The 72089-nt window shown below is 37.7% G+C and overlaps 1 protein-coding gene across 1 annotated transcript; it reads left to right on the forward strand.

Moving 5' to 3' along the window:
- The first annotated feature begins 529 nt into the window (after positions 1–529).
- On the forward strand, positions 530–54903 carry LOC124170858 (cyclin-D-binding Myb-like transcription factor 1). Its single transcript, XM_046549867.1, has 13 exons — positions 530–620; positions 808–937; positions 5873–5965; positions 7776–7924; positions 13717–13890; positions 15187–15314; positions 15395–15567; positions 21262–21490; positions 21666–21817; positions 30625–30809; positions 39584–39704; positions 44257–44330; positions 54167–54903. Exons 2-12 carry the CDS (start codon positions 817–819, stop codon positions 44319–44321), a joined length of 1590 nt encoding a protein of 529 aa, XP_046405823.1. The 5' UTR covers positions 530–620; positions 808–816; the 3' UTR covers positions 44322–44330; positions 54167–54903.
- The last annotated feature ends 17186 nt before the right edge of the window (positions 54904–72089 follow it).

The raw sequence follows: 72089 nt of genomic DNA on the forward strand, positions 1-72089 counted from the left end.
TTTACTTCTAGGGGGGAGGGCAGCTGCCCCTCTGGGTATGCCCATGACCTCATTACACTTTCCATCCTGCGCTACACCAGCTCAGGGGCGGTGGTCTAGGGTGATTGAGGGCCCTCGGCTGGGGCGGCTCATGATGGGGCCCCTCATTCGAGAGTCCTCCCCCGGAAAAGTTTAGCATGCCCTCAAGTGGTTTTTGGCACTGTTCTGGCCCTTAAAAACCAGGTAAAGTTAAAAAGTTGTCCCATCCTGAGTTGACCCTGAAAGCGCAGAACTGAATCACGTACGGAGTGCAGCAGAACTGGAAAGCCTTCGGTCACTTAAAAAACTTACGATTTACAGTTTCTGTGCTGACTGTAGATCTTTGAAGCCATGGAAATCTGCCGCCATTCAAATTTGGCGCCAGTGGAACTATTTGCGCTCTACTACGACTAATGCCATCTGTTGACAGAAAAGTCGATGAAATGTAACATCAAGGCTTTTAGCGTGCGCTTCACGGAATCTGAGCGCGACTTTCGTGACTTGTAGACTACTTCTTTCGACTTTCCCTGGTACATCCTGGTGACTGAACATCCTGGTATTTTGCTTCCCGGAATAAAATACAAATCGAAGTTTAGGAAACGGTAAGGAAAATCCGTAATGGTAACCTTTGTAGTGATAACAGAGTTGTGTCAACTAAAAAATTTAATGTTATGTAGAGAGTTGCGAATTTTTATTGCATTCGCCATGATGTTTCTAAGGTAATGGCGAAGTCATTACGCGAAAACAGCAAAAAATGATTGATTAACGAAGCAGTTATTATTCCCATAGCTGCCACTTATGGATCAGAAACGGAACGTCCTGCTGCATGATTCGCATGTATCTACAACGTCTGACGGATGCTCGCGAACTGTCATCATTCCTGAAGATTACTCCTCCCAGGTTATAGTGGATACTGCGGGTAGCTACCTTTTCTAATTTAATCGAAGTAACCTTTATCGTGAGACAGGGATGAGACGTCATAAATGTCTATCTTGTCTAATTTTGTTGAGTTTTTTAAGTTTAAGTCATACGTTTGTTTGGATGAACCCACACTGTTCAGTCGATTTTGCTGGTCTGAATGTGTCACGTAAACGATGATTGAAAATATAGTGTTCTTTCCTTACGTTGTGTTCACGGCTCATCCGAACTCGGTTACTCTTGAAGACATGCGGTGATTATTGTTAGAACCGGCAGTCAAGAAATTATGTCTTGGTAGGCAATGCTTTCTGCAACTCACAAATGTACTCTTCAGGTTGTGGGATCCTGGCGGTTTTGATTTTCACCAAATGATTCTCAACGGCCAATCCCAGTGCACTGATGCTCCTAGTAATTGCACCTTCTAGTCATCTTCCCTATAGTATAATAAGTCTTCTCTTTACTATTGCCAAATATTTATCAGCTTTATACCATACTCAGCCTGTGTATTTTGAGTATAAAATGCGTTTCATCTGTAGGATGCTGCATTAAGCAACCCCTGAGTATGATTTACTCTTCCATTTACTTAGGTACAACTTTGGGTGGCATAAAATGAGAGTACGTACTTGGCAGAAAGGTGGTTAGTACAACAGCCTGGGTGATGGGAGGGTTCTCTCTTGCTAACCCTTTCCCAGTAAGGTTAATCTCCTCCTCTGAATTGTATGGATCTCTGTATCCCAAATGAAGAGTTTATTTTCTGACTAGTGCTTGATGAAACGCAATCCAAATGAATTAATATAGAAGGTCCTGTTAACAATTGATTCATGGATGTGAGAAGCTTCATTATAGCATGAAAGGGGGAACACTTTTTGAAATTAGGTTGGATCAGTTGTATCACGTATTCAGCACCAGTAATTAAAAGGTTTGTATCATAAGCGTTGAAATCAAATCCAGGAATAATGTGGGAAAAGGTACTACAAATAATTCTATTTGGTTCACTTTATCTTTTGGAGCTGACTGGATGTGGCTAAAGCAATTAAGGGAAGGTGCCTTTTGCGAGAGCATAGATGCTGTAGGTGGGCTTTGCTGATGGGGATGGGGAGTACTGAGAAAGAGAGCCTGCTTAAAGTTGCCAAATGTACTCTGTAGCCCTTGTTTGTCAGATAAAACACAAGTCATTGGTGACCAAAGGTAATTTTTGCCAGGGGCCATAACAATAGAGCTAGTCATTTGGAGGGTATCGAGGACAGATGCCCAGGAAATGGTTACCTACCAGGTTTGGCATCACTGCGAGCAGATTCACTATGGTAACTTTTCGGTGATCTTAGAGTGACTTAGTTTTGAAGCACTAAGCGGTGCCTGCTCTTTTTTATTTATTTATTGAATCCTTCAAAAACAGCCAAAACGGCCTTTACTTTGAATAAACAACTGAAAATCTGCAGCTTTAACAAATATAAACTGTAAAAGGGATATATATAAAAAAAATTCAGAACGCCAGAATGGCTCTTCGAAGCTGCTTCTTGAATGATCTAATGGGCATTGAAAGATCCAGGGTAGGGTGAGTAGTCAAAATGGTATTGAAAAAGGTAGGGAGTTTGTAAAAAAGTGATCTCTGGGAGAGAGAAAGATGGAATTTAGGTTGTTGTAGGAGATTATTACGAAAGGAGCGGGTGGGAATGTGGAGTGAAAAGAAAGGGAGTATTTCTGAGGATCGGTATTAGCCATTTAAGGCATTATGAATGAATTAAAGATAATGAAAATTCCTACCAGAGGATAGTGGGATCAATGATAGGACAGACATTACTTTAGAGGGAGAAGAATTCCGAAGGTGAGGAACACTGTATCGGACTACTGAAATAAAATAACAGGGCGTTCAATAATTTTAAGGTTGGAGGGACAGGCAGTGGAGTACATTATGGAGCAGTACTCTTCTGATTGGCCAAGGTAAAGTCAGGTGCTGAGAAACTTCCCCTCAGCTCAACTCCACTTGCTCAGTGAAGTGTGACTCGCCTTTGTGTGACTGCTATACTGAGCCCCGAGAGATTCTTCTGTCCCCTCTGTACAGAGCATTTTTGCAGGTCATTCGTGAAGAAGGGTCTCACTGATAATCACACACTCTCAGCACCAACCTTTTTGACCCTCCCTAGCGGGGACTCCGCATTATCTCGGACTCCGAGGGTAGTTGGGCTCCCTCCTTTTAGGTTTTATAACCCTACCAGCGGCATTGGTTTGCGGTCAATCATGCTTTGTTTATATGAATTAACTCTATGGATAATTGTTGCTTGATTGTAAATTGCAGACTTTGAGTTGAATTCCTCGTTTTCCCACAATTTCCATGTTGATGTTTATACTGAAATCGAGATATAAGTTAGTATTTATTGTAGAATTTTGTTTAAAAATTGTAAACGCTTCTCAAAAGACAAATAATTCAATTCTTAGTTTATATTTTTTGAGAAAGGAACAAATATTTATTTCGCAAAATGACTGGATAAACAATTGTATGACCGCTGTCACTTACCCCTAAGAGGGTTAATATAAGACGAGGGGTCCGGGTACCTGCTGCCGGATTTCGAGGGTATGGCCTAAGCCTGCAATGTCGGGTCCCGAAACTAAGACATCGCACACCTGCTCTGCCCTGACATTGTCATAAAAGGGGAGAGCTAGGAAACGTATATATTCCGCATTCATTCACCTGCGTAGGAAAATCTCCGATGAAGATGTACAGCTTTCGTTTCCCGGGTCAAGAAACGTCCAGATGCATATTTACGTCTTTAGTAGGGAAAAGGGTAAGCTACCCCTGTTCAGCAGCAAAGATGAATTGAACGGGGTATGAAAATCTTCTAATGTCAACGGGTGGTGGCACACTTTTGCCTACAAAGGTTTCTCACTTGTTAGTGCCCTGGAATTTCCTCCAAGCAGCTCATCAAAGATGCTAAGACCCTATCATGTCCTATGGTGGTATTTTAGATGCCTGTCTTTATTAAATAGAACAAGAAGCCTACTGTGAAAAAGTCTGGAATAATAAGGGATTAGAAGCATTACAAAGCTGCAGAGTTGGTTTGGGTGCACTCTTAAAGACTTATACAGGGTGCAAAAGTGGATGTTATTAAGTTGAAGTACTAATCAGTGAATACTTTTTAAAATTCAAGGAAAATTTTTGTAATTGTATTGCCAAGAAATGAGGTTAATTCATGACCTTTTCTCACATTGTTTCTACATTTGGTGCAATCTCTTATTGTAAACTCAATTTTAAAATTTTCACGAGAAGTTGTCTAGCTATTTTGTTTCCTTGAAGAAACATCTGCTTCCTAGGGCCTTTTAAATTAAAAATTTGCATTAAATATTCTAGTTGAATGTAATTTTCTTCAATGTAAAAAATATAATATGTACATTTGAAATATGAAGGGGGTTGCTAATTCCATGTTCATCGTTTCCTTTCTTGAAGGCATGGAAAATTTCACTAACTTATCATTTATAATCTTATTTTATAGCAGTTTGGTTGAACAAAGTTATTTCTCTTTTCTTGCACATCTTGTTGATTAGGTTACACTAACTCTTAAGGCTATACAGTCCCTCTTCTTGAAGTAGAAATTTCCTCTTCAATTCCACGTAAGGCCTATTCCCTATGATTTTATCGATAAACCCTATTCTTTTCCTAGCCCACTTAGCCATTCCTTTCCTTCCACTTCATCTTCTCCATTCTCCTCCTTACCCACATCTTGAATGCCTAAGTCTCTTGTCATTCTATCTCAGCATCCAGAATTCTGCATTGTAAAGCCCTTCACATCAGACTCTTCAGTAGTCTTTTCTTAAAACTCTTGCTAAATGGCAGGGAAGATTTCTCAGGTCTTACACTGGGTAAGGATATCTCCTGACGTTTCAATGTGCAACTCGCCCACCAAAACTTCAGAAGGAGTAATGGAGGACCCTACCCGCTGAGAGATCCGAGAAATTTTCACTGCCATTGTTCGCCGGGAAAAACCATACACTACATATTGCAAAATGATCCTCTCATTAGCTCTTTCCTGTTCATAAACACCTCCATAGCTGACACAATTCTTTTCCTAGTATGCTTGATGCTGTGTCTGTAAGCCTCTTTAAGTGTGGGCCAAGCAGTTGGACATCTCAACATGCTCTAGATTATACCCATTAGCTTTTATTCTAGGCCTCTTATCCCTTTCCTGTGGTGCTTTTCAAAGCTGTATTACTCAGGCCTCCGTGTTTAATTTTCACACCACATTCCATATAAGGTTTATCTAATTGATCCGCCAGTGCCTGCAACCCAAGTTATCCCACTGTGATTACATTTGAGGTTTGTTTGGACCATAGTAAGTATTAAACTTACAAATAACATTTGATATGGTTCATACATTAATTAATATTATTTTCTGAATTAGTTTTGGAAGTATTGTTTAGATATACCTGGGTTAAAATGGGAATCACATTCTTGCATTTTGAAGCAAGGCAAGGCTTCACGAAAGTCGTCACTTTCAAAGTGATGTTTTTTTACTTGAGATAAGTTAGTTGCAATATTTATTACTTTCACCAAATCTAAAAATCAACAAAATTTATGGCAAGAATAAATCATCATAGCCCTTGAACATGGAGCTGAAGCCCTTCCCAGGTTCAGACTGTTGTGGGTCATGGGTTTACTTCATGCTGTTTGGTGTGACCCGGTGGTGGGTCCAGTCTAGGTTTCTTTTTGTAGCCTGTGACTTGAGGTTGTGCCACACTCGGAGGACTTCTTGCCGATGGGAGGAAGTGGAGGGTTAGTAAGGGAACATGTAGTAGACGGTGGATAGTCAGATCTATTCTCAGAGGCTTTTCATCTGTAAAGTAAATGCTTTATGTGTAAAATAGTTTTGATATTATTAAAAAAAATGAGTATTTTCTAAATTTTGATGTAATGTTATATCTTCATGTTAATGTCATCTTACAGAAGGAGTTGTTGCAAACAGTGATGAAGACTCCCTTGATATCATGAATAGTGATGGTAGAACATTTGTGGTGTTCGACGATGATGGGAATGCAGGTAAGCTGATTTATGGAGTTATTTTTCTACTAATATGGTTCAACACTATTAAAATGCACTAACACACACACCAAATGGCAGTTAGCCTTGGGCACTTCATTGATGTGTCTGGTGGTTTGGGAGACAGAGGAATTGAGAAAACTGAGAGAAATTATGCAAAGTGAACAAAACTTTTATACTTATGGAATTAAGTCAGGAAAGTTCTTGGTTAGAAATAATTTTAAATGCATATTGTGGGGTTGAAAAAATGTGCCTTTGATCGGCATTGGTCTCCATTCACTACTCTTTGCCTATAGTAGGTACTGTGTAACTGCTCGGTCATGCAGACATTCACAGTGAGATATTTTTTCATGCAATTGTTTTTAAAAAACATTTTGCTGTAGATCTCTATTCCAAAATGAATTATTTTTGATTGAAAGGCAATTGATTTTGCATTAGCTAATATTAGCATGCATAGCGTGCTTTTTTTGTGAATGTTAGCCCACCCACTCGAAAGGTGGGAATTTCAAAAGCATGTACAAATTTATTTCATTCAGGAAAAATGTCTTTTAATGCTTTCCTACTATCTTCCTACAATATTTTCAACTATAAATGAATTTTATAAATTTGAATTTTATAAGTTAGGTCTTCTAAGGCCATTAATAGGAAATAGGAAATTCGTTACCCAACACTTATGGTAGCTTTTGAAGGGAATTCTATGATTAATTAAATTTGTCCTGCAGAAAATTTTGCATGAATGATTAAGTTACGAACTGTCAACATTAACGGTCAAGCTAGGTTTAAAATTTGTGGTAGAGCTGAACATATGAAACTAACTTATAGCCTCATTTGTAAATAACACAAAAAGCTATGTATTTACTATTCCAATGAATCACAAAGCTACTTACCATGGACACAAGCTGTTGATTGAGGTCCGCACTGCCACAAAAGTTCAAAAATATCTTGTACTACAGACTCAAGCAGGGCATCACATCCCAAGAATGAGCTTTTAATGACACTAAGAAACTTTTAGGCCTGTTTAGGTTTTAATTAGCAGCGGTGAGATCTACACAGGATTCGTTTGATTGCATAAAAAAAGTTTATGCTACATTTCATTCATTTGCTTGTATAGAAAAATTAGGCTGTTTTAAAATGTTGTTCGTAGCAAAATAGTTAATAATTTAAAAAAACATTCAGCCCAGTGTACATGAATGTGAGTTTGGGCTGCATTGCCAAGATGCTGAGGGATGAACATTCCCATCACCGAATGACCGGATTTTGTATGGCAGACAAAACCCATCCACTCTTCAGGATTGTGCATTAAAATTCTCCACGTTGAATAAGTTAACGGAGAATTTGTTTTTGAGACTGGTATTTTGTTACATGAGATGTCTTTCCAAGGAAATGGTAATTAATACTTAAAATTTTCATTTTACCAATTTTTAAAAATATTCCCCTAACACTAAAATTACAATTTTTTTCCTCTGAGATCATGCTTCCGTTGCGATCAGGTAATATCATTGTTATTGAGTCAATGTGTTTTGAGTGAGGAATAGAACTCAATATTTCTCACAATACACATTTTAAAGTATTTAATTGGCCCAATGGCTACGCTTATTTCATCTGAAGTCATTATTTCAAGGAGCGTCACTTTTTTCTGTTTATGTATTTAATTGTATTTTATACTTATTTACTCATTTTATAAGACATGATATGTGAGTTTAGATAGTTAATTCATTATACAGTCGTTTGAGTAAGTGGATGTTGTGCAATAGTGTATGTACTAAAGTTGTGTTTATTATGTCTATGTTCTAATGCATTTGTTTTGCAGCTGCGGTGCAAATTGATGGACTTCTGCTTGAAAATGGAAGCACGTCAGTGAAGAAACTTCTCAGTGGAGAAACGGGTCATACTTTAGTTGTGAAAGTGAACAAAGATGGTGAATTTGAATTGGACCCGTTGATTCAGGCAATAAAAGCGGTAAGATCCTTAATTTTTTTCGCAGTTTAGCCAAGAAAAAATGCCCTGAATCATATAATTCCTTCTATTTCATCACCAAATTTCACCACTGAGTGTGAATAATGGCTTATTTTTAAGCCAAGTCTTTGTATAAAACATTGAATCTATGAAAAATTCATTTATGCTCTTTCGTACTTTTGTTACGTATAAATATTTTTAAAAATTGTGTTTTTACTTTTTTAAATAGTCCATCACAATCTGGCCAAACTTTTTTTATCGTACAGACTAATTTTCCTTATTATTCCAAAGATTAAATTTAGTGGCAACTCATAAATTTTTAGTTAGTATTTAAACATTAAAGTTTTTCTCCTGCTCGGTGTTCCTTCTCCTTTATTGGAAAAACATTCTTTTGGCTAATAATACTAATCTGTGGATGTGATAACTGCTTCAGACAATAATACTATGACCTACAGCTTCAATTTCAAACTATTTATGCTACCAATATTTGTTATCTATATGTATATAGAGGTTGTCTATTCCTCTGTCCACTATGCATTTCCATACGGCTGCACCGATTTGAACCAAAGATAGTAAGCAGGTGCATCTCATGCTCCAAAAGCCCATATTGTTACTTCTGGTTGTGTCTCACGAATCCTTTGCTTCGTTTTCTCATTACTGTTTGTTACACCACGTCATACAACGTCCCTGTGACGTCACGTCGAGTGGCATCGCATGGGTGCCAATCTGGCCTTTTTCAAATGAGGATAAAATTGACCATTGCCATTTCATCTAAACCGGCATTTCTAAAACCAAATAATTTGTATATTATGAATACACTAATGGTGGGTAACGAATTGTAATCAATACCTTTCGTTTTCTTTGATGAAGGAAACTACCCTATTCTAAGTTCCAAGTTTCCTACTTCTTTGGGTACTATCCTTCCCGGGGAACGCCAGTTGGCCTGCCAGTTAACAACAATTTTTTTGATAAATCTTAGTTAAGATATTATTTACTAGCTGTGCCAACCTGCCTGTTCCACAGACAGGTTGACTCTGTGGTGCTACCAGTCGTTGCCTTGTCACCTATTGTTGTGGCTCTTTTGCTTGTAATAGTATTCAAACGGGAAAACACAAATAGAAGTAAACTTTTATGAATAAAATCTCCTATTAAGGCTGAACTACAGATTTATTCTCTTTTAGATAAAGGAGCTTGTAGCAGGTAGTGTCTCTCTTAAAAAAATTACCTTGATTGAAGTCAACTCTGCACTCAATCGTATACGTTTGTATTGTCCGCATATGCTTCATATCAAAAATATCATATTTTATGGTCATTCCCTATAGATTTTGCTGAGTCACTGGTATTTTAGGGAAAAAGTTTTGTGCATTTTGACGTATCTGCCTCCGTTTAGCCACAAAATGCCTAATTTAAGTTCGCGACCGCAAAGAAAATATTCCAAAGCCTTGGATTGATAAGTCCTCTTGCCTTTTTTCATCAGACAAGAGCCTTTGATGACACCCTTTGAAACCTCTCATTTTGTATTCACAGTAATTAGCATTTTTTCTGTCTACGTAAGTAATTCTGGTACACTACCTTGGATGTATCTAACAAAGTTATAACTTAAGCGTCAGCTAAAATTGCGGGTACGATCATTGCTGTTGCTTGGTTCTTGCATATACATACCTCTATCACAGTTGGCAGACACGTTTTCCCCGAAGGAGTTCCAATTTGAGTTTATAGTCCTTAATGTTTATTTCATGAGGAAAGTAGGGATACAAATCGGCTAATTTCTTGCCAGTTTAATTTTCTTCGGATGAATTGATGAAGAAAATTTTTGATACTATTTTCCCATACCGGAATCGACAATGTTGACTCAATGCTCTCCGACGATTCCCTTTTTTTTCTCAGTTGTCGAGTTTCTTTAGGATTCAATCCAACAGCCATCATCTTTCGTTTCGTCAGCTTGTCTCTCAAAATACTTCTTCATTAGGGGGAACCTTATGCACCTTCTTGCACTTACACGCCAATATATCGCATAATTTCAAATGTTCCTTGAAAAGTGAATGAGTTTTACACTTCAATAAAACCCTACTTTTGGCCTGTTCTCATTTTCCGTAAGTTTGAGTGCTTCCTGTGGTACCGCTAAATCCATTTAGTCACAGTCATAATGGAAGGGAAGCGCGTCACCATAGTTCGCACACCTTTATAGCCACTTGAGAGGTCTCTTTATAGACCATAGGCTCCTTTCCTGCGTTCTTGGATCTAAAAATATTTCATCACTTCTCTAGAAGTTGGTAACATTGATTTGTTTAACGCCGACGAGGTGCCAAATAAGGGACAAGTCATCTCACTACGCATACTTTTCTACCTTCTACCATCTTCCGATTGATATTATTAAAGATGAATGCCCTCCTAGCAGCACACGCGGGATGAAAATTTGCTGCAATCGAGGCATGGGAGGGGGAGAAGCGAGCGGGGAGGGGATGGGATCGTCACGGATACAAGAGCCTGCTGCTCTTGTATCCGTGACGCTGCGTGGGCGTTGGAATATTTTCTTTGCGGTCGGAAACTCAAATTAGGCATTTTGTGGCTAAACGGTGGCAGATATGTCAAAATGCACGAAATTTTTGGCCTTACAAGGCCAGTAACAGCAAAATCAATAGGGAATGACCGTAAAATATGATATTTTTCGAATTTTGACCCTCCCCCCTTAACCCCTTCACTGACGGATATTTCTCAACAAATATCACAAAAAATGTCATATTATTTTATTACGTTTTTTAATTATTTACAGGTAGATATTAAATAAAAAACATTCATTTAAGTGTTTTACGAAGTCATTTATTTTAAAATTTACTCTTATTATATCACTTTTTAAAAAATTTAATGTATTCTTGCATAAAAATCAAGTAAAATATTTCACAATAAATATAGTCACAAAAATTACTCACTATAAAAGCAGACGATGGAGTTAGAAAAATATTAATATAAACTCCAAATTTGAAACGGTAAAATATTGTATAAACTAAAAGTCTATTTTTGTGTGGTATACTTTGAAACACCCACATTAGTCAGGGCAAAAATTGCGACTCTCCCTCCTCACCATTTTTCCACGCGCATCTCGCTTTCGGGAGCACACGGCACACTTCCGAGTTGGGTTTGACTTATTTTCCGTGGGTGGGATTATGTCTGGGAAATGCCTCTCGGTAATTCGGAGGGGATGGGCTTTTGCAGGTGGCCTACCTGCCTTAGGGGAGGGAACACTTGGGAAGTACAGTTCAATCATTTTATCTATTAGGTCCAGCCTGTATTGCAAATGTGTTTTATCACCACCTGTTTTTCGACATAAAACATATAAATTCCATAAGCAAATTTCCATCAAATGAAAAAATAATTTTTTACAATATTTTTTCCCTCTTTTTCTTGGGATTGGATAGTCAGCCAAATGCTGATCTACCCTGTCAACACCCCACATTGCCTCATTGTAATTGATGACTACCTTTGGTTTCATAACCACTGCCCCCCTTTTCTGCACCTCTCTCATTTCCTATTGTGAACTGTAGAGAGTAACGTTACTTCCTTTTTGTCCTTCCAGGGAAGAACCAAAATTTTTCCTTTACGGAAAGCTGCCACATCTCCTTTCTTCATTTTTTTCTTCTTCAGCCCCTCTGGCATCCCCTTTCCTGTTCTGCACACAGTTCCATAAGTATCACAAGAATGAGAAACTAGTTCCTCGGCTAGTTGTGGAGAGGTATAAAAATTGTCTGTCGTGACGCAATACCCTTTTTCAAATAGTGGTTTCATCAGTGACAATACCACTTGGGAGAACATTGGCTTACTTTCAAAGTCTTTGTCAAGAGTAGTGCCTTTCCCGGTATAAATGATTGTTGACCAGACGTATCCAGTGCTGGACTCGCAGAGAACAAAAGTTTTTATGCCGAATCTAGCTCTTTGTACAGTAATTCGCAGAGGAAATAAATGTTAGGTGTGAACACTCCACAAGACTCCGTAGAACTGACACTAGAATTTTATGGAATGGGAGTGTAAGTAACCCAAAACAGATAGTCGTAAAAGGACAGAGGCAAAGAAACCAAAACATGAGGGTCAGAGGCATTGTGAAGGGAAAAATGGTGAGAAAGAGTGTTTTTTGTCATGTGCGGCTGTAAAAAGGGATAGTGGAGGGCAGTAGGGAAAAACCGATGAGGGTGCAGTGTTTGCATGAAAGGGAGATCGAAGGGGAGGAGGATGAAAAGGATGAAAGGGCGGCCGCGACAGTGCGTAGACAGTGCGTAAAAGGAAAGGCGGAGGGGAGAGAACAATGGATGAAGAGAAGGGATGGATAAACAAGGGGGTTGGGAGATAGAAAATATGTCTTCCCTGGAAGAGAGAAATAGCTGAATAGCCGAAGGTTCTATGTCAAATCTATGCACGGTCACAAATATTGACGAACTTACAGTATTGAAATAATAATCAGTTGTATTTGTAGCTAAATAACAAACGGAAAACTAAAAAACAAAGATATAGTTTGTCATTATAAAGAAAAAAGACAATAAAACATCACTGAGCAAGTTGATTTTCGGTGCGAAGATTTTGACACCATATTGCTGAAAAAGAACATTATCAGAAAGTTCCCGACTACTGTTACGTAGTTGACAGAAATGGCTTTCGAACACGCGACCTTTGGAATAGCAGCTTGGACGTAATTTATTTACGAGGTCCCGTCGACTACACTGAAGAGTAAGTAATGATAGTTTTGCTTAGTAGTGTTTATAAAATGTTTCAAATTAATTTATTCACGGAATAAAGATAATACAACATCCTTTCCGATAGCAAGATTCGAACGTGCGACCTTCAGAATAGCAAGACGGCACTTGTCTGCCGACTCACTTCGGCTGTTCCAACGATTGATAAAAACTCTGCGAAAAGTCATCGCAGTTATTTATAAAACGCATTGTTTCTTTGTTCATTTATCACATCTCGATACACAATAGGTTTAGTAACATAAACATTACGAGAAATAATAGATTTTTCCCCCCTTTTGGACCTCGAAAAAACGTAGAAGTTTGCCGGATATCATGCATTGTGAAGACACATATGCACTCTCACGGCAAAACTACGTACTTCTAATAAGGGGACGAGATATCTCGTCCAGATCACGAAAGAAGAAGCCAACTTGACATAGGACGAGTTAACTCGGCCGCGTCAGTTTTTGCGCGTCTTCTTAGGACGAGATATCTCGTCCGAATCAGGGAAGGGGTTAATTGCATTTGAGCAAGGGTCAGGGTTTCACGTAGAGTCTCAAATTTTTCAGGCCTTATTTTTGATCGGTCCCACAACTTTTTTTCATTGGGCCAGATAGATTTGAAAAAAGTCAATTTTTCTGATCCGCCCTAGTGTACAGTCATCGCCATTTGGCTGAAGCTGTGTTCCATGCTTTTTACTATGTCTCCATTTGACCGGTAGCTTCTCAATTTCAATGTGTTTGAAGCATCATGTCAAGGTGATTTCAATGGAATTGTTTTTTGTGATTCCACTTACCCGAGATGCACTTGCCCGGGAATCAATTCTGTTTCCACGTTAAACAGCTTCTGTTTAACTAAGGGCACCAATGCACATAAAACCCTATTGAAACTGCCAGGACCAACAATATTTTCCTGATAAGAGAGGTATCTGCTTAACACAGACTCTACTTAAGGCAGGTTTCACTGTGCGTATATATGTATATATAAGTATGGTAATGGAAATTAAAATTATGTGGTCTCTGTGTGAGTGAACCTTGTGATAAATTTTTCTTTCTTGATCCAATTTGAATTTAGGAAGTGAAAGCTGATGACTCTACAGAAGAGGTCCCTGGAACAGTAAATCAGAATTGGTTCACTCGGCGTGAAGATAAATCTAGCTTCCAAAACATGGGGCACTCTTGGAAGCAGGGAATGTGGAGCACAGATGAAATTGAGATGCTTCAAAACAACATAGCAACATACTGTGAGGTATGTCTATTAATTCACTTGTGACTAGAGATAGGTCGGTTCCAGTGCCTGGTTCTCGGTACTGCCGGTTCTTGGCCTGTGGAACCGGTATGGAGAACTGATCGCAAGAAGTCAGTACTTTGGAACTGGCTCGGAACCGTGAACAGGATTTGAATGGTCTGCAGCATATTCAAGGGCAAAAAGTGAAAAAAAGAATGAAAAACGCATATATTACTTTCCAATTGGATGGCGCCCACATTCTTTTCTATTGAGAGTTGCTCGCTAATACGCGCATTTAAGGATTCGTCAGTGCGTCGCTCTCGCCAACATCGTAACATTTCTGTAGCCTCGGCCGCTTTCAAACGAGCTGACTTTTCACCTGCCACCGTCCACAGCATGGTACCATTCTTCCAACTTACCATAGGTCTCTATTAAGGATGAGTCGGTCTACATTTTTTCGGTTCTCTGTTCTCAGTTCTCGGTTCCAAGGATGAACTCTTGTTATCTGAATTAATGGCAAATTTCAATGAACAACCACGAGAAGTGAATCAAAAGAATTTCACTGTAGAAGTAAATTAGCTGGAAATCTCTGTAAAAAACTTAAGTTCATCTCCATAATTTTATTTGCCATATAAAAAAGTTAAAATTACACATTGTTAAAGAATGCATGATTGATCAACATGTAACATTACATCAGGCAGCCACTGGTTCTTTCTTCAGGTTTTGGTTTCAAAAATTCAACATTTTTACCCGATCTATTCTTTTTTGGTAGAAATATTGCCACAAAGCACTCAACCAGGGATCTGACAACCTTAGGCAAATCTCTCTACCACTGGGATTTGAACCCTGACTCACAGGGTGGGAAGCCAACACTCGAGCTACCGTACCAAACCAATCCCCGAGACCCATTTTTCCTTAATCCTTTAGCAGATAAAGTTATGATGTCACACCCCTCTGGCTAGTGTGCCACTGCTTTGCATATACTTCTGTCCTCCTTGCATGGGCATAGTGAAGTCCTTTTCTGTTTTCACTGCTATGATTATTTCCTTCCCTCTAGAGAAGTCCTTCCCTGAATGAATTTATAAAGCAGAACTCTGATGACGTCACCAACTCATGAAGAGTGGGTGTCAACTTGGGCATTTTTAATTTTAAAATTATGATAAAAGGGCTGGATGAGGAAGATATTTTGTCCTTGTAACTTCGCTCTCCCTCCCAACTTCCTAGCTTTAAATAAATTAAAACTTAGGGTCTGAGTGAAAAACCCTATTGAAATTTTAAGTTAGTAAAACAATCAATGTCAAATATTTTGAATTTCAGGAGCATGGCTTCATGGACCCAAATGAAATCATATTCGACATGAGTAAAGACCAAAGGAAAGACTTCTATAGAGTTGTGGCAAATGGAATAAATAGACCTCTCTTCTCTGTATATCGTAGGGTTATCAGGTAAGAAAATGTCAATGTCTGAAGATTGTTTTTAAAAATTCCTGTTTAAATTTCTGATTGTGTTTTCCATTTTAAAACAGAATGTATGACAATAAAAATCATGTTGGGAAATACAATTCAGCTGAACTGCAGAGGCTGCGAGAACTGAGGCAAAAGCATGGAAATGATTGGCAGAAAATCGGAACAGCATTAGGAAGGTCTGCATCCTCCATTAGGGATAGATGCCGATTAATGAAGGATAATTGTAATACAGGTGTGTAGAATTAAATTTTGAGTCACAAATTTAAATTTGACAAGTTTTTTATGTATGCCATTGATGAAAGTGTGAAATTTGGAAATAATGTATCTTTACCAGATAGAAATTTTGGAAACTGAGAGAATGATTGGGGAATATGGAAGTGTAGAGGGTAAAGGGCTTAGCCACTGATGGAAGGGTCCTTGTGGGTTGAACTCTACCCTTACGTATCCAAACTAACCTTCTGGCTGAAATACTAAGCGTCATAATAGATACATAGTTACATAATTGACTTAAAACTACTTAAAATAAGGTTATTTATCCTGCCTGCCATTTAAAAATTGATTTTGTCAATCTCTACTAAAACCAAGTTTCTGCATAATCAATTACAGTTAACTGTCGATTATCCATGCTGAAGGATATAAAGCCTAGTTTACAATTGGCGTCAACTCGAACTTCAAACTTTAGCACATGGGCTCATATGGATAGGTTCGCAATTGCATGAAACTGCTACTCACCAACTTCGCACTAGTACATGTGCAGTACACAATGCGGATATTAGGTTATATTTATTGCCCCTTGGGTTGGCAAATTAAGTACAATATTGTCATATATAGATAGCTTCATAACTGGAAAATATCTTTGTGGGAAGTAAGCCCTTATTTTATTTCTGCAAAGAAATCATGAGTTTGCCTTGAGAGTGCCTATTTCACTAGATTTGCCAATCTGAAAACCTTTTTTCCGACTTGGCACAGTGAAAATTATCTGCAGCTAGGCTTATTGCAGCTTTTAAAACTGTGTTTTAACCCTGATCCATATTTGATTCTCCTTTGGTGATCAGCAATCAAAAGACTTCCTGCAAAATTGCCTCTCTTCTTTAAGTTTTTGTTGTCTATTGATGTCTTTTCATGTTATTATTTTTTAAAATTTGCCTGTACATTAACTTAAGTGCCTATTTCTTCTTGTTGATAGTTAATGTCTCTTTGATTTGTTTTACACATTTCATTTATAATTTTTTTTGTGTATGACAATTTGGGATGTTTATTTCATTTGAGTTTGAAAAATTAAGTTCATCACTCATAGGAAGCACTAAGGAAGGTCATCCTAGGTGCTTCTCATTGAATAATTTTCCTGTGTGATGCAATAGAGATATACCTAAATGCTATGCATGATTTTGAACAAATAGTGATCCAGCCCACTTTCAATAAACATTTTATAGTGAGGGACAATTAGGAACTGTTATTGCTAATATTAGGTCGAGAAAAACACCCATGCCTCGCTTAGTGCAAGGGATGCATTCCTTGGGATCTTTGCGCTATATGAATTTGCGTTATGTGAGAGCGTTTTAACATTGGGAAGATAGGAATGCATTCCCGGTAGCATAAGTGTTGCGTAGCAAATTTCTTATAAACCATATATATTCCTATTAATAGCCTTAGAGGACCTAATTTATACAAACATTTATAGTTCAAAATATCTTTAAATATTGTAGGCACGCATTTAAAGATGTTTTTTCTCATTAAAATAAATTTGTGCTTGCTTTTGAAATTCTCAAATTTCCAGCGGGTGGCCTAAAATCCAGGAAAAAATGCCTTTTTTCCCAGGGGTTCGTAATTCATTGCCGGCAATTGAGGAATTTTTAAAACCTGTCTAAAAAAATTCTTGTCACCCAGGCCCTTTTTTTGCTCATCCAAATAGCAGACAAATGCTACTTTGAATACCATGTCATATCTTGAGGAGTTTATGAATGATAAATTATAACTGGCTTTAATTTGAAGTCCCCCAAGGCAATAGCTTCAAGCTCCAGCTCGAAGTTTAAAATTCTGGAACCGATCGGAGCTTCACTAAATGTCTTGGAGTAATCACCACCCTCATCTTCTTTTATAGATTCAAATAAAGCCTCAGCTTCTAAAAAAATAACTGCCTGTGATAGAGGAACATAGGTAATTCGCTGGTGCAGTGATTGGATGTGAGATGGATCACAAAGGCCAAAAATAATCTATTATTTGAAATGTTCCGGTCTAATAAATATATTTTTGATATAATTTAGGCTATGGGTAAAGCATGAATGATGTTGCGTTAATCGTCAGCGGCACGCCCAACTGATCCTCGGCTTCATCCCGCTTCTCAAGTAACTCGCTCTACCCCTATCGTCATGTGCTAGTGGACAACCCAAGGCATTCTGCAATATTCATGCACTTCTAGCCAGGTTTCTTATCTTCATTTACAATTATTTTGAGTCTGTCTTTTAAAGTTCTCACTTTTTTCTCCGGAAGGGCTATGGTCTGAAGGCGGATAAAAATAAAACTAATAAAATGAAATCTGACTTTATTAAACCCACACGGAAAACAATCGCTAGTTTGAAGTCAACCCACCCTGGAAAGTACGGAACCACTCATACGAGGTGGAGTTAGGAACTGATGCTATTGCATATGGCATATGCAGAGCATACTGCAGAGGGTGAAGCATGACTATATGACTGCGCCACGAAATTTTATGTCCTAAAGATAAGGCAACTTACCCATTATTTTCTGATTAGTGTAGCGCCAGATGAGCGGGTGAATTAGGATTGTTAGTAGGGAGAAACAAAATATCTTGAGAAGGTATCCCTTCGTCAGTAACTCTGACTAGTGAGACTTATAGTATAACTCGTAAATTGATAACTGATGATAACCTGATACCCTGTTTTCGGAAAAAAAATGCTGCATTAACTGCAGAGAAGCTGAGCTACAAGGATATCGAGTTTTGCCAGAAATCACTGTCGTATTTTTCCAACTATTTCATTGCTTAAAATGCTTAAGAAACGTTGGAAATACGTCGTGTTTCGTCTTGTTCTTTGTCAAATTACATGCAAATTGCTAATATTTCAATTTAGTTAAAGCATAATTACAATTGCTAAAATTCATTGCTAAACACATTTTGGGCTGATTGATCCAGCAGTTGACCTCCAGAAACTGGGAAATTCGAAGCAGGTAGGCTGAAAAAGTTCAGTGGGCGAGAAAGGGGGAAGTGTGAAACACGTTTCTGTTGTTCTCGTGTAACTTGATATTTTTTTCGAACTTAACACGTTGCCTACCGGGGTATTTAAATTCCTTTTAACCCTCTGTTCCGGCGGTTTTTTAAACATCACTCACTTAGCAAACCTTCCATTCGAAAAAATGCCATAACTTATTTAAAAATTAAAATTTTTTCATGCAATTTTGAATGCAACAATGCTTTAAAAGCTGCAGACAACATAGTAACCGTGTCCGGCTCAATTTTACCAAGCAAAGAACAAAATTTCAACACTGCACAATGTTCTCGAATATCAGCCATTTCAAAAATCAAAGAGGTCAAAAAACTCTTCGAATGTAAACTGTCACAGGGGCTGGGTAAAACCCTCTCTATCCACGCCGTTTCGCATACTGACTCAGAAATGATGAAATAACACTCATCTAGTGGGAGAAGCCCAAAATGTTAGAGCAAAGTGCGCAGCGATATCCGTCTGGTTATTTTTGGGTCCCCCCTTGTGCAGACTCGTATGTAAAAAAATAATGCGGTGCTTTTATCGTAGGAATGTAAACCAGCCAGGGTTATTTTTTCAGGAACTGAAGATTTTGTACATCAAGTAAAATATTTATGTTTGCAATCGCTATTCAAAAAACTCCGACTACAGTCCGGCTGGCAAGAGTTGTCCAATGACAGCTGAAAAGGAGGGGCGGAGAACCCTGTACCAGCACGGTTTGCAGCCAATCACTGCCCCCAAAATGCACCTCACACCCTCACCTAGTCATACAATGTTGTCACATACATTTGAAGCCAAGAAACAAGCCTGAAATACCAAAAACCGGTTGCCGGCCTCGGTGGCGGTGGGGTAACGTCCTCGCCTGCCAAACAAGAGGTCGCGGGTTCGAGTCCCGCCTGGGTAGGTTTCCTCGGTCCAGGGCATGGTTGTTCGTGTACGTTTACTGGTTTCATTTGTTGAATACCCCAGTATAAAATGGCCATTAAGAGCTGTATCCAGTGGTTTGAGAATAAAATAAAATAAATGAATAAATAAAACAAGCCCTTTCTTCGAGTAAGCAAAACAAGGCTTTGTTCCTTAGGGTCCTTCAAGGTCATCATCCCTTCTGGCTCCTTCTTCATGGAAGCATTTTGTTTACATGTAATGTGGGCATTTCCCTTTCTTACCTGGCAACCTTTATACCCCCTACCCCGAACTAGGCCCTTCTGCCTGTCATTGGACAATTTTCATATGCTGGACTGTATAGAGGGGTGAACTCAATGCACCCAATCCTTTGAGCACGATCCAAGGCAGGGGGCTGATGGCGCCTCAGCATTCAGCAGAAGAGAGCAATTGAAAAACTTCTACCATCCCATCGACTGGATGTGCCCAATCATCCGATTGGATGTGGCAACGGAGAGTTGGGGTGTGGGTAAGGGGTGGAGTTTACTCAGTCTCAGGGGTGTGGTAGTATCAGGTGGTTTGTGCGAGTGCATCATGTCCAGGAAGCGTAAATCTTTGGGCCTTAAAACAAAAATTTAAATTATGGACGAGTGCAAAAGTAGCTGGACATCAAAGACTGATATTGGGAGGTGGTTTGGTGTCTCATCATTTACGTTGTTAACTATATTGAAGAAAGATGAAATGAGTGCAGCAGTGAACAAACTAGGAACACCTAGCAGCCAAAAATATTTGCAGCTAAGGGTACATCCCCAAATGGAATCTGCACTATTCAAGTGGTTTTGTGAACAAAGGTCTGCAGGACTGCCCATAAATGGTGCGATGTTAAAGACGAAAGCTGACTACATCTCCAAAGGGGAGAAATATCTTCGACCACTGCATTTAATTTGCCGTATCATTTTATTGTAGCTGTATATCAGTGAACTTTTCCACCAATTTTCCCAACTGACCGATGTGCTGGTTAAAATTCAAAACCTCAACAAAACTGATATTGATGATGTATTTGCAAAATTATCCAAAAACTTCCACCACATACCAAACATATTGATTCCGACTAGTTACGCTGTTTTTACAGCTTTCTTCGGCGATCAAAAAATATGAGAACAGGAATAAAATCACCAAAACTGGGGGATTGGATATTTTACAAAATTGAAAGCCCCCTGTTTATTTCTTTATATATGTTGAAACTCAACTAGATTATGCCTGGTAATGGCTCTTTACCTGTTTAAATTCATTAAATACCATGGAAATGAAAGAAAAACTGTTAATACGAACAATTATGAGACTCAGTGGATTTATTTCACACCTTCAGATACAACGAGCGCTTGGTTTTGGGAGTAATTTCTGTGGGATTATGAGCACTCGTTAAACTGGGCTTCTACTGTAATAGCTTAATTTTTTATGCGACCTGTAGTCTTAAGTTTTGTTATTGCTCAGGGTATAAAGGCCTACTATGTGGTGCACGTATAAGTTAGTGTCAAAGTGCATGGATGTGAGAATGAACATGAAAACACATCGTGTAACCACTCAACTTTCACAAATGTGTTAACAGAAAATAGAACCTATTCTAATTTGGTTCTTGCATTAACACAAGAACTTGTACATTTCAATGTATCGCATAACTAGGCCGTAAGATTTTTTTTTAATGGTTAAAGTAAGATAGGGATTCATTTGCACCAGATTGTGACTTGTGCTGTTGCTTAGAGTTAGAGAAAAAGTGGAAAGTGTTTGCATGCATTTATTAATTCTCATCTCTTGCTTCTTGTTAGGTAAATGGTCATCGGAGGAGGAAGATCGCTTAGCTCGTGCTGTTTATGATCTTACCAATGCTATACCAGGAGAACAAGTCACCTCTGGTATCTCATGGTCTCAGGTTGCAGAGATTGTTGCGACTAGATCTGAAAAACAGTGTCGCACCAAGTGGCTTAACTACTTGAACTGGAAGAATTCTGGAGGATGTGAATGGACAAGGGATGACGATGTGAAATTAGTTGCACGGTATGTCATGCACTGCTTTTGAAAGCCACCTTGTATAATTCTTGAAATAAATTGGTGTGACATAATAAATGTTTGAGCCATTTATGAATTTACTATGAATATTTAAAATGTTTAACTCTTATAGTTATTTGTTGATTTTATTGTTAGTTATAATATGCTCATGTGTTTTTTGCAGGCTAATGTGTGTGAATGTATCCGAGGAGAATGAGATTGATTGGAGTGACCTAGCAAAGGGTTGGTTAGCAGTCAGGTCTCCTCAGTGGCTGCGGGGTAAATGGTGGAATTTAAAGAGGCATTTGAGAGGTCATCAAAATCTTCCATTTAGAGGTAAACTATTATTCTTGTTCCCATTTATAGGTGAAAAAAAAAACATATTTACACTATGTACAGACATTCTGCATGAAATTTGATCTATTACTTTTTTCAAAGGAATTCCCTGGAAGTAGAGTGGAGCCCATTTCTAACAGGTTGACTATTTACTTTGTTATGACTAGACCTGTCTATTTTAGAAAGTTTTGGTCACAGCAATGGTGGATTAAGGAGCAGGAATGGGAGGGGGGGGGGTGGCCACCTACTGTAATTTCTGGAAAAATTGAAAACAAAAAAGATTCTTGAAAAAAATCCATAAGATGGTTCTCCAATGCAAGTCTTTATTTCACAAGTGTAACAAATAGTGGTTCATGAATAATTAAAAGCCACTTATCTGCACATATCAGATCTCAGACAAATTCTTGCTGAGAGGTTTTGCATACCACCAAGGCATTATGGATTAATAAACCGCTCCCCCCCCCCCCCCCCCCCCCCCCCCCAAATTACCTTAATTCACCCCTGGGCCACAGGGAAGTTAAATGAGCCAGAATGGCCGTACACAATCCTTTTGTCATCAATGCAATGCCACAAGGCAAATAAATAAATTGATTGAGATTGGTAAAAGAGGGATGAAAAGATAAGGGACAGAAAAAGAAAGGACTAGGATAGCAGTGCTGTATAAGATGGTTAAAACCAAAAGTCATAGGGTGAAAATATGCTCAGGATGGAACTTTACTTGAAACCTGTAACCTGCAAGTGTCATAAAGTGAGCTCTATCAGTTTAGGTCTTTCCCGTTATGTCAGAAAAATTCCCATCGAAACCTTAGCTTGGAGTTGTTTTTTTTGTCGTCTCTCAGTGCAAAATGCCTGACTTGAACAATGAGGTCCAGCATAAGAGAAAAGTCAATTTTCAAATGTCTTTTGAACATTAATTATGTTTGGACATAGAATTTTTTTACATTTCAAAGTGATTTCTTATTGTTTTCAGTATTTATTAACAAAATAGCTGTAAGTTGAATAGGAAGTATAATAAAAATTCCCCAATTGTTTAAAAGTCACAAATTGGAAATTTTTTGTACAGCCATGGAAAGTGCTACAGGAAAAAAAATCAGCTTGATGTATTGTACATAGCGTAAGCTGATGGAATGTAGTTTTGTATACCTCCAATAATGTTGCAATTCTATTTAACATGACTTGAAAGCATGAAAAATGAAATTTTTGCATGAGAGAAAGAGGCAATATCTCAAAAAAGCTTAGGTCCCTATGAAAAGTTCATGGTCAAAATTCACCAAAATTGTTCTTTGCTTCAAAATTGTGCTTTGTTCAAAATTTACCAAAATTGATTAAAATATAACTGCTAAACTCAATATTATGGCTTTGCATGCAGAGTGGCATTTTTTTTTGTTGTTTATATTTTATGAATTTTTTAATTAAATTTTTCTTAAACTTAGCAGTTTAAAGGTGGAAATATGACTATAGATTGATTGATGGGAAAAAATATTACTGGTGGTGGTCTCTATGGCCAGGATGGTCCCAAAACGTGGATATGAGAGACTCATGTGTTCATAGGTATGCAAACGGTAAGATGTTACATCTATGAATTTTTAGCATTGGCGAATGAAGAGATATGTCTTATTTCAGGGAGAAGTTTCGATTTCTACCAGGAAATAATGAATGAAATATTCACTGAATTGTAATCTATAAATAAAAATGAAGTAGCAAAGAAGACATTCAAAGGTCTGGGGCAGACATAAATGGGACAATTTTTTCTCATCGAATAATAATAATATGAAAGAATAATTAATTATAGATAGGTATGAAGGAAATAAATGTCATTTACAAGTCTACAATTAACGTATGCGTTGCATGTTTGCAAATATAGTTACTGTACTTGCCTACCTATGTATCTTTATTTGCAGTTTGTTTCCAGTGCAATATATAATTTCGTGCAATGGTGTGGAAAATATTGAATTAAATTACTATTAATGAGAACATTTCTGGTGTATGGGTTAGCATATATAAACTTAGTTACTACTACATTTAATGATTTTTGAGCTCTGTGTGATGATTCTCGTTCTCCATTCGCCCGGGTCTTTGCTTTGCCACGGCAACTCGAAGTGAAGCGAAAATTTTCTCCGCGATTATTCTCGTTCTTTTTGCCTCACCTATAGCTTCAGTTCGGTTTCTTCGTTCTCTTGGCGAAATACTGTGATGTTAGCAATGACGAATTACCCATAAGTCAATGGGCACAAGATAATTTCAGTGATCAACACACTGCCCCCACAGTCCGAAACATTTGAAGGGTACGAAGCACATTGGTAAGTTCAAATCATATTTCTAAAATATATTATGCCATGTTTTGTTTATTGCGTGAGACTAACAAATTGCTACATTAAGTATTGTTGTACAATATTGCTAATTCATGAGTAGTTAACAGTAGTTGAACATAAACCGTTCTCTTTTGTTTCATCTTTTTAGTAGATGTAAATGATGATTTCAATAGTCACTCCGGTGAAATTTATGGGTTAATAATTTCAATTTCAACCTAACCCAGGTGGCACAAAATAAGAGAGTCATCTGTTTCTTATTTTTCTATTGTGGAAGAAAATGATAAGCAGCTTATCGTACGCTAAGGAACTTATGTAAGGCAAGAATAACATTTTTAGGAAGAATAGGCAAGGAATGTAGTCAAATATTCTCATATTAATATAGTTTGATGATGTTGGATGAACACCAAAGGCAGCATAACAGCGTAATACATGTCCTATGCTGTCTAGAGCCCAGCCAGACATTAATGTAAAGCCTAATAGAGAAATTCATGTTATGTGAACCTTTTTTCTTGTGGTGGAGAGAAAAAATGTGACTATGGCAGGAATCAACCTTATAACATTAAGATTGCTAGATAGCCATGCTATCTACTACACCACTCCACAGAAGTTTTCTCAATTTTCATTTGCATCGACATTACAGCAGAACTTCTTTAGTAGGTTTCTGAAGGGACCACAAAAAATGAAGGTGCCACCCAGGAAAACGTGCGAACCAGGGAAGTATGTAATAGAAATTGGGGTAATTGCAATCCATGGGAAGGTCGTCATAATTACAATTATTGTCCAAAGTTGTTGTAGGATCGCCTTCTTGAACTCTTTTCGCATTAATTTTCACATTCTCATCCTTTAAAATCAAGAAAATCACAAAGTTTTCATAGATTTCCTGGAGACAATTGACAATTGCATAAAAATGTTGTCATTCTCCTGTGGTTTGTTGTTTACAGTTAAGGACCTCAAATCCAGAAAGCCTGGGACCAAAGGGTTTCTGGATTTCCTGTTTTTCTGGATTTCTGGTCTTTCGGGCCTTCCCAAAGGTATTTCCCGTTTTTATTAACTCCTCTTTGATTTAAAGTAGGACAGGTGAATTCTCCGTTTCTCTAAGTCATATAATCAAGGAGAGTGAAGGTGATGACTTGTTTCATCATTCGTATTTTTCCATAGCGAAGGGTGTGCATGTGGTCACTCATGACACATGTACGTAGATGCTTATGTAGCAAAGTAAGCCATGAACTGTTCCGGATTTCTGGTTTTGCGGGTTTCTGGATTCCGGATTTGAGGTCCTCAACTGTATGTATTAATGCACTCAGTGTGGAGCACGTCAATTGACGTGCTCTGCTGGTCGGACCGGGAGCTCACTTCTCCACCTCCGTGCATAACTGATATCCACTCCTAAGTCCTCAGACCATGTGTATGGCCTTCAGGCTTTCCTCTTTCATATGGTGTGTGTTGTTCATAAATAGTATCTGAATGAATGTTATAGCCTCGATACCTTCCTCTATTTTTGTCCATATTTGGCTCTCCACGTAAGTGTATGTCATTATTTTTTAATCAACATTTATGGATGATATACTTATTATATTGTAGTTTATAGGTACTATTTTATCTTTTTCATTGTTTTAATTTTTTTAGCCAAATTACGTTAAGTACACAATTTTTAAAACTATAAATTTGCAATGTATATTAAATATTTTTAGTACTTTTCTAATTATTGCTTATTTTATTTGTTAAATTTAAAGAACTATAAAGAGGTATAGCTCTCGATCTTTTGAGCCCCATAAGTATTAATTTTATATTGTTGCCTATGTTAACATATTAGGATATTTTATTTTTCTACAAAAAAATTCTCTGTAGCACCTGGCAAGGGTGGCAGTAAATTTTCATTCCAACTTTGTGTAAATATTATATTTTTTATTTTAATTAGTTGGTTGCCTTCATATTGATAGTGATGTATGGAGAAGTGACAAATCGTTTATAAATGTAGGAGTAGGTGTTGCATCAAAAGAATTTTACGTAACGAAGATTTATTATGCATCTTTGTTTATGAAAAATTTGCAAATGCAAGTGTTATCCTTACCATGACCTAAGTGTGTGATCTGACTTTCGGTGTCGTAAATTATTAAGTAGTCATAATATCTGCCCATTTTCGTCAATCTACGTGCACATTGTATCCAGCAAACCACCTGAAAGATGTGTGGTATAGGTTGCTTATGACACAAATTCACTAACCTTCAAACATTATATAAAAGCGCCACTGCCATGCACTGTTGATATGTATATCTAACTATCGTTGAAATATAGTCATAATTTTCTCTGATTTAATACTAAGGGTGAAAATCATTTTAGGATTCTAGTAATTCTAGGAATTTTTAATGAACACTAAATTATTTTTAGGCTCTCAACATTTTTTCTTCTACAAAATATATGCACTTTCTCTCTCTCAACACTGCAGTAACATTCTTTACTTTTCAGAGTGGTTTCCTTTTGAAAAGGAGACCTATATAGTGACAGAGAGAGACTCTGAGGGCATTTTTTCTTTCCTCAATTCGGCGAATGAGGGAAAAACGGATGTATAGAGCAGTTCTGATGATTATAGAGCAGTTCTGATGATGAGGTAGAAGAAAACGTAAGGGATCTGGGATGGAGACAATAGTTACTGCAAATCTGTCTTTGGGACCTCTTTCTGTTGGCAGCGGTTCCAGTATTCCACCCCTAACCACTAACTCTACTTTTGCTTCTTCCTCCCCTCCCTCTCCCATCCCAACTCCCTCTCATTCTCCCTCGTCCTACCCCGAACCTTGACCTTCAGCACCCTCTCAACCTAGCAGTATTGTGTGGGTCGTTAATCTGGTGGACCCTCCAAATATCTCTTTTGGGTGGGGGACAGGCTGCAAGATTATTTTGATATCCTATTTATGGGTAGGTTTTTCTAGTCAGTTGTCGAGGAAACGAACGTATTTGTTGAGGAACTCTTTCTTAAGGCTGTTTTACACGGTACACGGAATTGCGCAGGTTAGAGCTGCATTAATTTCTAAAATGCCACGGAATTGCGCAAATGCATGAACGAAATTAGAACAGGGGCTATTTTGCCGTCTCGCATCCACGTATTCTCGCATGTGTTCTAGCAATCCGCCGCTTTACATGACGCAATTTTGATTGCGCCTTCGCACATACGTCAGATTGCGCAATTCCGTGTACCGTGTAAAACTGCCTTTAGAGGTCTCTCCAAAAGAGCTTGTAAGACGGACTAGAAAAACATTTTCAGCGGAGGGGTTCAAAGTTTTCCAGAGACATATTCCAAATGGAAATTATTTCTCCACACCAGCTAGCTGACTACTATGCGAAATTTAGGCATCATTATTTCTCTTGTAACATGTCCCGTGATCTGGGATATGGTGGTAAGACATGTTCTGCATTTTTCCAGAAATCCAGTGGATGGAACATCTGAGGACCCCATTTTCAAGATTAGGCATATTGTTTCACTTTCACCAAATTATTGAAACAGAGCATTACACTCAGCAGAATCTATGTATAGATGAATCCATGGTGGTTAGGAAAGGAAGGCTTTCGTTCCGCCAGTGCATAAAATTGTAGCTCGTATTTCAGTATTTCGTAGCTGTTTCCTTCGACTAACTCCGAATCCTCTGATTAACCCTTTAAGCGCTAGGGGGCAGATCCATCGGGCCGGGGGGGTGGGTGCGCCAAGGGTAAGAGTGCCAATGGCCAATCTATTGGCGGGGTTTTTTTACACTCGCGCATTTTATTTTTTGCGTTTCATGCGGCTTTGGTAATTAGTTTTAGTATCTGTCATGCTTTAACATACCTGCATGTTTTGGGAGCAAAATAAAAAAGGTGCTGAAAATGCACATTAGGCTTTACATAAACTTTTAAGCGCAAACCTACAAATTCGCCAAAAAATGCCCCGGCATTCTTCAGCATACCGGGCAAAATAGGCTGGCACTAAAAGGGTTAATTTTGTGGAAAAGTTTTAAGCACTTATAAATCAAGGTAACAGTGATGGAAATCAATTCATTCTCTTACATAATGAAACCATATTTTATCGTTAGTCCAGCATAAGTTATGCTTGCCGAAAAAACTTCGTTTCATTTGATCCGAGTCGTGTCGTTATATGTTGATTTCATAACTCAGAGCAGTGTGGCCCCATAGCACAGTCAATGTCTTTTCTTTCACTTGTGATAATCCCCGACACTAATGACAAAACCCCAGTGCCAAAGCAACACAAATAGCTTTACTGCAAACTTTGTGAACATTTGAACTCATCCTTAAATATAGTCAACACACTCACTCATTTTTTAAGCCTGGCGATATTGAGATATGGAGCACGTCAATAGGGTGGTTTCCTATTATTTTTTTATTGCTTAAATCGAAATATTATTACTCCTGGAGTACATATTTCATGCTTTTAGATTTTAAAATGACGATATCTATTATTCGCGATTAAATGAAAAGTGAACATTTTCAAGCACCCAAAAATGCAACGGCTAAGTATGAATGCTGGGAAAAGCTCGTTTGGCATCTGGCTGCTGCTATGTGAGGCCACCTGGGTGCGAGGCTATGAACACAGCTACGATGCAGGCTTTCTGCGGAGCATGGTGGTAGTATAGAGTACCCTGCTGGCAGGTAGCACTTGGCTTAAATAAGGATTATTAATACCCTATCAAATGAAGGAAATTGTCCGACCTTAGGCAATTTTAATAGGTGATTATTAAGAGATGTTTACCTGACTGTTTCTGTGCCTCATGCATGCATTGGTAATCTCAGATGATGTACAACTCCTATCTACTCATATAGAAACTAGGTCCTTGAGGCATCACGTGGAGTGGCATCAAGTGGGCGTCAATCTGGCCTTTTTCAAATAAGGTTAAAATTGACCATTAATATTTGTCTAAACTGAGATTTCTAAAACCAAATAATTTGTATATTACGAATACGTTAACTGTGGGTAACGAATCGCAATCAATGCTTTTTGTTTTCTTTGATGAAGGAAGCTACCCTATTGGCGTGGTGCCAATTTTTGCAAAAATAATTTAAAATTTTGCTCAAATAATGTATAAACATGCATAAAGACCTGTACTAAACCCAAATTAAGCAAAAAATATTTATCGGCTGGTGCTGACAACTTTCATGAAAATCAGGCCCGTATTGAATGTGTTAAGAGGATAAGTTTAGCTAGGTCTTTTTTTCCTTCTCAGAAATTATTTATTGAAAATGATGATAACCCTCAGTATATCTATTTGTTGTTTTAAAAAATCATAAAAATTGGGCAAATTTTCTTTACCATGAATCGAGGCAACAGCCGTATGCATTTGTTCTCGGAATAAATCCATATCGATGAATATATTGATTGATACATCGATATTCATATAACGATTAATAAGACATTTAAAAATTACATATAAGTTGATTTTTATATTCTAGAGTTGAAATTTTCTTAAAACATTTGTCTAATGTAGTCTGCTTTTTATTTCTTGTACCGAGGTCAAGTATTTTTTGCGTTTCTCATGGAGATCCAAAGCATTGTCTGCTCCCACAACACTTATCAAGTAATGATGCACGTACTCCTCACGTTGAGAAATGCATGTGATTGCATCTCGGTCGTAGAAAGAGTGATGTGGGATGAAGGTGAGAAGGTCAATGGCTGATGATAATTATGTAACTAATGAATTCGTAGGTTTACACACGCCGAAGATACTAGGAAACGACTTGCGGGTTGCTTCATTGCAAATAATTGAGCGTACTACCCAGGAAAGCACCACTATTTAAAGCTCACTAACCAAATAGTTTTACCTGTATTTAACTGTGATGGTACCGGGACCAAGAGAAGTCTCTGTGCTAAGGAGGAATATACTAACCAAGTTCCACTGTATTCAGAGGTATCTACATCCTTTTCTGACCTCTTCACCGTTGTCCAATGACCACCCCTCATAAAACCATTGTTTGGTGAAACAATTGGCTGTCGCCTAATACAGGTTTCATTGTAGTCATATGTTTCTTTCGTTAATGAATCTTTCTTTATGTTTATTAGTTTATATTAAATATTAAGATAACCTGGCTTCATTTCCTGCCTTCATTAGGCATGTTAATTTAATTTGATTCAGCATGAAGTTAGAATCCCTGATAAGCCAGCCATAGTTTTTCCATCAAATTATAATTTCTACATTTTTTCTATTTCTATTTTGGTCAACCTAGGTTTCATCAATGGGTTATCCATGTAACTTGCTCAATTTCTATTGTAATAAACAATGGTTCATGGGATTTAATGACCCTCTGTTCTTTGGACATCATAAAGCTTTCTAAGGGTGATTTGCCGTCATAGTTTTCATGGTAATGATAATCTGATCATGCATCCTGGAGTGGCTGTGAAACCATGGTTAATTCAGAGCCACACACAGCTGCTAGTGGGAGAGGGCAAAGAAAACCATCTGTACCGTGAAAGCCTTCAGTGTCTGTCAAGGATTTTCTGTTCATCTATAATTTCAGTGTCCACAAATGCTAATTCAATGTCAGCAAATGCCATGGAGAAAGAGGATGACCTGTCAACAGCCACTGTTCCAACTCCTCTAACATTGGGGGTTATGCCATCAAGTATTGTCATTGGTTGTCCTGTATCAGGCCAGACTGACTCAGGTGGCACCACTCAGGAGGTGTTCATTCATACTCTTCCGGTAAGGTTGTCTGCCTATTCATTGACTGTACTTGTTGTATGTAGGAAGAAATAAGTTGATGATCTACTTTAGGTTACATGTTTGGAGTTCCATGTGGCTCTTCTATTTTATTGTTGTTTATTGATTGCAATCTTTTAATTGACGAAAAAACTGCATGGCAATAAAGAAGAGTAGGTGGTGGGCTCTATGACATCAAAAGTTTATTTGCAGTCATGAGGAAAGCTTTTCTGTTTTTGAATTGAGTGTCAATTTCAGTACTGAAGTGGGTAAGGGAGAATGTAGGATTCTTCAGTCAGCCACTAAATGTGCTTACACCCACCTCACATTTAAATAGTTTTTAAAAAGTTGCCACCTTCGACACTTATGGTAAAGTGATGAGAATTTCACTTTGCTGACCTTACCGAATTTCGTCTGAAGAACTTGTACATCGTTTGGGATAATAAATTTTACGAGCAGACTGAGGGATCAGCAATGAGCTCCCCTCTCTCACCAGTTATGGCGAACATCTTCATGGAGGAGTTTGAAAGAAAAGCCCTCAGTAGTGCCGTGAAGACACCCTCCCTTTGGCTGAGGTACGTGGATGACACATTCGTCATTTGGCCCCATAGCCGACAAGATCTAGACAAGTTCCTTGAATACCTGAATGGGCAAAATCCTGGCATCCATTTCACCATGGAGACAGAAAAGAATGGTCGGATCCCCTTTGTGGATGTCATTGTGGAAATGGAGGGAGACGGGAGCTTTGGGCACCCCATGTACAGGTAGAAACCCCACACCGACAGATATCTATATGCTACATACCACCACCATCCCTCTCAGAAGGCAGGTCTGTTGAAAACCCTGATCCAACGTGCTAAGATTATTTTGGACCAATACTCCATCTGGAAAGAAAAAGAACATCCCACCATGGCGCTTCATAGAAATGGCTACAAGAAAGAGACGATCCTAGAAAGGACCTTATGGAGTGACAACGAGGGGAATAAATCTACAGAAGATTCGTCACGAGAGAAACCCGCAGCATACGCTGCCGTTCCCTAAGTGGCAGGAATCTCGGAAAGAATCACCAGAATTCTGGCCAAACATAATGTTAAGACCAGGTTCACTTGCTGCAAGAAAACAAGCGCCCTCCTGCTTAAGCCAAAGGACAAGATCTCGCGCTTACTATACGAGGGAGTGTATCAACTGTAATGCTCATGCAGTAAAAATTACATTGGACAGACTGTACTACCTATCAATACCAGGTTAAGGGAACATGAACGTGCCACGGAGAAGAAGCAGTTCTGCCTTTCTGCCATCTCGGAGCATGTGTGGTCGGAACCTGGCCACACTGTGGACTTCGATAAGCCTCAAGTCCTGTGTAATGAAATCAGCTGATATCTTAGGCTAATCCCGGAGACTATTAAGATAACTAAGCATCCTGAGAACTGCAACAGGGAAGATGGCTAATCATTAGCCAACCCATGGGAAAGGGTCTTCAAAATCAATTACAGTGGAACCCCGATTTATCGTTCCCGCATTCATCGTTTTCCCGCATTCATCGTTCGCCGCTCCTGGTCCCAAATTAAGTTCCATAAAGACAATGTAATTTTTTCCCGCATCTATCGTTCCCCGAAGTATCGTTTTCCCGCATTTATCGTTTGACGATCGCGGTCCCGTCGAATAATTTTCCCGCATCTATCGTTTGACGAAAATGAGACGAAGTGTTTACAACGTGTTGTTTACGGCTAATAACGACAGACACAAAGTTTGAATCTTCCCCAGGAGATTGAAATACGATAGGGAGAAGCTGATTGTGAGTGCCGTGGGATAGTTACATTATCGCATTTCCCAAGATCCGGTATCCCCCTCCATTCAGCACTCGCCTCTCCCAGTCTGAAGCGTTCCTCTTCTCCGAAATAAAAAAAAAGGTCCCAGCTCGAGCAGGGATCGTATTACGAAGACCTTAGCTTGGAAAGAAAATATCAAGTTACTCGAGAACAAAAGAAACCTTTTTCACGCTTCCCCCTTTCTCGACCACTGACTTTTTTTTAGCTGACTCGCTACAAAGATCCCCACCTCTGGAGGTCAACTGCTGCATGAATCACCGATTAGCTCAAAAGGTGTGTAGAAATGAATTTCGGCAATTGGTATTATACTTTTATTATATTGAGATATTAGTGATGTACACGTAATTCAGTAAAGATTGATACCAAACATGACGTATTTCTAACGTTATTTAAGCATTTTAAGCAAGGAAAGAGTTGGAATAATACGATGGTGATTTCTGGCGAATAACGATATCCTCGCAGCTGATAGAGAGCTTCACGGCAGTTGATGCGATTTTTTTAGAAAACAGGGCGTCTGGTTACAATTTACGAGTTATGCTACAAGTTTCACTTGTCTGAGCTGCTAACGAAGCGATGTCTTCTCTGGATATTTTGTTTCTCTCGACTAGCAATCTGAATTCATCTGCTCATCTAGAGCTACGCTACTTATTGTTAGAAATGAGTGGGTAAGTATATATAGGATAAAAAATTTCATTGCGCAGTCATATGGTCATGCTTCACCCTCTGCAGTAAGTTCTGCCTACGCCGTACGCGATAGCATTAGTGCCGAACTTCACCTCGCACGAGTGGTTCCGTACTTTCCGGGGTGGGTTGACTTAAAACTAGCGAGTGTTTTCCGCGTGGGTTCAATGGAGTCCGGTTTCATTTTTATTAGTTTTATTCTTATTCTTGGCCTTCTTGATCCATTTCATAACCAATCACTGCGACGGCGAAATCAGTTGTTTGAGGCATAACACGAACATTTCTCTAGTAAATACGTGTACTTGAAATGGCATTTGATGGATAAGAATTTTTACATCAGACAGAAATGCATAATAGCCGTGAAAATTCCGAGTGGAGTGCAAACATTTTTTTAGCAAGGCGGCTTGTTCCTTTAGGATTTTAGAAAGAGAGATAAGTCGAATCAACAATCAGACCTAAGTGTTTCGATAGTGTAATAATATTCCTGTAATCAGCTGAAATCTCGTTTGAATCCATTAATGAATGTCATAATTCGCAAAAATCCAGCGGATCCTGGGACATAGGCAACCCGGACAACCATTCCCGCATTGATCGTTTTCCCGCATTCATCGTTCTTTTCATCCATCCCCCTGAAAAACGACAGATCGAGGTTCCACTGTACCAATCAGAGCCAACAAGAGAACCAACCAATCAGAATCGATCTCTGGTCCCCCAAGTGCCTAAATAAGACAGCCAAATTTATGCATTGCTACTTCTGACCTGAAGATGACAGCAGGATGGATCGGGAAGCTGTCGTCACCTATGGACAACATAATGAGGAGGATGTTCGAAAGCCATGACTCAGATGAGAATTTCATGGGGAATAAACTAAAATTAGGATTGTTAACCAAAATTTATATTTGAGATGACCTAGTCAATGAAATCAATAACTTTTCAATGCTATTTCTTGTGAGCACTGATATACTGCATTGCAAATACATATCCATATGTATAAACGAGGAGATCTGTTTGTCTGTCCGCTTTATGGCTGCACAGGTTGCGGCCATAGTTAGTACGTAGGAGCCAGTGCTGGATTTACCCAAAGTTATGCTATAGGCACCTCTCCTTTGAGCACCCCTCCTCACTTGAGACCCTCCTCCCTGATTTTTATGATAAGGCATAGCCACTTGCATGAATTAAGGTTCGGAAAAAAAGAATAAACGGATATATGGCTGACAGCATAAGTTTATGCTTGAATTTTTACGCTGGGAAAACATAGACAATTCAATTTAAAAAACGGCTTGGAGCAAAACTTTATGAAACAGTTTAACTTTTCATCATCATCACTGGTCAACAATCCTAGGATTGGTTTGACGCAGCTCTCCACTCAGTTCTCCTATCAGCTAATCTTTTTTCTCTCCTACGTATTTCTTCTCTTTCACATCTCTCTTTACTTGTTCCATATATTTTGTTCGAGGTCTTCCTTTTCCATTCTTGCATTCCACCTGTCCTTCGACGATTGTCTTCATCAGGCCATCATGTCTCAAGATGTGGCCTATAAGGTTGTTCCGTCTTCTTATTAAGGTTTTCAAGAGGCTTCTCTTCTCTCCTACCCTTCTTAGGACTTCCTCGTTACTAACTCGGTCGATCCATTTGATTTTCATCATTCTTCTGTAGCACCACATTTCAAAGGCCTCTATCCTTGCTTTCTCCGCTGCGGTCATTGTCCATGCCTCACTTCCATATAGGAGCATACTCCAGATGTAGGTCCTTATAAATTGTTTCTTTACATCCATATTTAAGTTTCCCGCTGTAAGCAGGTCTCTCTTTTGGTGGAATGCTCTCTTCGCCTGGGCTATTCTGCTGATAATTTCTTTCTTGCTTCTCCCGTCACTAGTTATCTTGCTTCCCAAATAACAAAATTCATCCACTTTTATCAGTTTTTGCCTCCCTATTTTAATGTTGGTCTTGACTTCTTCTCTTCTGCTGCATACTAAGATCTTGGTTTTCTTCGTGCTTATTTTCAGTTGATATCTACTCATTACCCTACCCATATTAACCAGAATATTTTTCAAATCCTTCTCTGTTTCTGCTATAACGGCTATGTCATCGGCAAATCTTAGCATGCTTATTTTTTCTCCATGGATATTCACTCCCAATGCCTTTTCTTTGATTTCCTTAATGGCTTTTTCAATGTAAACGTTGAAAACTACGGGTGACAATGTACAGCCTTGTCGCACTCCTTTCTTAATTCTTGCTTCTTTACAGCTGGGCCCTGATTTTATCACGGCTACTTGGTTTTTGTATAAACTGTGGATGATTCTTCTGTCATTATAAAGAACCCCAATTTCCTTTAGGATTCCAAGCATTGTGCTCCAATCAGCGTTATCAAATGCTTTCTCTAAGTCCACAAACGCAACGAATGTTGGCTTGTTCTTTTCCATTCTCTTTTCTATGAGCAGTCTTAGGGCCAATATTGCTTCCCTTGTGCCTTTGTTTTTTCTGAATCCAAATTGGTCCTCATCCAAGTACTCTTCTGCTTTTCGTTCTATTCTTCTATAGATGATCCTTGTCAGTATCTTTGATGCATGTGTAGTAAGGCTTATGGTCCTAAAATCTTCGCACTTCTCTGCTCGTTTCTTCTTAGGAATAGGGATTATAATGTTCCTCTCGAAATCCTTTGGTATCTCACCTGTCGTATACATTTCACTAATGATTTTGTATAGCTGGCTCAACGTCTTCTCTCCTGAATTTTTGATTAGTTCTGCAGGAATGTCATCAATGCCAAACGCTTTATTTATCCTGAGGTCTCTTACAGCCACATCAAATTCCGATCTTAAAATTGGGGCTCCCATGTCATCGGCATCCACTTCCCTCTCGTTTTCGATAGCATTCGTTCTGAGGCGACTTCCTTTGTACAAATCTTCCAGATATTCCTTCCATCTCTTCCCCTTTTCTTCGTTTTCAATCAATAGTTCTCCGTTTTTGCCCCTAAGGGTATTACATCTTACGCCCCTTTCCTTAAAGTGGTTCCTCACTATCCTATAGGCGGCCTCTACTTTTCCATGTTTAAGATTGTTTTGCACGTCTTCGCAAATGCTTTTCATCCACGTTTCTCTAGCCTTCCGCGCTTTACGACATATTTCGTTCCTTATCCTCTTGTAACGATTCTGTCCTTCCTCTGTTTTCGCAGCCTTGTATTTTCTTCTTTCTTCAATGAGATCTAATACTTCCTGCGTGATCCATGGTTTTTTCATAACGACTCTTCTTTTACCAAGAACTTCCTCAGCTGCCGCCTGCAGACCACTTCTAATGGTTTTCCAACTCTCTTCCATTGGTTTGTTGGTCTGATCCTCCCCTATTTTATTTTCTACAGCCTCTTTAAAAGCCAGTTGATGCTGAACCTCCCTCAATTTTTCAACCTGCCATATGTTTTTCACGGCTTTCTTCAACTTTTTAAATTTAAGGTGGCATTTCATCATAACTAGGTTATGGTCACTATCGATATCTGCCCCTGGATAGCTTTTGCAGTCCTTCACCTGGTTCCTGAATCTTTGTTTCACTAGAATGTAGTCGATTTGGAATCTTCTACGGTCTCCTGGCATCTTCCACGTGTATCTTCTTCGCAGGGGATGTTTGAATGAAATGTTGGCAACCACTAGCCTGTGCTCCGTGCAGAATTCAAGTAGCCTTTCTCCTCTTTCATTTCGGTTACCCAACCCATATTTCCCAGTTATTATTCCGTCTTGACCTTCGCCGATGACAGCGTTCCAGTCCCCTAAAATAATAAGATTTTCTTCCCCTCTTACCTGCTTGATAACTTCCGCTATATCTTGGTAGACATCTTCTACTTCTTCGTCTTCATAATCTGACATAGGCATGTAAACCTGTACCACTACAGTAGCTACGGGTTTAGTATCTATCTTCACCATTACTATCCTTTCATTAAACTGCAGGTAGCTTTTAACACGCATCCCGGCGCTCTTTCTAAGCATTATGCCTACTCCAGCATTACCATTTAGCGATCCCGTGTGTATCATTCTGTAGCTTCCACTCCAAAAGTCTCCTTCCTGGGGCCACTTCATTTCGCTGATGCCTAATACATCGAGGTTCATTCTTCGCATCTCCACCTTCAAGTACTCTAGCTCACCGCAGGTACGAAGTGATCTGAGGTTCCATGTTCCTATCCGTAACATTCTATCTCGTTTGACCGATGTACCCTCTCGAGTAGTCCCCGCCCGGAGATCCGAATGGGGGACTAGTTTACCTCCGGAATATTTTACCCGAGAGAATTCCATCATGTCATTATATAAATTGAGTGGAGTAGCTGTGACTCCTCGGGATGATAATGTGGTGGTTTCCCCTTGCCTTCCACATCGCAGTACTACAGCCGTTAAAGTAAATGTTACCACGCCCGTAGTGGAATGTGTGTCGCTGTACCGACCAGTATGGTCTCCACCTTCGCACATGTGAAGAAGAGCTGCTGCCCTCTCCCCCGGGTGATGAGAGGCATAATTATTGGCGGCCCCCAGTCGCCAAGTCACGGTATCTTCACAGGTTTTGGTATCTTTTAAATGGCCTACCTTACCCAAGGGTAGCCCAATACCCCCTCAGAATACCGCCGCTTTTTGTCCACGACTGCTTATTCGACGAGAGAACTCACTTATCTCGCAGCTAACCTCTATATCTAAAGGTCGACCCACCATCCGCAACCCGGTGGACGCACTCGGTGGCTTTAAGCTCAGCCGCGAGAGTTTAACTTTTATGCTACTAAAATACTTTATGTGTACCCTTTCCAAAAATAATGTCTAGCTTAAATTCATACATCAAAAAGGAAGAGTAACTCAAAAATAAAAATATTACGTACTGCTGTAACTGAATGAACTGCAGTAGCACGACATATACTATGAATCAACTAATTTTAAAACACACGAAGAGCAGTGGTACGAACTACATTTTCAATTGAAGAAAGCCTCTAAAATACAAAAACAGCCAACTGCATATCTTCCTTCAATATCATCTGGAAAAATTAAGCTGTAGATTAAAAACATGAATGAAGACAGTGGGGCCTGCCTCCAAGACAACGAGAACTACTTCAAAAGTTTCCTTCTTGTCGTCTTTTCGGCAAATTCACTAATTATGGCATCGCAGTTCAAGTTCTGCTATAATCCTAACTTAGCACATTTAAAGCCCTAGCAAAGAGGGCACCTGCAGGCAGATGGAACCCATGTAATAAGCCGGTTGATGGTGGTGCACTTGGGGGTGCCTCCGGTACAGATCATTGCTGGTTGCCCAACAGAAGGCGCCCATTGGACTGTGACGCCCCTTGGCATGTGCCTATTTTTTCTTATGGTAAATCTGGCCCTGCTAGGAGCATCTCATCCTCTTATAGCTCATAGTGCTATTTCTGGTTGTGTCTGGCACATCCTTTGTGTCATTTTCTCATAACTGTTTTTACGTCACATGATATAACTTAAGTTGTTGGACATCCTGGTGGGCAGGCGAACTGTTTAGCACTCTAAAAGGGTTTTAACTCTTAGGATTCTAGACATAACTATTAATTCTATTTATGCAAAACTTTTTGTTGGGGTGTGCGTTCACACAACATTTTTGGTTTACCCACGTACGGACACACATAATGATTATTATTGTGGAGCGAGTTATAATCTGATCCAGTGTTTGGTATATGAAAATTGTTTTTTCAATTGTTTGCTGTTACATATGTATACCACCATCATACCTGCTTTGTTCCCTTACCTATAAATCCTGCCATGTGACCATGAATTCCAAGTTTCCCACTTCTCTGGTTACTATATTTCCCGAGCAATGTCAGGTGGCCTTGTTGTTGGGAGTAAATGGATTACTCCATGATCATTCCAGCGCTGAAGGCATTATTAAACCGTATAAATAAGCCAGGAAAGTGGCAGCATAAATCAGGCTTCCATAGAATTCAGTGAAGCCAAGTGATTTGCTATTACTAACATAATTGTAGCCGAGTGTACATTTTAGGAGGAATTTTTCTATTGTTGAAGACAAGATGACATGATGGATGTGACCTGGCATATTTTCTATCTTTTACCCTCTTCCTGCCACAATTTGATTAATGATTTGTGGAGATAGATTTTGATATATATATCATCCCATAAGCTATTATGTTATGTATGATTTAGAGGTACCGAGAATTATGTCATTATGATAAGAATGTTTGTGCTTGCATTAATAATTTATTTTTGGTGATATTCTTATTGAGAATGGATGGATAAATACCATTATATCCTTACATTACAGGTGGAGGCATTGGCGAGCAATGAAAATGTTACGGTCCAAGTTAACCCTTCTGCACAGTTGATTATATCAAGTGCAGAGGCAACCTCACTTTTGCAGCAAAATACCGTGGATGAAACTGAGGGTAAATTTCATTTGACTGACTTTACTTTTTTGTTTAAGGGTAATATTTTTTCGGCTATTGCTGGAGTCGAGGGATGATAGTTGTTGATATTTCTAAAAAAATATGTTATAGACTTACTGAAAGGAATTCACTAATTTGCCTCTTTAAACTTTCAAAGTTAATTTATGACATGGCAGTCATTGGAAGAATTGCTAAAAAGTGGCCATTGTGACGAGTAAGGAAAACTCAATTATAAAATGTCAATAATTTGGACAGTAATAATGCTAAATTGTTGAACATTTTATTATTTCAAGCCAATTTTTTAAATATTTTCACTAAAAAGTAAGAAATAAATTTTAAGCTGAGTAGGAGCCAAGAGGAATAATAAATTTTAAGGGTGCGATTCATAGACGACACTGAAATTGCTCACTTTACAAAGTCTCTCTTTACGGTAAAGTGAGACTTTAGCTAAAGTTCGTTTCAGAGTCGTTCCAAGGATCTCACTTTATAAAGTGGAACTTTAGCTCCTAAAGTCTCGATCATGCATTGAAATTTTTGAGTGTTGGCAATGAACGCTGCGAAAAAGTGAAGAAAAAGATGACACACGATATTAAATCCGTACTTGTTTACATGTTTCTGGCGACTGGGTTTTCGTGTTGTATTTTGCTAAGACTTATTAAGCTGTATTTTCTCGTTTTCTCATATTATGTGCAAATGTAAATGAATACTGCGTCATTGAAAGCTTTTCCCCACTAGCTTTTTTGTACGTTAATGACTGAGTTGGCTGAATAAAAGATCACTTTTAATTAGCTTCGTGCATTGGTAATGCCCTTCGATGTTCCCAGCGAAGTAAATATTCAAATGCTGATGTTTTCACGCCATTTTATGATCATTTTCTATGATTAACTGCATACGGTTGTTTGGACTACATGTTAGTCGAAGTTTGATGGTGTTCGTTCATTGAAGGTGGGTGAAATAGTGAAATTCTCTCGCGTTAACTTGAAACTGCCAATTAATTTGAAGATTTACCGATCAGTGGTTGTCTCAGTTGGACGCATATTTTGAATGAGGTATGGGTGTTTGTTGAATTCTTTTGTGCTTACCAATATTTTAATTCTTGGAATGTTGACCTAAGGGGTTATATATTCTAGAGAAATCGACGAGAATGTACAGTCAAGAATATCTATATCATCAAAACCAATGAATGAATGGCCACGCAATGAAACATGTTGAATGTGAGAATGGACTTATATCAATAAATATCTCTTTGTCTACTTTAAAAGATGCCTCGACATATGTGAATACCTAACCCGAGTATCCATTCACGAATTTTGCAGTAAAAAATGTCAGTGAAGTCTGTGATGCTGCGTAAATAACATTTCATAACAATCCTACATCCTCGAGAAAACATTGCTTTGCTGCTGATAATATGGCTATGAAGGAAAGTACGTTTTACCTTTTATTGCTGCCTTTCATGACGAGATCTTATATCATCATTGTAAACATGCAAATGTATAGTCGAAAAACGAAACAGAAACTCGACTCTAGTTTCACAATCACAGAAACATGTTAAGCGTGATATGGAGGCATACGGAAAGAGTACATTAAGCAAATATTGAATGAAAACGCTTAAAATGCAATGCAAGGTGTAGAAACTAGTATTTGGCTGGCCAAACGATATGAAAATCAAGTCTTTGTTTACGAAGGCTATTGATGCCAATGTAAACAGAATTTTGCTATCATATTCAAGTATCTTTAAGGAAAATTCTAGAATATGAACGTATAAATAACCTAAGAACTTAACAATTAACTTGTATATAAAATCAACATAAATTATGCCAACCTGTTCAACCAATTACTGTGTTGTAATTATCACACGACCGATAGAGTTAAACTTCAAAATATAAGAATTGGGTCATCTCCATCAATACCGACTCGATATATATTCAGGGAAAAGACATATATTACTTGTATGGTTATTTCTTGAAACGGGCCAGTTTGCTGCTGTGTTCTCACCAAAAAATTAGTTCATATTCATTTCCGTAACCCAAATATCTTCATATTTCAACTTCAATAACAGCCAGTGCAGCCATATTTATTCATCCGTAAAGGACACTTTAGCCCTAAAGTGAGCTCCGGTTGGACACTTTACGGTAAAGTGACGATTCGGCCATTTTTCCTCTAAAGTGGCGTTTATGAAACGGAAAAAGCAGACTTTAGCCCGGCTAAAGTATACTTTAGCCTAAAGTGCCGTCTATGAATCGCACCCTAAGATGAGTTAGGGATTTGCAAAAGAGGGTAACTCGGTTGTGAGAGGTGGATGAAAATTCTGCATTGGTGTTAACATGCTGGTTTAATACTGAAGCCAAGAGGTCATACATATCATTTTACTATTGAAAATATGTTTATCAGTTCCCATTTCTGTTGGTTTTGAAGATTTTCTGTAATGAACACCATACTGATCACCCACTTCAATGGATGGGTGATGGATCAGTGTTCAACATCATTTCCGATTTCTTCTGTCCACCACTTAGTCCAACAATGAACACACTCATTCGAATTTTTTAAACAGCAGGTTTTGACACCAATATAATTTTCGGTCGCAAAAATCCTCATATTAGCGTCTGAAGATGATTTTTGAAAAACCAGGTCCTCAGCGTAATGGAAATTGCTCGGCAAGACAGATGTTGTCTATTGACCACGTATGTCCTTCAAAACTACGTGTTTCTCTACGTTTGATAAGCGATTACTATATGCAGTATAAATGCCGCAGGATGCCCACTCGTAGCAGTAAATTTAGCGCGCCCTCCGGAGCGAAAAACCCCGCGCGATCTTTTCCATGTTCACCTCTGGGGTACCGACGTGACGGCACGATGCTTACAAGAAAAGCAAACAGGAGCATTTTAAAAATACGTCATTAAGGGAGAAACTCCCCTCCCTGCCGCTTGTTTTTGACCCAGGGTTTCAGATGACTGACTCACGCTGAAAACCAAGGCCACTCAGTTCCCCTTGGACTTGCGACCGGTGAAGGGGAGGGGGGAAGATAAGAAGTTTATGTAAGAGGCGCACCCCCATTTTTGGCTGCAATTTCTGGGAAAAAAGGTGCGCCTCTTACATGCGCTTATACGGTATTACTGTGCAAAGTTTGCGATAAAAGGTAAAAATTTGAAAGATGTGACACTTTGTTAAAGCACATCAGCAGCAATATACATAAACCTGCGAAAGACAGGGGACCCACGGAACGACAGCTATCATTTGAACGCACAGTCACTCAAGTCAAAGAAAGCGAAGGAGGAGCTTGTTGTTGCTTCAACAGAAGCATTTTTAAAGGCTTTATTTAGTGTAGAGAAACTTGACAATGCAAAAATTCTGGAATGTATCTCGAAGTATACATATAAGGTAGTGGGGATTTGCCGTTTGCCGATCATATTCACCAAGACTACATACTTGAACTATTTATATACCTTCAACCAATATAAGTAGAACCATTTCTTTCATTTAGTTTTATCAGAAATTTTGTACAATCGAAATTGTGTTAAATGTTATATAAACTGCTTAATAAAAGTAAAAGTATTCTTGCAACGTGTACCATAAAATAATAAAACACCTAAAAATGTGGCAAAAATTACAGCATTATAATAACACCGCCAAGATTTTCTATAGCACCGAAATCACATGGTTTTTAAACGAATTTTGGCAAAAAATAAACCACTTTCACGAACCTCTAGCAATGAGTAATAAATGAAAAGGAAATTAAATAATCTCTATATAAATCTAGATTGTTACTCAATTTCCATTTTACATTCCCTTAGAATTATTTCAGCGGCTGACATTCACAGTTATATCCAATTGGCTCAAATGCAATAGTAGGTTTCCTTCAGTCACATAGTTTTCTACCCCAAATGTTGAAGAAATTAAATCAATCAATTTAAGGGATTTGATCAATTCAGAGGGCCACTTCAAGTGTACAAACAAGACTAGAAATTCAGCTCATCACACTGCAAGGATCATTAGAGGGGATGTCAATTAGGAATTCTCCCAGATTTGAACCAATGGCCAGGTATTTACTAGAGGTGAGCTACAGATAACGCCTTGAGAGCTGGTTAAAAAAGATAAGATGCCGAGAAAGCCGGCGTCAGCTTTATCCCGCTTTTTATGAAAGGTGCCATTAGCTTAACATTCCATAAGACGGACAGAATACTGTACTCGCAGTTCCATCTGCACATCACACAAGTATAGAATGAGCTTTCATGGAAAACCGTCCATCACCACCAGTGTTTGAACACGAGAAGTCTGAATGAGTTGCCAATACCCTAGCCAACACAAAACCCAATCCTGTGGATCCATTAAAACTAGGCAGTAATGCTGTATACGTAGTGTATTTCCCACTAAGCCAAATATAACCCTTCAATGTATAAAAGTTTTGCAAATGAAACTCATAACCTCTCATGTGGAAAGGGTTAATGATGAGAACTTTCGGTGCTTTTCTATTTTTAACTTGTCAGTCTCTTTGAAAGTAGAATTTTCAAGATTTTAATATTTGTACTGTTGTTTTATATCATTCATCTTGCAGATCACCCTCTGGAAAATTCAGCTAGCGATTCAAGAGTATTGGAGGCAAAGGAAAGGAGAGGGTAGCTAATCACAGTAAGTATGTCTGAAATTGCATATGTATATCCATGCCTCGCTTAGCTCAATTTCATTATAGCACAAATTCGTTCCTTGGGGAAACATCCCAACGCTGCTTAGCCTTATCAAATAACCTTTAATACTCTCTTTATAAAATGTGAACTTGCGCTAAGTACACACAAAATTACACATATTAATAGTATTGGTTGCCTCATATTTTATTCTTTGTTTATGTATTCATTGAGATCCATTGCTGTGCAATGACCATAAACATTACTCATCATGCATCTGGACAGCCGACCTACCTAAGTAATTTTTCTCGTCTCCTTAACTGAATAGCATCAGTAAATTTAGATCATTAATTAAGTTTGGAGCTAGAGGAAATGAGAGTTTTTAAGCAATATGGTTAGATACGTCTTTTTTGCCGTCATAGTTTATCGGGCGAATTGACTACCACGTTAAGGGTAGTACCTGTCCAGCCTTCAAGGTCATCAGGGAGCAGAGGCCCAATTGCGTATGAATAGCATCACCACATAAAAGAGTCCGAGAGAGAGTCTCAAACACAAAGGCTTCATTCCTTCCCAGCAGCTACTGCTGGCCCTTTGTGGTAGCAGGAATACAGTGTGGCAGCTGTTCAGCAGTAGAAGGTGATTTTGATAGAGCCATATGGAGTAAAAATCAAGTGAACAATGGCAAAAAATAGGAATGGGATAGAAAAGTAAAGAAGCTATCAAGGAAAAGCATAACCTAAGAAGAGAAATTGAAAGTGATCACTTGCTTTCAAAATACATAGCGTCAAAGCAATATTGTGCGTAAGTTAAAGCTCATGACGTCAACAATCCACACTATTATTCTGAATAAAGACTAGGTTAAAACGTCAGCGACATCAGCCGCACCATCTTCAGCCAAGCGGTCGACAAATATGCGAAGTTCATTGCTGGAAAAATGGAAAGACTTCTAAATACCTGGATTTATGATAAATGGTTGAATGATGTCCCTCTATCCCAGGCAGTTATTTGTGCCTAGTATCTTTAAAGATATTTGAAACTATAAATGTTTACATAAAGAAGTTCTCCTAAGGCTATGAAAAGGATTAGTTTATAGGTAATTCGATACCCAACACTAATGCTACCAGGAACGCATCCCTATCTTCCCAATATTGAAATGCTCTCGCATAACGCAAATTTGATTAGTGCAAAGACCCCAAGGAACACATCCCTTGCGCTAGGCGAGGCATGGGTGTAATGAGTAGTGAAGTAATTTTTTTTCTTCAGCAAATACAGTCTTCATTATTCTTCATTAGATCTTTTGTCTTCCCTTGTTTTAATGTAGAAGCACATTAGTGCTGAAGTAATCTATCTTGATATGGTTTAAGTGATAGATGAATTAAACAACTTATTGGTAAATATCAAATTTCTACAAATGATCGAGTTGAAATAGCTACTAATACTGATATGTATGTAAAATTAATTCTTGTATGGTAAATGTTTTCAGACGTGGTCACAGAGGAAGTTCATGAGCAACATAGTGTAGTAAAATTCTTTAGTAATCATCATGCATGTAACCAAGTCCCTCCTGAAACTCTTGTTCTGTAAATTTAGTGAGCTAGGGTACACCTTTTTATGACATAATTGCCACCGTCTTTACTGCTGAACCACCCCTTGTATTACTCTTTACCTGGTAGGGGTTAGATGGAAGATGGGACTCTCTAGTCCCAATCTCGCCCAATAAAGACGTATTATTATTATTATTATCAGTATATGTTGTTCTTATGTATTGCCATAACCTGGTAGTGCTGTTCTGCGAGCCCCCTCTGTCTCTGGTGTTCGATGCATTGGTCAACTCTTCTTAGAGATTTTCTCTGTTTCATGACCTTTACTCATGTTATTGCTGTTTATGTGCCATCCTCATACCGTCCCAATAGTGATTATACCAGTTATTATGTGTTGAATGTTGCTGTGGGAGTATCCTGTGTCTGTCTTGGGAATTATTCAAGTGGTCCATATGCACAGTTTACTCCCAATTATACATGCTTATGGATGTACGGCAAGGCTAGGATAATCAAAATACAGTGATAATCGATAATACACAACTTTGGTCATGATATCCACATTTTGCTCTGTAACATGGAAAATATTTTGCACAAAAGCAGATGAAAGCATTGACCTAAGGACAGAAATTGAGGTAAATCAAGTATTTCTTTTAATTAGTTCTATATTATTCAAACAAACATCAATTTATTTTCCAGAATAGGGTGGTTTCCTATTATTTTTATTGCCTAAATCGAAAGATTATTACTCCTGGAGTACATATTTTAACGCTTTTTGAATGACGATATCTATTTTTCGCGATTAAATGAAAAGCGAAATTTTCCAAGCACGCGAAAAATGCGATGGCAAAGTATGAATGCTGGGGAAAGCCCGTTTGACGTCATTCTGGTTCCGGCTGCCTCAGTGTGAGGCCATCTTGGTGTGAGACTATGAGCACTGCTACGATGCAGGCTGCTAACAGGTAGTGGTTGGCTTAAATAAGGATTATTAATACCTTATCAAACGAAGGTAACTTTCCGACCATAGGCAATTTTAATTGGTGATTATTAAGAGATGTTTGCCTGAGCTCTATGCCTCATGCATGCATTGGTAATCGCAGACGATGTAAAACTCCTATCTACTCGTATAGAAACTAGGTCCCTGTGACGTCACATGGAGTGGCATCATATGGGCGTCAATCTGGCCTTTTTCAAATGAGGTTAAAGTTGGCCATTAACATTCTTCTATACTGGGATTTATAAAACCAAATGATTTGTATATAATGAATGTGCTAACGGTGGGTAACGAATCGCAATCAATGCCTTTTGTTTCCTTTGATGAAGGAAACTACCCTATTGGAGGCAATTTTCATTCTCCAGATTCAGTTTTAACTGATAATTTAAGTTATATTTTTGCTTTCATTAATGTTAAAGTATTGCTATTGCATTGGTACATTTCTATTAATTCTGACTAATGGAAAAAAGCTGGTAAAAATGAGGGAATTTTATGTAATGTTTTTCAAACAAAATTAATGTTTTTTATCTATGAAAAGCGGTGGACAGTCAAAGAAACACGAGAAATGCATTTATTGTTTAAAGAAACTTTTATTTCATGATAATGTGACAGAGTTTCAACATTTCATTGCTTTCACGTATACGAATGCCCAGTAAAACAGTCTGCACACAACATGTGAGATCGCGAATCGGTTCCCCTGCCAACACATACACAAGCTACAACGTACTTCCATAATAAAGGAATATCCACAAACGAAATTTTAGCTCACACCATAAATATAAAGTGAGATATAGGCAAATAAAATTATCAAAAACTGAAAGTCACCACCATTCTTATATTCATCATGAACAACTTACAATCACAGAGTTTGTTATGATAAAAGCAACTATTTATTCACTGATTTAAAGCCATAAATTAGCCCACGATAGTGGCATATGTGACTTTTCTCACTAATATTCGCTAATATACTAGAAAAACAAACTTTGCACAGCTTTGATCTGATAGCGTGATTGTGAAATGTCAATCTACCTACGATGAACAATGGAGGTGAACACGCCACTGACAATGTTTGCATTACTGTCAGACATTTATTGATAGTGTAATAGCACTTTTACAATTCAATCACGATGGAGCATTGATAATTACAACTCTTAGCTGATATTTTTCAACCTTATCAAACTTTGTGTGCATTACAACCACTGGCATTGTGATTATCAGCAGTAGATTAATGGGAGTTATCACGTTGAAATTATCACAATTTTGGAACAAAAGATGTTTGTAGAAATCTCGAAGCAGCGAGCAAAAGTTGTGTTCACATTTGAAATATACTCTTAATTTTCAACTTTGGTGGAGTTGTAACTGATACAAAATGAAGAATTTAACATGGTGACAAGCAAAATTTACCAGCACTTGAATTTAGCCTCGCAAGCAAGGAATCACTGTGCGCGGTCAAAAAAGTAGTCCCGACTTAAGGACGTCTTAATGAGGTTATTATGCATTCAATATAGAAAATGTTTGCATCACTGAGTTTGACATAAAATTACAAATGTTTTAGAAATGCACATGATTAATTTTTCTTTACTCAAGCTCCAATATCAGATTCGCCTTAGAAATTTTTCACACTACACATCGGAGCGAGTTTTCTTCCATCTGCTTGGGGGAAACAGTTTTCTCTACCCATTTACAGACTTGGGTCGGGAGACAACTTTGGGCGAGAGCTCTTTCTCCAAAATGAGGCACCCAAAGTTACAGACTTGCCCTCCAGGGCTATGAATGAAAAGATGAGAGTACAATAATATACAATATTGATACATAAATAAGGGTTATGAAACAGTTTTTTTTTCATTCAACATTCAAATTCAACAACATCCCCATACCGTGGGATCATCTATATTAATAAATTATCTGAACAAATTACGAAGGTATTCAATAAAATAAATTATAAAATTGCACACAAAACTCATAACACTCTAAACAAGCTTCTATACACAAAAATAAAATCAAGAAACCCCTAAAAATCTGAAAAGTAATATAATGTATAAAATTTTATGCCTCGGTTATAACACTTGCTATATAGGACAAACATCACAGTATTAAAAAAAACAGGATTTCACAACACAAGTCATCAATAAAAGGTGGTATAACATTGTGTGCCCTTGCTAGCCGTAGCATAAACGATGGCCATATTTTCGATTTTGACAACGCCGAAATTTTAGATCATGAGGTTAATTTTAGAAAAAGACTATTCTAAGAAATGGTTCACATATCTTGATCAATTAACAGCTGTAATAAAAAAAGAGACATTGAAAACCATAGCAAAATTTAAGTTTTATTTAATTAATCGAAATCAATGGTAACTAAGTTAGGTAATAGCTTAGTTACCTACTATCAATAAACAAATACTAGAGATGTGCGAATAGTATCCGCGAATACTCGAATACCTCGAATAATAGAAAGTATTCGATATTCGAGATCTCGAATAGTTATGCCAAAGGTACCGTCTCGAATACCTCGAATACTTTGAATTTCGCGTCATACACTGTCGCTCGCACGTCGTTGGTAGTTGACTCGGAAAAATGAGAACTCTAGTCGTCTAGTGCATGCAGCGCCGTTTTAGGCAAGCTGACGAAATACATCAAATTCACGGGTTCGAGCGGTGAAAAGAGTTCGACGTGGGGAACCGAAATTGATCGGATGAAAAAAATCCGAAAATCCCAGGTGTCCCCTATCAGGAGAACCTCAGTTCCGTGGGATAGCAACATTGGCGCATTTCCCACGATCCGCTATCCCCATCCATTCAGCCTTCGCCCCAGCCCCTCAGACGATTTCCTCTTCCCCGAAAACAAAAAAAAAGGTCCCGGTTCGTGCAGGGATCGTATTACGAAGACCTCAGCTTTGAAAAAAATATCAAGTTACCGGAAAATAATAAAATCGTGTTTCACCCTTCCCTCTTTCTCCCCACTGACCATTTTCCCGCATCCATCTTTTGATAAAATGAGAGGAGGTATTTGCCTTGTGTCCTTTGTGGCTAAAAATGACAGGCACTTATTTTGAATCTTCCCCAGGAGATGAAACTACCATAGGGAGGAACTCATTGTCAGTGCCGTGGGATAGTGACATTGGCGCATTTCCCACGATCTGCTATCCCCCTCCATTCAGCATTCGCCTCACCACTCTTGACGATTTCCTCTTCTCCGAAATCAAACAAAAGATCCTAGCTCGTGCAGGGATTGTATTACAAAAACCTTAGCTTCAAAAAATATCAAGTTACGCGAGAAAAATAAAAACGTGTCTCGCACCCACCCCCTTTTCTCACCTACTGACCTTTTTCTACCTACCTGCTTCGAATATCCCCCTTTCTCGAGGTCAACTGCTGCATGAGTCATCTACTAGCCCGAAAGGTGTCTAACAATGACTTTCGGCAATTGTTATTACACCTTTATTGGATTGAAATATTAGTAATGTGCGCGTAATTTAAAAAAGAATAAGACCAAACACGACATATTTCTGACTTTATTTAAGCATTTTGCGCAGGAAAATAAATACCGGGAAGAAGAAGAAATACGACGGAGGCGTAATGCTCAAATAGGGTGGTTTCCTATTATTTTTTATTGCCTAAATCGAAATATTAATACTCCTGAAGTATGTATTTAACGCTTTTAGAGTTTTATAAGGCGATATCTATTTTTCGCGATTAAATTAAAAGTGAAAATTTTCAAGCGCGCGAAAACGCGACGGGTAAGTATGAATGCCGGGGAAAACTCCGCGTGATGTCGTTCTGGTTCCCGCTGCCGCAAGTGAGGTGACCTTGGGGCGAGGCTCTGAGCGCTATTACGACGCAGGATGCTAGCAGGTAGCCGAGTACCATGCTAGCTGGTAGCGCTTGGCTTAAATAAGGATTATTAATAGCTTATCAAACAGAATGTGTGATTATTAAGACATGTTTCCCTGAGCTCTGTGCCTCATGCATGCATTAGTAACCTCAGACGATGTAAAACTCCGATCCTCTCGTGTAGAAACTAGGTCCCTGTGATGTCACGTGGAGTGGCATCGCATAGGCGCCAATCTGGCCTTTTTCAAATGAGGTAAAATTGAGCATTGCCATTTGTCTAAACCGGTATTTCTGGAACGAAATAATTTGTATATTATGAATACACTAATGGTGGGTAACGAATCACAATCAATACCTTTCGTTTTCTTTAATGAAGGAAACTACCCTATTGTTTACATAAAATTAAAATATTCCATTAATCAGCTAAATTCCTGTTTGAATCCTTTACAGGCAATCACAATTACTCGCCAAAATCTTGGGTTTCCTGCTGCATAGGCGACCTAGTCAAACATTTTCACATTCATCGTTTAGTATTCGAGGTATTCGAAATTCGAGGTATTCGAATATTCGAGCAATGATTTAATATTCGAATTCGATATTCGAATTCGAGAAATCTACTATTCGACCCATCCCTAACAAATACATATGTGCAAAACTAAGGTATGTCAAAATTCTTGTGTATTCCCTTCTCATTTTTTTTAGTCACATGTATTATTGTAAAAAACACTGTTATGTGACCTTTATTTATGTATCAATATTGTGTATTATTTTACTGTACTCTCATTTTTTCATTCATAGCCCTGAGGAAGGTTTTAAAATAAACCGAAATGTTGGCAAAAAACTTTTTGCATCATATGACCTATTCTCCAGGAATTTTTGATCATTAATTAAAAGAGGTCAAGACAAGAGAAAAAAGAAAATTTATTATTGTAACAAATTGGAGCAACTTTTGTATTTCATTTTTCTACATTGACTCCTTGACATTCAATACAGGTTTTCCAACACTTGGGAAGTGCATAGATACACATTGAACGAAATCTTTCAGTTTTGCCTACAGCCACTCATTCACAATGGTTTTCAACTCTTTGTCACTTTGGATATGCTTGCCTCCAATAGCTTCTTTGAGTACTCTGAACTCATAAAAATCATTAGGAGCAAGGTCTGTTGGGTAAGGTATATGAATAAGGTATTTGAATTTGATACCTTATGAACTCGTGTAATTGACACACCTGTGTAAGAGACGCATCCCTATTTTGAGCATTTTGAGTAAGTAAAAAAAATTTGTGGAATTTTTTTACTCCTTCCGCAAGTTGTTTCAGTGGTATTTTTAGACTTTTGATAATTATAAAATTTTCCACTTTCAATGCTAAAATTTAACGCGGCATTTTTCAGCTCAATTTACACAGCATTTATGGTGCTCAGAGATGAGTAGGTATGTATTCATTTGTTGTCTTGACCTTATGATGCTTATTAGGGATGGTTGGATTGGATACTCAGATCCAAATATTCACAGATAATGCCCTTCACCGGATACGTTGACTCCAAATTTTCTGAAGAAATCAAATCTGTATCCAAAATTAATTAACGGCTGAAATTCTGTTGCATAAACCCTACGAGAGCTTTTAAACAAAATGGTTCATAGGTAGGATAAGTGTCGTAGTGCAACAGGGTAAGCGGAAAGAGGGTCAGAACTCTTTCCACTCTCTCTTATGGGATGCTGCATTCACTGAGGCATTATTTTAAAATTTCAGATCCAGATCCAATATCTTCAGCGAATTTGGATCCGAAGTATCCTGTGAAGGGCAATATCTGCAGATATTTGGATACAAGGTATCCGATCTGACTATCCCTACTTCATCATCATCATCATCATCATCATCATCATCAGTCAACATTCCTAAGATTGGTTTGACGCAGCTCTCCATTTCTCTCTTCTATCCACTAACGTTTTCATAGCTACATATTTCTTCTCTTTTACATCCTTTATAACCTGTCCTATATAACTCATTCGGGGCCGTCCCTTGCCCTTCTTCCCTTCCACTTGTCCTTCAAGGATTGTCTTCGTCAGGCCATCGTGCCTCAAAATGTGGCCAACTAGATTGTCCCGTCTTCTGCTTAAGGTTTTTAGGAGGCTTCTCTTTTCTCCTACTCTCCTCAGCACTTCCTCGTTATTTACACGGTCAATACATTTTATCTTCATACTTCTTTGGTAGCACTACATTTCGAATGCTTTCACTCTTGACTTCTCTGCTTCTGTCAACGTCCAAGCCTCGCTTCCGTGGAGAAACATACTCCATATGTAGCATCTGATGAATTGTTTCCTTACTTCTTTGCTTGTATTCTAAGCTCTATGAAGATTCTTCTTTTTGTAGAATATCCGTACTTACTGTTTAAAAACCCAAAATAGATTGCTGCTGGTGCATAAGGATAGTGAAGCAGGCTTCTTGTTGTGAATTCTGCTGCCTTCTCCAGAATTGCAGCATCACTATACTACTTGCAGATCATGTTGTGAACCTTGAGAATTGCTACTGCCAGCTACAAAATAAATTGTACTACTAATGCAATTCTTTTTCCCTTTAAAGGTTTTAATTTGAATCTCTCTCATACAAGGGTAAGGTAGATGAATAAAACATTTGAATGTGAAGTACACAAATTTATATGCATTTTATGGAAGTGTATCGATCTTTGAAAAAGATACATTATATTTTCTTCTTGAATATTTTTCGAAATTTCGTGTGTAGGGAAGGGAAAATAGCATGGATAATCCATAAACTGGATGATCAGAGGGGCTGGATAATTGAGAGATGACTGTAAATGGTTAGTTCATCAGCTGCTAGGAATTCTCCACTTATTTGTTTGCATGATAACCTATGGCCAGAGAGCTAATGGTACCATGCATTAACCAATATAGACAGGAAGATGTGAAAGCTAAGCCATATTCTTGCCCATCAACAATTAGTGTCGTGGAAACAAAGCAATCAAAGGGGGTGCACATCTCTTAATACTCAGGAAAAGTGTTAAAAGCAGTTTGGAAACTGTGTAAAGCACATATTGGCTCAAGTGGATGGGATTATCAGTTTGCTTTCCTCCACAAACAGTCAGTAAGTTGCATGCGTAGGCTTTTCTGCCTAGAGTCTAATTTTAATTTTAAAATTGCTGATAAATACATCAAATATGTAATTAGGTGTTGGATCCACACACAATAGTTCATGTTTCTAGGTAAGGTTTATTGTTTCTAAGGCAATGTTGTTTCTGGATGAATGACTAAATGATTAGTTGAAAAGAGCAGTGCCGTATTAGGTAATTTGATAAAAATAAAATGTTAGGTTCCTCTATAACTGTCCATTGTGAATATTAGAATCAATAAGCTAAGTTTATCCTAGTGTTTGATGGATGATTGTCAGTATTGGATGACATTGCATTGTCACTATTATTATTCATTATTAGGGCAATGCTGACTTTATTTTTTTTCTTTTCAGGTATGTTGCTGCATATTATATATGTTGCGGTATATTTTGTGGTGCTTGGACATCTCTTCTTTTGAATTTTTCTAGTTGACCTCTGGGAATATCAAATCAGCATTTTCTTGGAAACACAGTGCATTATGCTCTAAGAGTTGTTCATTTTATAAGACTTATTGTTAAGTTTGCGTAGAATTTAGGTTGTTTAGAGGGACTTTATTAGGGAGTTTATTTTTGTTTAGAATTGTATTAGGGCTGTGCAAGCAACATGAAATTTGGGTTGAGTTGATGAAATAATGGTACAGGTGACTTGAGGAACCTGAAAATTGCCTATTGCATTTATCTTTTGGTGTAGTGGACAATTTTATGATCTATTTTCGTTGTTGGCTTCATTTATTTATTTGAAAATGATATAATACTTTTTTTAAGTAATTTTAATTTGTTGCAGGATCAATTAATTTATATTAATTTTGTCCATTGATTTCGAGAAAATGATTTCATGAATATGAAATGCAACTTTGCCCATATGTTATTTCTATTGTTTTGTTCGATGAGGATTTCTGCCCGTGATGCATTGTTGAAAGTTATTGGGCTTCTTGGGATTTGATATTGAATCATCTGATCTGATGTATATTTCTTTTTGATGTATCTCAGTACTCAGTTATCTCAGTCATACGTAGACAAATCAAATTTTCCACTGCGGAGAAAAAGTTCCGTTAGAACATTGTGTAATACATATTCACTTTCAATCAAAGTTATTGACTACTCTAGGGTTTGATCAATGTTTTTATGATGTTGCTCTTAAATCATTGCTGTTATTGATATTCATGTTGATATTTGTATTATTTTACAGCATTTCTATTTTTGTTCAACTGTCGGTTTCACTGCATAGCAGCAATTTCATGTTAAATTTAATGCATTCTTTTCACTTTTACCTTTGTGACTTAGTAAAATTTTACTAAAGACAACTAGAAACAAGCAAAATGCTTCTTCATCTGCTAGAGCTTTGAAAAGAGGGTTGAGAGGAATATGTTTTGGTTAATTTTTGCCTTCTTATTTCAATTTATCAGGTGCATTCATTTTTCATCCTCCACTGTTTGTGTAAAATTAATAGACCAGAATACTGTTGAGAAAACATTCAAAATTAGCCTTTAAAATGATCTCTTTTGTCACCCCACTTCAATCTTTTCCTCTCTGTTAAATATTTTCTTATTTTATGTTTCTATCTTGTCAAAAACATTTTGTACTGATTGTAAGTAACAAAGGCAGCAAGGAACAGATATATCAAACTCTCCATTGCATATGGAGATGCCACTATGTAGTGAAACCTGTAGTTGTATGAAGAGATGGTGGAATGGAAAAACATTAGGGATGGTCGGATCGGATACCTCGGATCCAAATATCCGCAGATATTGCACTTCATCGGATACATCGGATCCAAAGTCGCGGAAGACATCGGATCTGGATCCAAAATTTTAAATAATAGCTTTAGTGATTGCAACACCCCCCATAAGGGTGGAAAGAGTTCTGATTCTCTCTATGAATGTACCGTCCCATGTGGTTCTAATCCTACTCATGAACTGTTTTGTTTGAAAGCTCTCGCAGAGGTTACGTAACCGAATTTTAGCTGCGGAAAATAAAGCAGGCAAAATACGACTTTCACATAGTGTGACTCTTCCCAAGAGATTGAACAATCATCGAGGGAATCTCAGTGTCATAAGATAATAACTACGTCAAAAGTAACCACGTCGCAGATTTCAGAAAACCACCCTCGGCCGTCCATCAGCCTGTGCCTCCGTTGTTTTTTTTCCGAAATCACATGGGCCATAAATCATTGTCCTCAAAAGAAAACATCAAATTACACGAGAACAATTGAAGCGTGTTTCATCCCTACCCCATCTCACCAACTGACCTTTTTTGGCCTACGTGCTTCAATTCTCCGTTTCTAGACGACAAATGCCACGTAAGTGAATTTCTGGGCCGGAAGATATCTCGATAGCTTCGACAATTAGATGACATGCACGAGATTCCTGACAATATTTCTGTATATTTTTCAGCTCTAATTGATAGCCACTAAGTTTTCTATTTACAATTAGAATATACTAATATGCAGCATTGTACAAACAGTACAATTTTAAAATAAACAAGTGCAGCATTAACCCCTCAAACAAGTAGAGACGGATTGGAAACGCCAATGGCATATATCATGTAGTGTGCCTGGCTTCGCTTCGAAGGCAACGATGTTACTGAAGCAAGATCTGACTTGTTTGTCCTTCACTCCCTCATTTGTAGCCTGTTTGCTTGAAATACGGAGGGAGCACGCTCCTTCCCCTCCTCCTTTCCTATACGCGCTTCTGCTGCCCACTCCTTCCTCATGCTGAGCGGTCAAGCACCTCGTCACACTTGACGTTGCTGTTTTAAATAATGTTAATTGTGTTGCTGATTGTGCTGCTGCAATTTAATTCAATGATATACACCCATGTCTTGTATAGCGCAAGGGATGCGTTCCTTGGGGTCTTTGCACTATACGAATTTGCGTTATACGAGAGCGTTTTAACATTGGGAAGATAGGGATGCGTTCCTGGTAGCATAGGTCTTGGGTATTGAATTTCCTCTAAAACATCTATATTCCCATAAAAAGCCTTAGAAAACTTTATTTATATAAATGTTTATAGTTTAAAACATCTTTAAAGATAGTATGCACGTATTCAAAGACTTTTATTCACGTTAAAAAAAATTCTTACGTGCTTATGAAATTCCCTCCTGTCGTGCGGGTAGGCTAACATCAGCTATCTCAGGGGTTTGTAATGCATTGCCGGCAGTTGACGATTTTTCAAACCAGTCTAAAAACAACTATTGTGTCACCCAGGCCCTTTTGTCGCTCATCGAAATGACAGGCAAATTCTACTTTGAATGCCATTTTATAGCTAGCGGAGTTTATGAATGATAAATCATTTTAATTTGAAGTCCTCCGAGTCTTTCGCAGCTACGTGAAACAGTCTTTAAATGCCTAGAAACCTGACCCAGGTTTTCCTTCCCTGAAAATGAATGAACGAGAATGCATTCTTTTCTAAAAGAATGTCGTCTCGTCAACACTAAAAACTAGTTGAGGGGAAAAGGAGCCACTTTCAATCACAGCTTGGAGTTCATCAGAAAATGTTGTGGTGACTGCGCTATCAACACTTGCAGATTCACCTGATATCGCCGCACTGAAAATGCCTGCTTGCCGTTTAAATTCTGGAACCAACCGGAGCTTTCACTAAATGTCTCGGAGCGTTACCACTCTCGTCTTTTTGTACTGATTCATTATGAACTTTCCGTATGTGTAGACCGCTTGGTTGAAGTTGGTGCGGCTGAGGTCACTGATGTTTTAACTTCGTCTTTAGTCAGAATAAGGCATCGTGCGTTTAAACTTCCGAGCAATATCGCTTTGACGTTCTCCATTTTCAAAGCAATTGACCTCTTTCAATTCCTCTTCCAGGTTTATAGTTTTTCTTGATAAATTCTTGATTTTTCTAGACGCATTCCTATTTTTTGGCATATTCTCTTGGTTTTTACTCTGTATGGCTCTATCTAAATCATCTTCCACTGCTGAACTGTATTCCTGAGAAGCAGAAGGCCTACGACTTAGGGGAGGGAACGAAGCCATTGTGTTTGAGACTATATAGCGGACCCTTTTATGTGTTGATGCTATTCATGCGCAACTCGGCCACCGCTCCATTTCTCCCCCGTGAATACCGATGACCTTGAAGGCTTTAGCGTAGACCCTCTACCTGGAAGTCAATCGCCCGATAACCTATGACGGCAAAAATACGTCTCAAACCGTATTACTGAAAAAAAAATCATTTCCACCAACCCCACGCTTAATTAATGATCTAAATTATTTATTATCATTCTGTTAAGGAGACGGGATAAATTACTTTGGTAGGCCGGCTATCTGGACCCAATGACGAGTAATACTTTTGGCCATTGCACAGCAATGGATTTCGATTAATATATAAACAAAAAAGAAGATTTGAGGCTAGAAATAATATTAATATGCGTAAATTGATAGAAATTTTGTGTGTACTTTGCGCAAGTTCACGTTTTATCACGAGAGCGTTTAAGATTTTTGATTAGGCTACACTGCGTTGCAATGTTTCCCCGAGGAACGAATTTGCGCTATATCGAAATTGCGCTAATCGAAATTGCGCTATACGAGACATGGGTGTACTGATAAAAATGTCTTTCGTTGTGTTCAAATATTTATAGTGAGATAAGGAGAACCAATGTATGGCATGTGCGTGCACTGTGGCATGAAATTATCGCAAGAAAGTGCTAAATCCACCTCACCATACTGAAGCATTTTTGGGTGAAACACAAGTCGGTATGCGATGAGAAAGTAACAAAATTTGGGGGAAACATGCGTGAGGAAAATTTGAATTCAGTGGATGGTGGTGGGGTAGCCAGGAACTTTGTTAGGTGGGTCCAAAATGGTGGGAGAAAATTTTTAAACAACAGGGTACAAAGTAGAGAGTTTCTAACTAATTTTAACACCCTTCACAATCAAAAAAAACCTCATTTTTCAAAGAAATCTATTGTAAATTCATTATTTTTCAATATTTTGTTTCCTTTTTATGAATGAAAGTAATTGTGTTTTTATATTTCGGGGGTCCGGACCTCCTGAACTTCCCCCTCTTGCTATGCCACTGGTCAGTGGTTTATCCGAATATTTTTCCTATTTTCATTTCCAAACCCAAGCGTAACAGTTTAGGTCCTGAGCATGTAAAGATGTTTTTAAAAAACAACTGGAAAGCAAAAATATTAAAATGTGTATGAAAATCTAAAAAGCATTCCTTTGATTGTATGCACACAGAATAAACTTGAATATTTACTTCGTTTAATTGCAGGAATTTGAAAATGCATTTGGATCCGAAAATATGCGATCTGAAAGATCCGGCTCTGAAAAAATCCTGGATCCGTCCATCCCTAAATAATATAATTATCAACATGAACAATAAAAGCTTCCAAGAAGTGATGTCTGTTGTGGTTGAATGTATGTGTAGCTATTCATATTAGTTTTATAGTAGGTTCTCTGCAGTAATAGTGAGAATATTAGGCATATAAAAATGCTTTTCTAAGTTAAATCTTCACAAGTATAAGTACAGTTAGAATCCCAGATTTTTAAATGCTGAAAAATTAAGAAGAAAGCTTGAAATGCTCTAAAACTTAGTGTTTCTTCTCTGAAAATTATGTACACCTAGAGAGAGGGCTAAAAAATATTCATTAAATGGGCTCTAAAATGGATTAATTGTAGAAAAATTTTAATTTGATACACTCTAATCACTGAAGTTGTAAACTAGAGGGAATTCATTGGTTTATAACTTGAGCAAAGAAAGCCATAGCACTTATATAGCTTTTCCAGAATAAAAAAGGAAGTTCAAAAAATTTGAGGGGGTCCAAATGATGGAGAATTACATATGTAAGGAGAAAAATATGTTAAGTATTACATACATTGTCTATGTTGTGATGAAACTGACCCAGGCGCAGTGTGTGGCATCAGATATCATATGAGATAAGGATTAATTTCGATGTCAAGGAAAATATGTGGGTTCTGGGGGATGTGATCAGGATGGGAATCTGGGTAAAAGAAAGGGATCCTAAACATAATGCACAGCGATGAGGCAAAAAATGTCGTTTAAACCATTTAAATTTCACACCACGTTTATTTGCGGAAAACAACATGAACACTAAATTTCCTAAAATCTAACGAGGGATGGGAAGATTTTCACTGGGTGAGATATATATGGCACAAAATTTCCACAATTGATCACTCAATGAACAATTGATAATGAAAAACCTTACACTTAAAAATGAGGGATGAAATGAATACGGGATTAAATGCTACACAGGTGGAGAATAAAGTCATTCAGTGAAACAAAGTACATAAAAATGACACTTGACGACTTCCTTTTGTCACGTCAAATCCTAGTAATCAGGTATGAACAATTAAGTTGTCCCATATCATCATGAGGGATAGCTACTTTGCATTCCTTTGCCAATTTAGTCTTTTGATCAATTTTGGTAGAGATTAACAATGAAAGAGACCCTTTTTCCTTTTTGCGATCCATCACCTGCAGCAAAAAATTGACAGTCTTAACCCTTCTGAAGTGAAGTTGATAGCATCATGTACTCATGCCAAGTGTTTTGTTGCCTCTCTGCTACTCCTCGGCCTATTGCATATACCACACTTGGTTCATTGTTGTTTACACTCTTGTTAGTGATTCCTTTGTTCAGTGATTTTTTTCTGTCTGAAGAAGTTTGTGAGCTGAAAATCTTATGGCCAGCTCATGAAAAGTGGGCAGCAATTTTTGATTTTTCTTATTTTTAACTTTTGAGAGAGTGGCTGAATGGCAAAGGTTGTTTTTTCATCTTAACTTATTATTCTCCTCTATCTGTTGACTTCTTTTATTGCATTGGGATTTTTGGTCTGATTGAATTGTAAATTTTTATTTAATTATGTCAAAATTAAGCAGTCCATTCCTTATACAGTTGAACTTCACTTTATGATCTTAATCTTTCCTGTTTGCCATATCGTAAAGTGAATTCCATGAATTATTGAATTGGCATTACTTCCAGGTGATGAATTAGTTTGGGGATCAGGTTGGAATGGTGACTAGAGTACTGAATTCCCATTCAGATGGTCCTGGTTCGAATCCCAGTGGTGGCAGAGATTTTTCAGAAGCTGCCCGATGCCATCTTAAGTGCTTTGTGGAGGGCATTTCAAGTACAGCACTCAGTCCGTCAGATGGGACGTTAAGCTGTGGTCCCCTTGGCACCTTTGGTTAAGAGTAGGCTAATGCCAATGCTGGGTTTCTCTCCACCCTTCCCTCATGGCACAAATGACCTTAGCTGTCGGTCGCCTCCTCCAAATACCATGCCATACCATGAATCAATTTAACCCCTTCAGTGGTGTCTAAATTTTCTCTAAGTTATACCCCCAGGGCGGGTATTTTTTAACATAGGTGGCTTAAAAATGGATTGAAAAGTAAATATGTCTTACAAAAATATATTCAATAATGTAATAAACACATTACAGATATTTATTTCATAAAGTCAGATCATACTGTGACACATGATTTAAAATAACATAAGCATACTTAATTTGAACAAATAATGTTATTGCTTTTATAAACAAAATCTAGTACTTTCTATTCGTGTGATAAATTTTGAAGCAGTTTTCAGGATGTAATGGAATATTCCTGCTCTGTTTGCATCCCCGCCTAGTTTCTTTCCTTCTGGGACAAACTCTGCCCACTGTACTAGGAAACTTCTTCTTTTCTGTGGCTTGGATATGTATTGGGAAATATTTTTCAGTAAGAGGACAGGTGGGTCAGTTTTTGGGGGTTTTCCTCCTTCGACCACTTTTCTTCTTATGGCATACTTCTCTAAAAGTCCTTGAATGACTTTATGTCTAAACTGTGGAAGAGTGCATTTTTCTCTGCCACTTTTCCCTACTCAGCATGAGCATTTACAATACTTATGTCCATCAAATGGAAGATCAGCTTCCTATATCATCAGACATTTTTCCTGAGGCACTCGTATGGTTTTATTTTTTGGTCCAATTGATCCACTACTCCCATATTACCATTATCCTCTATCACAGCATCTAATTTCTTCACTGCTTCTTTGGTTTTCCTGTCTATTTTTTCTATCTTGCATATTTTTCCCCTGTGATACGTGGATAACATTGTCACATCTTTTTTGTCACGCTTTTTTATTGCAGAATAAACTCGTGATGTGTAGCAAAGTATGTCACCTTTCTTCAATTTTCCTGTCCGCAGTTCTTTCGGCATTTCCGACCTTCGCAAGTCAACTGTTCCACGGGCTCTGAAGCCATGAGGTTGCAGCTCTTTGAATAGATTTGGACTTAAAACCACCAGTCCATGAATATAACATATCCTGTCGCGATAAGTTGGGGACGCATCACGAGTTTAGTAACAGAAGTATGGCTTAGTAATTTTTGCCAAGCACTTTCATCACTCAGTCTTTCTTCCCCTTGGCCAGTGTAAATGAAAAAGTCTCAGGCATATCCTGATTTAGATTCGCATTTAAGAAATTTTTCATTCTACTACCGAAATATTTTGTTCCGGCATATAGGTTTTCCTAAAAGATATTTGGAGCATTTACAGTAGTGGCCTAATTTTCCTGAGACTATCAGTGTTGCCTGCATCTTCATCATTGATAAAGTGCAGTATGAGCTGAAATCTTTGCAGAGAAAAAGTTCCTTAAAAAAGAGGAGTCTGAAGTATGTAGTCCCTGGTACGATATAGCTTCAGTTCAGGCTTGCTAATAATACCCATTGCCAAATCAATGCAATAAAAAGTATAATTTCATTATCACATACATCATTCCCAGTGGCGGCTGGTTGTTATATATCCAGGTGTGCATTAGAGGAGATATACGGTGATGAAAAAGGGCATGAAGTTTAAATGAATGCTGCTAAATGGCACTGAATGCATTGATGGACTAGGAACCTGAGTGCAGGTAGTGTAGGTGGCATCTACACCACTACACTACCTGCGAGTTACTCACCAAATATGTGCGTGCGCATTCGTGCCATGTTGAGTCTGCTCCAAGCACCCATTTGAGCATGGCATGCCCCCCCCCCCCCCCCCCCCGCTCCACTTACCTTGTCTCGCCCGAGCACCCACAAGCGATCGCGTAGACCGAATATGCGGCCGGCGCGATGATCGCACACTTGTAGGGCGGTGAATTCACCAAGGAGATAGCAGTAGCATTTGGAGCTTCATATCCCATCTCTGTGTGGACAGGATTTTTATGTTTCTCTTCGCAAAGGAATGCATAGTTTTCTTTTATAATTCATTCATCTTTGGGTGTGCAGTTGCTAACATGCGTATGTGTATGCACCACCACCATTCCAAAACTAATCCTCGCATTGGAACCAATGCCTGAATTTAGTGCATATTCGCAGCATTTATTGGCATATCTATTTGTCTCGACTACAACATGGTGCACAAAATCATCAGTGAAAAAAAGTTTGAACCATTTCAGAGGAGAAACATCTGAACTAAGTGGAACACAAACACCTGCAACACCAGTAAATATAAGTTTCCCATACCCATCTTCTGCGTGGTCAATGTCATGTTTAGTGCACTGGAAATGATGTTCTTGTGTATCTGGGGAAACATTTTGCGGCAAGATGTCTGAACTCTTGGCATCGGATAGTTCCTCACATGATTCGTAGTCATCGCTGCTGCTACAATCTAGGTCAGATTCACTTTCAGATGGGCTATATTCAGTTTCTGAGTCATCTTTTCTTTCTAAGATGGGGCAAATTTCATCAATATGAAGTTTCTTTGCTTTACTTTTGGCCATTGTACAGAGTTACACTGCACACCATACTATACGTATCATTAAAGAATACCAAAAAACTTCGCTAGGGGGTTATAAGCTTCTTAATAAGAGTGAGACATCTATTGGGCAACATATAAACTGCTAGCATGATAGTACCATGACCCCGGAAATGTTTTGGGAGTGAACTAGACAACAAGTTTACCACTGAAATCTTCTGGGGTAGAACGCTTTGGGCAGTGGGGCAAGGCCTGGAACTTTTCTGGGTGTACCACTTCAGAGGTTAAAGAGTATCAGTGCATTCAAATTATAATAAGTTAAAAATATGTTTTGTAAACAAGTAAAGGGTAAATTTACAGTTGATGATATATTGTGAAAATGGAAACTAAATCAACAAAATCTGAAATTTTAAAATGCAAAACCAGTTTAGGCTGTAAGCCATCGTGAGTGGAATGCATCACAAAGCAGGGGCCTACTAAATTTCATTGATGACAGGAAGTTAAATTAGTCTAATCAATTAAATTTTAGTAAACATTTAAGTATAGCATTGTATCTTGATCTCTAATCAAAAGTGACAAGTTTTTGTTCAACTCGACTTAATAAAACCCAACTTGACTAAAGCGTGAAATTTGGTGTTTGCACAGCTCTAAATTATGTATTTTGTCAATAATTTGTGATCATGTATATCTTAGTATGATGACTCCTTCATTATGATGAGAAGATAAATAAATTACAGGTATCTCCCGCTTAACATAGGTTTACTTAACAATGATTTTGCTAAAACATAATGATCGCTGTCACTTAGTTTAGGCAAACCCTGTGTAACTCCACCGGGGATCATGTCAAAACTCTCAAATTATCAAATCTTTCTGGCTTATTCCTCCCATTCACATTCCCATGGTAGTGAAGTATGCCAATCCAGTACCTGAATCAAGCACTCATGTTTTTTTACTTCAAATTCTTGAGGTCTTTAAAGGCTTGAATATTTAATATTTCAGCTCAAGCTTTAAGGGACCTTAAAAATGAAAAGTTGATTCTATCATAGCCATGCAGTCATATTCACAAATGAAGTTTTCCATAATTTTCACGCATTGAAGATGCTTGTTTTTGTTTGCTATCCTTGAGTTCTTGCCCTCAAATTGGCTGAATAACTGTGTTGTGGAGGGAACTATGAACGAACTCATATTTCAGGTTTCAGAAAGGAAAGATATGTATAAGACATCAGACTATAGTCAGATGATTTTTTTCTTGCAATAATTTGAGCTATCCTTGACAAGAGATGGTTAATTTATTGAGTGATTAAATTGGCATTCGGCAGCATCAATATCACTCTAGATGAGTCAGCGCAAGGTAGCCTGAAGTTTGAAGTGTTCCACCCGCAGGACACATCTTGCTTAGCTTGAAAGTTACTTAACACAGTGCTTTTTTGGAGTGCATCTCTTGTGTTAAGGGGGGAATACCTGTATTTTATGCTTTGGTCTGCTATTAACTTCTCTTCAATTCTAATTTTGTGTGTGTATGACAATGAAACTATTGCCATTTAATTGGTATACTGTGTAAAATTTTATGCCATTATTATTGAATTTTATTTCTTTTATTAATTGATGATGGATAATCAAGTCTTTACTGGTTCCTTACCATGTAGTTTTCCAATGTGTATTTCATATTTCGTTCAAGGGTGTTTGTCCTCATCCTTGAAATTTAACGTTCCGTTTCCAAGTGCCTGGGAATAGTTGCCACTGAGGTTATATTTTTCTTCCCTGATTCACTGTTGTCTCTCTATTCAAAATGCAATTGCCACCAAACCCTCAAAATTTTCTTGCTGCTTTTCAAGAGCTTTAGGGTTTTGTCCCTTCTTAGCAGCTTCTGCCATTTTTTCTTTCTTTGGTTCTCTTGTGCCCCATTAGCCAGTCTTGTATAGTATATGGGAGAAATATCTCATTTCAATTTTCCTTGATGTAAATTTTATTAGTTTCCAACTATCCTTTTAAAGGAATCATCTCAGATTTGATTATAGAAACAAGTGACAACATGGTTGGAAAGTAATATGAAAATCCACTGAAAAAGAGTAGTAGCCTCCTGCATTATGGTTTTCCCTAAAAATTAACTGAGATGTATTTATTTCCATCAGTTTTAATTTTTTCCTACTGTAGAAATTAGCTGTCAAACAAAATATAAGCTTAATAAGAGAAATTTCCGTGTGCCACAATGGGTCGGAATTTTTTCAGTTTTCCTGAAATAATGCAATACTTATCATTAGAGGTGATGTAAAACATCCAAACAATGTACGACACTGCCCACCCAAAAGTCTCTCATTATGGAGTTGAAAATTCCCCAAATATGCTTAATTTTCCTCCTATCTGAAGTTCCTCATGCCTTCCCTTTGAAAAGAGGAACCAAATAATGTAGTCTACTGATACTGCAGACTGTGCTTGCTGCTAATAAATGGCAGGGACCTTTCGCTTGCATCAGGAGACAAATTATACAAAGTAAATCCATGCCAGATACATATGTTTTGATATGGTGGCAGTCATTCCTTTTATGTTTAGGCATGTGGTGATGTTGAAACATCCATGCAGCTCAACTGTGCATACATGTCTGCGTATGGAGACACATCATAATGCCTTGTACTATTTATTGCCGGCTCAAAGAAGAATGTAAATGAGTTTCAGTGGTATGGCTTTTCTCTTTAAGAATTCCAACCAAGAGTATTATTTTGAAACTCTCATGCCTTTATATGCATGTAAATGTATATATATGTATAAAACTTATCATGCTACATATTTATTTTATGATGAAAACGGATCATCTTTATTTTAGCCTATATTATTGAGTAAAGCTGTTCATGAAAATATCTTTTTTTCAAGCCATGATATTTTTGTTAAATTATGCAAATGCTACCTTGAATTTTTATTGTTGTCTCATGTTGTTTTTTATACTATGTATTTCATTGGATTTCTATTGTGTAATGATAATTTTGACTTGCATAGGAAGGTATTCTGATGAGCCCTAGAACATCATGGCTAAGCAGCCTACCACACCTGCATCCATCAGCTTCAGTGTGTTCAATGCTATATTGTAGTTGTGCCTTTAACTGGTAACCAGGAGTTACTGACGATATGGATTGTATTTTTTTTATTTCAGAGTCCGTAGATGATAGCATCAACTAAAGTATATTCTAGACTGCTCACTGCCGTAGTAAATTTGGGTAATAATAATTGTACTGGTGTCTCTAACTGGTAACCAGATGTTGCTGATGATATGGATGGTATTTTCTTTCTTGTAATTTCAGAGTTCATAGATGATAACACCATCTAAAATTTAAACTAAGTATGTACTCTTTTAAAATACTCTAGGCTGCCCACTGCCATGATGAAATTGGGTTATTGAAAAATAGTTCCACCACTGTTACATAAAAGCATGGCTGTAAATTCTACTGCCAAATGAGGTTGTAATGCCTGTTTGGTGGCAGTGCAATCAAATGCTGTTTCAATTGCTAGCTATGGTGTGCTACAAAAAGCTCCTTGAATTCAGCATGTGAGATTCATATTCTGCTAATGTTCTCTCTTCCAGTCAATGCAGCCGGTTGTGTATTTACCTTTTACCGTTGCTGGCAATATTGTGGTGTGAACATTAGACAAATTTATTGAAACAATGATAAATGACTAGTCTTTCACGAAATTTATTCATGTCAGAAGAAACATGAAAGAAAATGGGCTGTTATTTTCCTTGTACAATTAGGTTTTTATTTTTGCTAATTTTGCTGATTGATTTAGTGGAGTGCATGTGATTGAAGTACATTTAAACCCAATTATGTAATAAAGGCAGAAAGCAATTTGACATTTTCATAAATGAGAATATTTTACAAACCCATCGATTTAGCTAATCCTCACATGCATTGAAGTAACCTTGCTTTCAAGATGAAAAATCCACTGAAAACATGCAGCAGTTTTTAGGAAAACTTGGATGAAGATGTTGAGATAAATCATGGAAGCGTTGGTAATAAAAGAAGAATGCTATGAAATGAGGGAGGATGCTGCTGTCAATGCAGGGTTATGGTGGATGCACTGACCACATAAAGTTCTTTCTGATGCTGCAGTTGGGGAGGCATAAAGGTTAAGCATATGGCTTTGCTCCTAAAATTACTGCTGTAGTACAGCATTAATAATTTGCCCATATGAAAATTTGCCAATTTTCATTTCCTCAAAAAATTTCATTTACAATTTTCCTCGTATTATTACACTCCTAGAGAATGTGTGTCATAATTTCTCTAATTTCTACTGTGATAAATTTTTATGTGTCTTAATGTGGGGATCAAAATTTCTTAGTCCTCAATAATTCATCAAACTGTAAGTTTAATTATTCAGTGGAATTGATGATATGTAGTACTAATCTTGCACAATTATTATTGATGTGAACAGAAAGTACTGATAGCTAATTATCTGAAGCGGCTTTAGGGTCTATTTAGGTAGAAATTGCTGAAAAACTAGTTTCTTAAATTAATATACATAGCTAATCGTTTTATTTAACTTCTATATGTTGATTGATTTACTGAGTGATTTAACCCAATTTATTATTTTATTTATATTCTAGACCATTTTTATTTAACTTAAAATGTTTAATAAAATGGTATTTTGGGTAAATGTCAGTGTATGAGTTGCCATTTTGTATTGAAAGAATTTCTTTTAGATGCTATATCTAGGAAGACTTTTAATATTTAATTTTAGCAACTTGCTTTCTTGTGAGTACAAAAACAAAGAGGAAAGTATTCATTCTTATCCCTTGACAATTGTGAAAAAATACATTTATCTGACCTTCCTTTCACTGCATCACTTGGTCACTGCATATTTACTTTGCAAATTGAGCTTTCTGTAAATCTTCTGGAGCCTCAGACAAAGCAATTTTTTAGGCCAATTACAGTCCAAGCTCAAGAATCGGAAATAGTTGTTGCTTTTTTATTTTTACAGGTTAACTAATTGACCATGTCAGTGAGTCTTTTCAACAGAATGTGCATCTAATAATTCCACCTTGCTAATGCATATTATTTAGTGGCTCTGTTTCGAATATTTTTTCCTCTTCATTTTTGGTATTTATAGGTTTAAATTGTAGCTATACATGCATGCCCACTTCATTTTACCTTTCCTGAATTTCCTCTGTTTTTTTTGGGGAAATTTGTTAATAATATCCTTTTTTGGTATGAATTTTATTTTCATACTGATTATCAACAAAGGACCTCATCATCATCATTATCATCACTGGTCAACAATCCTAGGATTGGTTTGACGCAGCTCTCCACTCAGTTCTCCTATCAGCTAATCTTTTTTCTCTCCTACGTATTTCTTCTCTTTCACATCTCTCTTTACTTGTTCCATATATTTTGTTCGAGGTCTTCCTTTTCCATTCTTGCATTCCACCTGTCCTTCGACGATTGTCTTCATCAGGCCATCATGTCTCAAGATGTGGCCTATAAGGTTGTTCCGTCTTCTTATTAAGGTTTTCAAGAGGCTTCTCTTCTCTCCTACCCTTCTTAGGACTTCCTCGTTACTAACTCGGTCGATCCATTTGATTTTCATCATTCTTCTGTAGCACCACATTTCAAAGGCCTCTATCCTTGATTTCTCCGCTGCGGTCATTTTCCATACCTCACTTCCGTATAGGAACATTCTCCAAAAGTAGGTTCTTATAAATTGTTTCTTTACTTCCATATTTAAGTTTCCCGCTGTAAGCAGGTCTCTCTTTTGGTGGAATGCTCTCTTCGCCTGAGCTATTCTGCTGATAATTTCTTACTTACTTCTCCTGTCACTAGTTATCTTGCTTCCCAAATAACCGAATTCATCCACTTCTATCAGTTTTTGCTTCCCTATTTTAATGTTAGTCTTGACTTCTTCTCTTCTGCTGCATACTAATATCTTGGTATTCTTCGTGCTTATTTTTAGTTGATACTCACCCATTACCCTACCCATATTAACCAGGTTATTTTTCAAATCCTTCTCTGTTTCTGCTATGACAGCTAGGTCATATGGTTTCTTATAATGCTATAAAATGATTGCATAACATTATTTTTTCACACAAAAAACATTTAAAGATTTACTATGGCCTGTGAGGATGGTTAATTATATATATAAATTATCTACTGATCTTAATAGCAATTATCATGCTTAACAAGTTTATGTTTTTGATGTGGAGGTTAATTATTAATTTTCCCTATGCATTTATGTTTTATTTTTTCAAATGATTCTTTTTTTACTCGTAAAGAATTTGGAAATGGAATCAAACGTGAGTCAGTCTCTTCAACTTGAGTGCTTAAATTGATGGGCTATTTTTTTCATATTCCGTAATAGAAAGGAAGCCATGAATTCTGGAAAGGCATAAGCCCACTTTAACTGAGTGTGAGACGAGTAGTTTTTTGCTTGTTTCTAGGCTACTAAAGCTGTATTAATGGAATCTGAAAATAAATGTCTCTGAATGGATATTGAGTAGCGTAACATTTCCCCTAATCTATGGGGAAAATATTATCAATGATAACACTTAGTGACTTCCACAAACTTTTATTTTTTAAGGAGCCCACCGCATTCAAGTTTTGATTTAATTATGAGGAAAAGTTGGAGTGATGGCTTTAGCAGCTTTAAAGATGTGCAGAAAAAAGTTTAAAAAGTTGAAGTAGAGTAGTGATATTTTAAAATTCACTGCTTCAATTATCAATGATTTATGACTGTGTTAAATGAAACATTTTCGACTATATATATGTTGAAATAATTTATGCACAAAGATAAGTTGTCAGGACATCATGTAATTTTTTATATATTTAATTGAAATACATAGTAGTTTTCAAGGTTGTAGAAATTGAAAGGATATGTATTTCATTGCTGTGCATAAATGTAGTGGCATTCAAAATGGGTTCTCGCTAAGACTTTGTTCTATTGTAAGCCCTGAAATAATATATTTTCTCATGTCAAGTCTGTTACCTTTGGTGGCAATTCTCCTCTGTATTTTACCTTTGCCAAGGATCATTCTCACCCTGTGGCTTTGGAAAATATCTCTGTATTGCTAGACAGCCGCTAACAGTTTGTGCCTCTTAGAACTTAGATTAATGTAATTGGACTTGCAGTCCCATATCAGCAATCAGCCAGTTTGCTAACCGTATTCCTTGGGTCAGCCTATGCATCCCTGATCGAAAGAATACATTGTGCCTTGATATCAAAGCCAGCTGACCTTGTGAAACCTATTAAAATTAATGGTATTTCTTATCACATTTTATTGTTGCAAGAGGAGTGGAAAAATGATAGGTAGATTTGAAAGATATAATAGATTCTGCCCTTGTTGATTGTACAATGTGGTGAGCACCGAGGTCGAGGTCTCCTTTTGCTGCTAATGTCACTACTATCTAGAGTGACAGCGATGATTTGTAATTATGTGTCCCTTTCTTTTACCTCTGTGAGCTGTCTAGAATATCCTTTGGTATCTGATGGTAATTTTGTCACTCTGCCTTTATTAGGCCCTGAGTGAGATTTAATGCATCACATTTCGTTAGTATTTCTGTAATTTCTTTCTTTCCGATGTGTTGTAATTCCTTGTTAGATTTTGTTCCAGGGTTGATAAAAGTTTTCTTGTTCATATATCTTTATATTGGCAGATTTTTCAGCCTAATCTATTAAGCACCAGTGTTGGTGGTCATGGCAATATGGTAGTTAGTGTGAATGTGAATTTTCAAATTGTTTATTTTTTGTATGCGTGTTTGAATGGCTGGGAAAGCAAACTCGAGGCTTATGTGCCATAATTTGTTGCTATAATTGCTTATGCATTAGAATTTCTTTGTTATTTTTCTCTTCTTAAATTCCATCTGGGTATATTTTGTTGACACTCCCATGTGCATATGTGTGTAAATGTATAAAAATGTTCATGCTATTTTTTGTGTAATAGTTGGAAATGAATCAATTTGATTTTGAATTGTTACTTTTTGCTGGCCTTAAATATTATCCTTTGTTGGTAAAACAGTTTGTTAAAACCATGTTAATGCCATTTTTGGCAAACATATGCAGAGGATAATGTTATCACATTTTTGGGTGAGTTGTGGTGTTGTAAAAGCTTTAGTATTTTTTTTATCTTTAACACATGTTGTGTGTGTGACATCTGTATTTGAGTGAACATCATTTCATTTCAATAATAATATTTATTTGTATGATTGGTTGTATTAGTTACCTCGTGCCTAATTATGTTACCCATTGTTCTCTTTACTTTTTTAATTTCATTAAGAATATTAATGTATAAAATTCAGATATCCAGTACACATATTTAATTGACTTGACTACCTAACTAACTGCTAGTATTTTGATAATGTTTAATTATTTGTTTAAATACATATTCATTGCTGGTAATAAAGTTGAAACGTGTTGAGCCTCGTAAATTTACCTTCATCTCTGTCCGTAGATAGTTTGAGCCATTATCTGAGGCCCTATGTTCTGTCCCCGTAACTTGAGCAGTCACCTTAATTAGCAGTCTCTTTTTGGAATGCATATACATTTTGCCGCAGGGATGGTTGTCAATACAGGTTTCTGCATTATGCGGGTAAGAGGTTAGCCATATTTTC

This window comes from Ischnura elegans, chromosome X, assembly GCF_921293095.1.
Source record: "Ischnura elegans chromosome X, ioIscEleg1.1, whole genome shotgun sequence".
NCBI lineage: Eukaryota > Metazoa > Arthropoda > Insecta > Odonata > Coenagrionidae > Ischnura > Ischnura elegans.

Coding starts and splice junctions, on each gene's coding strand:
- LOC124170858 (XM_046549867.1), top strand. CDS start 817: ATGGATCAGAAACGGAACGTCCTGCTGCATGATTCGCATGTATCTACA. Junction 7,925..13,716: donor TGATTCAGGCAATAAAAGCG/GTAAGATCCTTA, acceptor ATTTGAATTTAG/GAAGTGAAAGCTGATGACTC. Junction 21,818..30,624: donor TCAAAATCTTCCATTTAGAG/GTAAACTATTAT, acceptor CTATAATTTCAG/TGTCCACAAATGCTAATTCA.